The following is a 72,089-nucleotide window of genomic DNA, read 5'->3' on the forward strand; positions in this document are numbered from 1 at the left end:
CCAGAGTTTCTTATCACTTTGGGTTTTCTAGCATTATCAAATTTTTGCTCTTGTGTGTGTGTGTAGTGATATGAGAATGGAGATTTAGGTTGGTCATTAGTAGAAGTTTTATCTTCACTAGGATCATACCCAATTCCTCTTCTATTGTTTTGACTGACTCCATAAATCATGGATGCCATAATACTCCTCCCTATCCCATTTTTCCGAAACTTTTGAAAAGCTTTTTCATATTTATAAATTATTGTGTTTGAAGTTTGTGGAGCTTGAGATAACGCTTCTTCAAGTTTTGAGCAATTTTTCTTTGTTGCATCTCTTTCTAATGTCAAAGATCTGTTTTCATCTTTTAGTTCTGAAATGGTTTTCTCAAGTTTGCCACATTCTTCAAATGTTTCTTCAAGAACACCTTTTATAGCTTTAAATTTTTGTTTTAGTTTCTGATATGAGCTGAGAGTTTCAGACAAACATGATTCTAGGTCAGATCGAGAGAGTTCAGAAAATACCTCTTCTGATTCAGATTCTTCATCTGAGGTGTTCCTGGATGTGGTGGCCATGAGCGCCACATTAGCCTGTTCATCAGAGTCAGATTCTGATGAGTCAGATTCGCTATCATCCCAGGTAGCCATCAATCCCTTTTTGGTTCTGAGAGAATTTTTCTTGAAGCTTTCTTTTCTGGAACTGTCTTTCTTTAACTTGGGGAACTCATTCCTGTAGTGACCTGTTTCTTTACATTCATAACAAATAACATCTTTGTTAGTTTTACCTTTTGAGGTTGATTCTGATCGATCCCCTCTATGTCTTGGTCTCCTGAAGTTATTATTCCTCTTTTTCCAGAGTTGTTTTACTCTTCTGGTCAGGAGGAATAATTCTTCTTCATCATCATAATCTTCCTGTTCAGAGTCACCAGCATCTTCTGTTTCGGCTTGGAAGGCTTTGTTTCTGTCAGACTTGCGCCTTTCAGATCTGGACTTTAATGCTACAGATTTGTTCTTCTTCTGAGGCTCATCTTCCTCCAGTTCTATCTCATGACTTCTGAGTGAACTGACAAGCTCTTCAAGGCTGATGTTGTTCAGATCCTTTGAAAGTTTTAAGGCAGTGACCATGGGTCTCCACTTCCTTGGCAAGCTTTTGACTATCTTTTTGACATGGTCTGCAGTTGTGTATCCTTTGTCTAGTACTTTGAGACCTGCAATAAGAGTTTGGAATCTAGAGAACATTACCTCTACAGCTTCGTCATCCTCCATTTTGAAGGCTTCATATTTCTGGATTAGAGCCAGAGCCTTTGTTTCTTTGACCTGAGAGTTTCCTTCATGAGTCATCCTCAGGGAGTTGAGTATATCTTTAGCTGTTTCCCTGTTGGTGATTTTTTCATACTCATTGTAAGATATGGCATTGAGAAGTATCGTTCTGGCTTTGTGATAATTCTTGAAATCGCGCTTCTGATCATCTGTCGTCTTACTTCTGGGAACTTCAACTCCAGCATCTGTTACAGGAGGTTTGTATCCATCTGTGACAATGTCCCAGAGATCAGCGTCATAGCCTAGAAAAAAACTTTCAATTCTATCTTTCCAGTAATCGAATTTCTATCCATCAAAGACAGGAGGCTTAGCATTGTAACTGTCTCTTTCATTTGTATGGGCCATAGTTTTTCTCGTTCTGGATCTCTCTACACGGTTAAGTGTTTGATTAAAAAATCAATAACAGAGTCGAAGCTCTGATACCAATTGAAGGTGAGAAAAATAAGAAAGGGGGGTTTGAATTGTTTTGGAAGATAAGCGCTTTTGCAGAATAAGAACACACAGGATTTTATATTGGTTCGCTTATAACACAAAGCTACTCCAGTCCACCCGGCCAAGGTGATTTCGCCTTCAAAAAGGACTTAATCCACTAATCTTGAAAGATTATTACAACCAACATCTAAGAGAAAGATCTCTTAGTCCTCCCAAGTATACAGACTACGCAGAGTCACTTGAGGAACAAAATCAATTTAACAAAAGGAATTTGTAATCTAAAGTGCTTCTAAGATTAAGCAAATATTACAGCAAGTGGAGCAAGCAAGTGTTTTCACGTATGAGCAACAGCTCGTGAAAAACTAAGAGAGAGAGAGAGAGTAGAGAATTTCTGTGCGTTCAGATGTGTCTCTCACTGAAGTATGATGTCCTTTATATAGTGGTGAAAGGACCGTTGTAGTGATGGCAGAATATTTGTCTTTGATGAGAGTTTAATGCCATTACTTCTGTGTTTCTTGCCATAACCAATTTGTCTCCCTGAATAACTTCTTTCCAAATATACTTTCTTTCCATTTGAAGTTGTTGTTTCCGTTACTTATTTTGGATTTGGAGAACCTTCGTCAGAATCTTCGTTATTTCTGTCAATCGGAGATTGAGTTAAAGTTACACCAGAGCTTCTAAGAGTCCTGGTCTTTTAGATCATCAGAGTTGATTCCAGAGGAACTTTTAGAGCTTCTGGTATTCTGCTGTCCTGTTTTGCTCAGAGTCAGAACTTCTAGAACGCGTTTCTTCTTCAGATGCTTCTGATCTTCTAGTACTTTGTATCTGATTAGATTCTGTATCTGATAAAACGATCAGATTCCTTTGTTCTTGTTCAGAGTCCTCCACACTTAGAGAAATTTCGTTAGGGTGCCATTTTTGGTTTCATCCTTTATTATCATCAAAATCCTGGAATCTATTGTAGAACTCATTTTGTTCTTACAATTACAACCAGATTGACTTATTTTCCAACGAGATATTATCACCTGTCATATGAATGGAAAATAGTTTTAGGGTTTTATAATGTCCAAGCCCAGCCAAACACTTCTATATAAAGGGCATGGAAAACCTGGTTTTATACACAAGAAATAACGAACGAAATATTGAGAGAGAATAAGGGTTTTAGTCTTGTGTGGTCGTGTGTATTGTGAGCCATTCATTCATCCATAGATGATTGAATTGGATTGAGATTTGAGCTGTAATTTGTCCACTCTAAGCTTTGAAGCATGAGTGTGTGTTTACTTGGTTGAAGCTTTTAAGCAAGATCAAGTATGTGTTTTTGAAGAGTGTCTTCTTTTTATTGTAATACTTGTTTTACATCACTGTTGTGATTGAGGGGGAGTGAGTAGGATCTCATATCTAAGAGTTCTTAGGTAGAAGTCACACGGGTAGAGATTAAGTGAAAAGACTGTAGCTTGAAGTTCTTTACTGAGAGTCTTTGAACTAATTATGTTTAGTGGATTTCCTTCCTGGCTTGGTAGCCCCCAGACGTAGGTGAGTTTGCACCGAACTGGGTTAACAATTGCTTGTGTCACTTGCATTACTGTTCTTTATCTTTTATCCTGTTTATATTGTTCAGATATTAGTGTCGTGACATTACCTTCGACATCTCATATCTGATACCAGAATTTCAATTGGTATCAGAGCAGGCATCCTGCTCTAGTTCTAGGTGAGATATAAGGACGTTACTTTCTGGTACTATGGAGAGAGACGGAGGATCTGTTCACAAACCACCTATTCTGGATGGATCCAACTATGACTACTGGAAACCTCGAATGGTAGCCTTCCTGAAATCTTTGGATAATAAGGCTTGGAAGGTTATTTTAACAGGCTGGGAACATCCAGTTATTACTAAGGAAGGAGAAGCTACAACTGATAAGAAGGCTGAGGAACAATGGACCAAGGAGGAGGATGATCTAGCCCTTGGAAACTCTAAAGCATTGAATGCTATACTCAATGGGGTTGACAAGAACATCTTCAGATTGGTGAACAACTGTGAGATGGCTAAAGACGCTTGAAATATTCTCAAAACCACTCATGAAGGCACCTCTAGAGTGAAGATGTCTAGATTGCAGTTGCTCACTACCAATTTTGAAAATTTAAGGATGAAAGAAGATGAAAACATTCATGACTTTCATATGAATATCCTTGAAATAGCTAATGCCTCAGGAGCCCTGGGTGAGAAGATGTCAAATGAAAAACTAGTGAGGAAAATACTCAGGTCACTTCCTAAGAGATTTTCCATGAAAGTGACAGTCATAGAAGAGTCTCAAGACATTTGCAATATGAGAGTGAATGAGCTAATTGGATCCCTCCAAACATTTGAGTTGTGAATGTGTGATAGATCTGAAAAGAAAGTCAAAAGCATAGCCTTCATGTCAAACACTGAAGAGAAAGAGGAAGAAAGTGTCAAGATACTGATGAAGATCTGGCAAATGATGTAGCATTGCTGGGAAGACAGTTCAACAAACTTCTGAAAAAGATGGATGTAAGGTCTAAGTCTAATGTCAAGAACATCTCATCTGACATTAGTAGGTCCAATAATGTTGGAAGAAGAAAAAGATCTGATGAAAAGTCCAAAGAAGGAAAAGGAGTTCAGTGCCATGAATGTGATGGGTATGGACACATTAGAGCTGAATGTGGGACCTACCTCAAGAAACAGAAGAAGAGCCTTGCTGCTACTTGGTTTGATGAAAGTGAAACAGAAGGAGAGTCTGCAAATCTTGTGACTGCCTTGACTGGAAGATGGGGTTCTGATGAAGACTCAAGTGATGATAAAGTAACCTTTGATGAGTTAGCCACTACCTACAGAAAGTTGTGTCACAAAAGTGAAGAAGTGTGTCAACAAGTGGAAAGTCAGAAGAAAATGATAACACAAATGAGAATGAAAAGGAAGAACACTTGGAAACCATCTCTAAGTTGAAGATTGAAGCAGTGTTTTTGAACTCCAAACTGGATGAGATGCCAAAGTGTGTCAGAAGGATGACCAATGGATCTGACACCTTAGACGAAATTCTCCAGACTAGAAAAATGGCAGGAAACAAGTCTGGCCTTGGTTCAATAAATCCAAACCTGAGTGTAGTCACACTGGTAGCAAACCAAATATGTCACATCATGTGTCACAACATCATAAGGAAACACAACATAAAGGAAAACACCAAAGATGGAGATGTCATTACTGTGGAAAATTTGGCCACATAAAACCATTATGCTATAAGTTGTATGGCTATCCTAGTCCTTCTCATCGTCAACCTAGACCCAAACATCATATCCCTGTCAACAGAAAACAATGGGTTCCTAGTGTTGGTGTAAGCCCTAGAGGCCAATACTTTTGGTACTTGTATCAAATTATTTATTAATAATAAAAGGTTTTTTTATTTATTACGTTTATTTAATAAAGTCCCTAGAATAGCTAGTCCGTTTAATGTATCAAGTATGACTTAATCATGAGATCACATTCAACGTAAGGACGCTATTCTTAAAGTATCTGTAGTCGAGCTTTATTGTGAAATGGGATAACATTAAACCATTAAGACTATTATGTATATAGACTGATGATCACATCTCATGGATCATGGATAAGGAGTTATCAAGTCTTAAACATAGGTATGAATATTAAGAGTAATATTTATACCGGATTGACCCGCTATGAGAATACTATATAGAAAGTTATGCAAAGTGTCATACGTTATTCTCATTGTGATAATGGTGTATACCACTCTTCGACCTGAAACCACTATGGACCCTAGATGTAGAGTCGAGTGCTTTATTGTTGATCAAACATTGTCCGTAAATGGATAACCATAAAGACAGTTGATGGGTACTCCACGAAGCATGCTGAGGGACATGAGTGACCTAGATGGAATTTGCCCATCCTGCGTAACAGGATAAATGTCTATGGGCCCAATATTGAACTGGACAAGGATGACACGGTCTATGCCTTGTGTTCAATATAGGCATAAGGGCAAAAGGGTAATTATGCACATAAGTATTATCACAAAAGGATTTGTCATATCACATGACATTTTCGTGTCTTGGGTAGCAGTGATGTGTTGCTAGATACCGCTCACTGTTTATTATGTTAAATGCGTGATTTAATATAATTGCCAACGTCGCGAAAACCTACAGGGTCACACACAAAGGACGGATTGATGAGAGATAGAGTAACTAAGGAACACCGTAAGGTACAATGCACTTAAGTGAATTATAGAACATCGTAAGGTACGGTGTACTTAAGTAGAGTACGAAATATGGTAAGGTACCACACGCTTAAGTGATTTTGGGCATATTATAAGATATGGGCCAAAATAAACTTAAGTGGGCTTTTTAGCTTGAAGCCCACACAAGTGGTTCAATAAATAGAACCCTTGTGCAGAAGCATTCATTGCGGTTGCATTATTTTGTTTTCTCTCTCTCTCTCTCTCTCTCTCTCTCTCTCTCTCACACACACACACACTCTCTCTCACACACTCACTCAAAGCCTTCATTCGTACCAGCTAGCAATGAGATTGAAGGAATCCGTTCGTGTGGACTGAGTAGAGACGTTGTCATCGTTCAACGTTCGTGATCGCTCCATAGATTTGCATCAAAGGTTTCAACCGTCACAAGAGACGGTCGTAACAAGCTGAATGTGACGGTCGTAACATGCTTGTGACGGTCGTCACATTCACAGAGTCAGAATTCTCGGGGTTTTCCATTTTGTGACTGCGCAAGAGTTGTGTTGATGCAAAACGATGCCGATTTCAAATGAATTGTTCATTAAAAATTTCGGACAGGGGCGCTGCCTCTACAACCCCGCAAGGGGCACTGCCCCCTAGACCCCCGTTCCTGCTGTCCAGGCAGCGGACCCCCGGCTAACTCTGCGTAGTGTGATCGGTCGCCAAAATTTAATTTGGTTTTAATTAATTAAAGGAATTAAAATTAATAATAATAATGTGTTTGTTATTATTGTAATGTTATGAAGAAAGAGAAGAAGACAATGTTATGAAGAAAGAGAAGAAGACAATGTTATGAAGAAAGAGAAGAAGACACTGTAATGTAATGTTATGAAGAAAGAGAAGAAGACAATGTAATGAAGAAAGAGAAGAATTCAATATCAAAGAAGGACAATATTATGAAGAAAGAGAAGAATTCAATATCAAAGGAGGACAATGTTATGAAGAAAGAGAAGAATTCAATATCAAAGGAGGACAACCTTGAAGATCTTGCTTGGAGAAACTTAAAACATTATTAGGTTAGCTTAGGTTCTCTCATTGGCTTGGGAGAACAATTGCGCTATAGGCCATAACTGTTTCATTATGTATGTTGATGCATGTGTATGTAAGTTGATGCATGTGAATGTATGTTGATGCATGTGAGAGACGATTTATATGATAAATAAGACGGTGAGATCATAATAATTACAATTCCCTCAAATTAAATATTAAGTTTATGCTTTCCAAGTTTTAGCACTCATCAAGACTAGTATCGAATAATGTAGGTTTCGCCTACGCGAGGTGCATGTTCTATATTAGTAAGGTGCGATGGGATAATTGTAATATCCAATTGCTAAAATAATGGGTCAAACTTAACTAAACAAATTATAATAAGATTATATATGTTTAGAAGCAAGAGTTAGGAATGATCCATATGATGGATCAGAATAAGGAGTTATTCACCCAACTGAAATTTTCGAGAGTTGTATTAGATACAATTGGAAGGAGTTCCTACCTAAATAACCTAGTTTTATATAATCCGCCTACGCGGACTTAGAATGAAGTGAAATATGGATCTCGGCCCACTAGGAAATCTTCCAACGGGATTTTCCGAATCAAATGATGAGGGTCATTTGTTTTGAGTAAAATAGTGGGAGCATATTTAATTAAAGGCCTAATTAAATATGTTATTGATACTTATATTTTCATTAATTCTTATGTAGATTACCATGACAACAAACACCTCTAATAACATCTTGCGATCAATCCTTGACAAGGAAAAATTGTTTGGGACAAATTTTCTGGATTGACACCGAAACCTGAGGATTGTCCTCAAACATGATAAAAAGTTGTATGTCTTTGAGAAACCTGTTCCTGAAGAGGAACCTCTTAGTTCTGCACCTAAGGCAGAAAGAGATGCTTATAAGAAGCATGTTGATGATGCAAATGAAACTGCTTGTCTCATGCTAGCTACCATGAACTCGGAATTGCAAAAGCAAAATGAGAACATGTCAGCGTTTGATATGATCGAACACCTGAAGATGCTCTATCAAGAGCAAGCAAGGCATGAAAGGTTTGAAGTTTCAAAAGCCCTTTTTCAAAGCAAGTTAGCTGAGGGAGCCCCTGTAAGTCCCCATGTGCTCAAGATGATTGGGTATGTGGAAAACCTTGAAAGGTTGGGTTTTCCCCTCGGAAAGGAACTTGCGACTGGTTTTATCTTACAATCGTTGCCAGATGGATTCAGTCAATTTGTCCTAAATTTTAATATGAATGATATGGACAAATCTCTTCCTGAACTGCTAGCCATGTTAAGAACTGCTGAGCAGAATCTGAAGACAAAAGGGAAGTCCATTTTGATAATCGGAAATGGAAAGAGACAGAACAATAGGCCCACCAAGCAGGGTGATAAAGGGAAAGGCAAGGAAGTTGCCAAACCTAGACCCACTGTTGCTGCTTTGAAGCCTAGTGGAGGCATAGAAAAGGCAGGCACCTACTTCCATTGCGGTAAGACCCGACACTGGAAGAGAAATTGCCCAAAGTACTTGGAAGATGACAAAGTCTCCATTCACAGGAAAATGTGAAAGAGCTAATGATCTTTTGGCCCTCATACATACTGATGTATGTGGACCACTGAACATACCAACCAGAGGAGGTTTTCAATACTTCATCATATTCACTAATGATTTTAGTAGATATGGTTATGTGTATTTAATGAAACACAAATCGGAGTCCTTTGAAAATTTCAAGGAATTCAAGAATGAAGTACAAAACCAACTAGGTAAGAATATTAATGCTCTTCGATCAGATCGAGGTGGTGAGTATTTAAGCCTAGAGTTTGATGACCATCTGAAAGAGTGTGGGATCCTATCCCAACTTACTCCTCCTGGAACACCCCAATGGATGGTGTATCTGAGAGAAGAAATTGAACCCTGTTAGACATGGTCCGATCCATGATGAGTCACGCCGATCTTCCAAACTCCTTTTGGGGACATGCACTATTGACAGCAGCTTACACACTTAACCGTATTCCATCAGAAAAGGTTGAGAAGACACCATATGAGATATGGAGTGGTAAGAAACCACATATGTATTACATGAAGATTTGGGGTTGCGAAGTTTATGTGAAACGACAAATTTCAACTAAGCTTGAGCCCAAATCTGACAAATGCTTATTTGTGGGGTATCCTAAAGAAACAAGAGGGTACTACTTCTACAATCCTTCTGAGGGAAAAGTGTTTGTCGCTCGAACTGGAGTTTTCCTAGAAAAGGATTTTATTTCCAAAGGAATCAGTGGGAGGAAAGTAGAGCTTGAAGAAATTCAAGAATCACAAAGCATTGATACACCTATGGAGGAATTAGAGCAGGAAACACAAGTATTTATGAAAGAGCAACCTGCTCAAGTAGAACAAGACCAGCGTAGGTCAAGCAGGATATGTCAACTACCTGAGAGATATGGATATCTCATAACTGATCAAGGTGATGTATTACTCATGGATCAAGATGAGCCTGTGACCTACCAAGAGGCCATAACTGGTCCCGAGTCTGAGAAGTGGCTAGAAGCCATGAAATCTGAAATGGATTCCACGTACACAAACCAGGTTTGGACCTTGGTAGAGCCTCCTGTAGGAGTTAACCCTATAGTATGCAAGTGGGTCTTCAAAAAGAAGACTGACATGGATGGTAAGGTACATACCTATAAGGCAAGACTGGTTGCAAAAGGATATAAACAAATTCATGGGATTGACTATGATGAAACCTTTTCACCAGTTGCAATGCTTAAATCTGTTCGGATTTTACTTGCTATCGCTGCATATCATGATTATGAAATATGGCAGATGGATGTCAAAACTGCTTTCCTTAATGGAAATCTTCTTGAGAATGTGTACATGACACAACCTGAAGGATTTGACATACCAGAGGAAGCCTAAAAGATATATAAGTTACAAAGATCAATCTATGGATTGAAGCAAGCTTCCAGAAGCTGGAATCTTCGTTTTGATGAAACAGTAAAACAATATGGATTCATCAAGAACGAAGATGAGCCTTGTGTCTACAAGAAGGTTAGTGGGAGCATGATCGTTTTCCTTGTATTATATGTAGATGACATATTACTCATTGGAAACAATGTCCCTACTCTGCAACAAGTAAAGTCTTGGTTGGGGAAATGTTTTTCTATGAAGGACCTAGGTGAAGCAACCTATATATTAGGAATCAGAATCTATAGAGATAGATCACAAAAACTGCTTGGCCTAAGTCAGAGTACGTACATAGACAAAGTGCTGAGACGCTTTAATATGCATGATTCCAAGAAAGGATTCATACCTATGCAACATGGCCTGTGTCTATCAAAAACACAATCCCCTTCAACTAAGGAAGAAATGGATCGCATGAATAAGATTCCATATGCATATGCAATAGGATCTATCATGTATGCCATGTTATGTACTTGACCAGATGTCTCGTAAGATTCCATATGCATATGCAATAGGGTCTATACCTTGTGTTCAATATAGACATAAGGGCAAAAGGGTAATTATGCACATAAGTATTATCACAAAAGGATTTGTCAGATCACATGACATTTTCGTATCTTGGGTAGCAGTGATGTGTTGCTAGATACCGCTCACTGTTTATTATGTTAAATGCATGATTTAATATAATTGCCAACGTCGCGAAAACCTACAGGGTCACACACAAAGGACGGATTGATGAGAGATAGAGTAACTAAGGAACACCGTAAGGTATGATGCACTTAAGTGAATTATAGAACATCGTAAGGTACGGTGTACTTAAGTAGAATATGAAATATGGTAAGGTACCACACGCTTAAGTGATTTTGGGCATATTATAAGATATGGGCCAAAATACACTTAAGTGGGCTTTTTAGCTTGAAGCCCACACAAGTGGTTCTATAAATAGAACCCTTGTGCAGAAGCATTCATTGCGGTTGTATTATTTTTGTTTTCTCTCTCTCTCTCTCTCTCTCTCTCACACACACACACACACACACACTCAAAGCCTTCATTCGTACCAGCTAGTACTGAGATTGAAGGAATCCGTTCGTGTGGACTGAGTAGAGACGTTGTCATCGTTCAACGTTCGTGATCGCTCCGTAGATTTGCATCAAAGGTTTCAACCGTCACAAGAGATCTGCACCAAAGGTTTCAACCTTCACAAGAGGTAACTATTCTATCACTGATCATGCTCATTCGTAAGGATCTCTAAAGGAGAAATTTTTAATTTCTGCTGCATTTTGGATCGCAATTCTCCTTCACCTAGGACTGGTGTTACTAACCTGATAGCTCACACTTCCTTCAGAGTTTCAACCAAAGAAGACTGGTATTTTGACAGTGGATGCTCCAGACACATGACTGGAAACAAAAACCTGCTAATTGACCTTCATCCTCATGCCACCAGCTATGTAACCTTTGGTGATGGAGCAAAGGGTGAAATTAAGGGGATTGGAAAGCTAAACTGCCCTGGAGTCCTTAACCTTGACAATGTCCTACTTGTTAAAGGACTGACTGCAAACCTAATAAGCATCAGTCAACTATGTGACCAAGGTCTAACTGTAAACTTCATAAAAACTGAATGTCTGATTAGTGATAAAGAAAATGAAGTGATCATGAAAGGAGTCAGGTCTAAGGACAACTGCTATATATGGAGTTCTCAAGAAACTGGTTATTCATCAATGTGTACTCTAGCCAAAGAAGAAGAAGTGAAGATATGGCATAAAAAATTGGGCCATCTACATCTTAAAGGAATGAAGAGGATTATATTTGTTGAAGCTGTCAAAGGAATTCCAAACTTGAAGATTGATGAATGAAGAGTTTGTGGGGTGTGTCAGATTGGAAAATAGACAAAGATGTCACATCAGAAGCTCAGACATGACACCACTTCCAGAGTGCTGGAACTTCTCCACATGGACTTGATGGGACCCATGCAGGTGGAAAGTCTTGGTGGGAAAAAGTATGCTTATGTGATGGTGGATAACTTCTCCAGATACACCTGGGTCAATTTTATAAGAGAAAAATCTGATGTATTTGAAGTTTTCAAAGATCTTTGTCTAAGACTTCAAAGAGAAAAATAAAGTCAGGTTATCAGAATCAGAAGTGATCATGGGAAAGAATTTGAGAACAACAAATTTGCTGGATTCTGTGCATCTGAAGGAATTAGTCACGAGTTCTCATCTTCCATTACTCCTCTGCAAAATGGTGTGGTAGAAAGGAAAAATAGAACTCTCCAAGAATCTTCCAGAGCTATGATTCATGCTAAGAAATTTCCCTACCACTTCTGGGCTGAAGCTATGAACACAGCCTGCTATGTTCATAACAGAGTAACCTTGAAGAAAGGGACTCCTACTACTTTATATGAAGTCTGGAAAGGAAGAAGACCTACAGTCAAATACTTCCATGTGTTTGGTAGTAAATGTTATATCTTGATTGATCGTGAACAAAGAAGGAAGATGGATCCTAAGAGTGATGAAGGAATATTTATGAGCTACTCAACAAACAGCAGAGCATTTAGAGTCTTTAATTCCAGAACAAAAGTAATGATGGAATCTATCAATGTTGTGGTTGATGATCAACAGGCTGATGTCACAGACGATGTTGAGACATCCCTAAATGATCCCCCAGCTGATTTCCCAGACAAAAGTAATGAGAGTGAACTCACTCAAGCTGAACCTGAAGCTGAAAAAATTAATAAGGGTCCCTCTATCAGAATTCAGAAGGATCATTCTAAAGATCTCATTATAGGAGACCCAAATAAAGGGGTCACAACTAGATCAAGGGAAGTGATCTCACATGGCTGTTTTGTGTCCAAGATTGAGCCTAGGAATGTCAAGGAAGCCTTGACTGATGAATTATGGATCAATGCCATGCAGGAAGAGTTAGGCCAATTTAAGAGAAATGAAATATGGGAACTGGTTCTAAGACCTGAAGGAATAAATGTTATTGGAACAAAGTGGGTTTACAAGAATAAATCTGATGAACAAGGGGTGATTACTAAAAATAAAGCAAGATTAGTAGCACAAGGATACACTCAAGTTGAAGGAGTTGACTTTGATGAAACATTTGCCCATGTAGCTCGCCTTGAGTCCATTAGACTATTGCTTGGAGTGACATGTATTCTGAAGTTTAAACTATTCCAAATGGATGTAAAAAGTGCCTTATTGAATGGTTACTTAAATGAGGAAGTGTATGTCGAACAACCTAAAGGCTTTATAGATCCAAATCTTCCAAAGCATGTGTATAAGTTGAGGAAAGTCCTCTATGGTTTGAAACAAGCTCCCAGGGCTTGGTATGATAGACTCACATTGTTTTTCATTAATAATGGATACAGGAAGGGAGGCATTGACAAGACCTTATTTGTTAAGAATGAAGGAGGAAAACTCATGGTGGCCCAAATATATGTGGATGATATTGTGTTTGATGGGATGTCAAATCAGATGGTCGAACATTTTGTCAAACAAATGCAGTCTGAATTTGAAATGAGCCTTGTTGGAGAGCTGACCTATTTTCTTGGGTTACAAGTCAAGCAGATGGAAGATTCTATCTTTCTATCTCAAAGCAAATATGACAAAAACATTGTTAAGAAGTTTGGCATGGAGAATGCAAGTCATAAAAGGACACCTGCTTCTACACATCTGAAAGTCTCCAAAGATGAAAATGGTGTTAGTGTAGATCAAAGTCTCTATAGAAGCATGATAGGAAGTCTGCTATATCTCACAACAAGTAGACCTGACATTGCCTTTATTGTAGGTGTTTGTGCTAGATATCAAGCTGAACCAAAAGTCAGTCACATAAACCAAGTGAAAAGGATACTGAAATATGTCAATGACACTAGTGACTATATGATGTTGTACACTCATGGATCTGGATCTATGCTGATTGAATACTATGATGCTGACTGGGTTGGAAGTGATGATGACAGGAAAAGCACATCAGGAGGATGTTTCTTCTTGGGAAACAACTTAATATCATGGTTTAGTAAGAAATAAAAGTGTGTGCCTCTATCCACTGCTGAAGCTGAATATATAGCAGCTGGAAGTAGTTGTTCTCAACTGGTTTGGATGAAACAGATGCTGACTAAATACAATGTCACGCAAGATATCATGACATTGTACTATGACAACCTGAGTGCTATAAATATTTCTAAAAATCCTATTCAGCACAGCAGGACAAAACATATTGATATTCGTCATCATTTTATAAGAGAACTTGTGGAAGAGAAAATCATAGCCCTGGAGCATGTTACTACTGAAATGCAATTAGCTGATATATTTACAAAGGCTTTGGATGATAATCAATTTGAATGTCTAAGAGGGAAATTAGGGATTTGTATCTATGAGAATTTATAGCAATTAATTTGGAGTGGAAAAGGTAATAAAAATATTGACTGCCCACTTAAAATAAAGTGCCCCATTTATGGTAAATCATCACCTAGTATTGGAACTTCCATCTATAGTCTTTTCACACGCAACCTCTACTCAAACATTTCCACCTTCCTTCAACTTCAACAACCTTCTCTGCTAGGGCAACATAAACCTTTCCACAAGAACAACAAGATGTCACAACATCCTTCACCATCTGGTTCTAAAACTACCAAACCTGCGCACAAAGCTAGAACGCCCTCTACGGACTTTCTTAATGAAGACATTTTGGACGTGATTCCCCTATCAGCCATTCCAGAAGATGCTCCTGGTTCATCCTCCATTGTATGCCATACTCAAGGTAACAATTCTAATACCCCTAGCTCTAAGGATGACATGCATCATACTGATCGTGTCATTAGAAATCTTGTCACGAGGATCCTCAATGAAGGACACTCTGTAAAGGGAGTTTCTACTCCTCTATCAAGAAGGGACCCCTCTCTTGAGGTTGGACCTCACAGTGAGAAAGATGATGATTCATCTAGGTCTGAAAAAGATATAGCTGTTGAAGGATTATGCTCTTTAGGGCAAACTTTGCCTAGTAAGAAATCTGTAGCATCACCTACTGCCAATGCTTCTCAGTCTAAGAAGCATGACTCTGCTAAGAAGGTGATTGACCTAGAAGTTAAGAGTTCGGATGATGAAGATGACAACTTGCTTCATCACTTGAAGCCTAGTGTGGCTAAGAGGATGAAGACCAGAAAGGGTAAGTCTGTGGCTGAGATGATGACAACCAAAACTGCTAAGAAGGCTACTGCTGTAGGCCCCTCAAAGTCTTGGAGCAAAGTGGAGGTGAAGAAGAGAAAAGTAAGAGAAAGTTCTGACTTAGATGAAGATGTTGAAGAAGATATCCCTGACATCTCTCCTGTCAAGAGGTCAACTGTTAGGAAATCCCCTACAAAAGTTGTTGTTGTACACTTGGATAATATTTCCTTCCATCTTGAAGATGGAAGAGCAAAATGGAAGTTTGTAATCCAAAGAAGAATGGCTGTGGAAAGAGAACTGGGCAAGGATGTTGTGGAGGTTAAAGAGGTCATGGATCTGATTAAATCTGTTGGATCAATGAAAACTGTTACTGGGTTATCTCAGTGTTTTGAAGGTATGATTAAAGAATTTGTGGTGAATATCCCTGAGGACATTGCTGATAAAAACAATAAAGAGTTTTGTAAGGTGTTTGTTAGAGGGAAGTGTATCAATTTTTCTCCAACTGTGATTAATAAGTTTCTAGGAAGAGGAACAGAAGGTGCATGTAAACTAGAAGCCACAAATAATGAGGTCTGTAGGGAAATAACTGCTAGACAGGTCAAGGAGTGGCCTAGCAAAAAGCATTTCCCTACTGGAAAGCTAACTGTGAAATATGCTATCTTGCACAAGATAGGGTCAGCAAATTGGGTACCAATCAATCACATCTCTACAATCTTAAATTCTCTTGAAAGGTTCATATTTGTTGTTGGAACCAAGCTGAATTTTGATTATGGTAGATTCATGTTTGAACAAATTGTGAAACATGCTTCTACAAATGCAGTGAAGTTGCCCATAACTTTTCCCTCAATGATTTGTGGGATCATTCTGAGCCAGCAACCTAGAATTCTGAGCACAAATGATCTTCCTAGTAGAAGGAAACCCCCTCTATCAGTTCATTACAAATTGTTTGAAGGCAGTCATGTCAATGACATTGTCATGACATCTGCTGTGAAGAAGACAACCTCAAAAGGTGATCTGATTGCTGAATTGAAAGAAACTTGTAAGGAATTGGAGACTGGGGATAAGGGTAGCTAAAGCCAGGAAAGAAGCTTTGGAGGTTCTGATTGATAGCTTGGAGCAAGTTGATAGAGATAATGTTGGACAGGCCAAGGAAACAGAAGCCCAAACCACTAGTGAGAGGTCTGAATCTCAAGATGAATCAAGTGGCAGTTCTGGTTCTGAAGCTGATGAAGATGCAAGCTCCTTTGAATAGTTTTGTTGCAGTTGTCCCCCATTGTTCTGATGGTGTGCTGTTCTGGATGTTTTTTTTTTGCAGTCATGTTTTGATGCCTTGATGTATTTTTTTTGGGTTCTTTTTTATTTCTCTGGATTTTTATCTCAGCTTGTTAAACTGTGTATATTTATGGTTCTGTAACACCAAACAATATGTTTTGACATTCTATGTGACATTCTGGTTGACTAATAGACATTTATTTTGTCTCATTGGTCTCTTTGGTCTCTTTTGGCTAAAAGGGGGGAGAAGTAGCTAAAGGAGCTGTAGCTAAAGTAATTATGCTATAAACAGATGACATATGACAGATGATATTGAAGATGATATATTATGGAGATAATCTGTTTAGTACATGTGTTATTGAAGGAGATGTTAGATGAGGAGATGTATGTTACAGGTGATGTTGAAGGTGATGTCTGTGTTGAGCAGACTGAGGGGGAGGAAGAGCACAAGCGCATGTGTGTTTAATATATGTTTACTAGTTGCTATCTTAGCTAGTAATGTGTGTTTTATAACTTCTACTGCTAAATCTGATACTGTGATTTTACTCTTGTGAACAAATGGTCTGATGTATGTTTTAGCCAAAATTTGCCAAAGAGGGAGTTTGTTGGTTCTATGTGTTGGCAGCAATTTTGGTAAAACCTAGAGTGTTCACAAGTTGTCACAAGTGTTGTCTTGACATAAGATAATATGTTCCTGTTGGGTGTTTAAAATGTGAATGTGTAGGATTTTGCTGAGATGTCAGACCCGATGTCATGACATCTGTATACAGAACATTCAGTCTGAATGTTATGTATTGTGTGATTGCGTTTTTTATGCTAATCTTGTTGGTGTAAGCCCTAGAGGCCAATACTTTTGGTACTTGTATCGAATTATTTATTAATAATAAAAGGCATTTTCTTTATTATGGTTGATTAATAAAGTCCCTAGAATAGATAGTCCGTTTAATGTATTAAGTGTGACTTAATCATGAGAACACATTAAACATAAGGGCACTGTTCTTAAAGTATCCGTAGTCGAGCTTTAATGTGAAGTGGGATAACATTAAAGAATTAAGACTATTATGTTTGTAGACTGATGATCACATCTCTTGGATCATGGATAAAGAGTTATCAAGTCTTAAACATAGGTATGAATATTAGGAGTAATATTTATACCGGATTGACCCGCTATGAGAATACTATATAGAAAGTTATGCAAAGTGTCATAAGTTATTCTCATGGTGATAATAGTGTATACCACTCTTCGACCTGAAACCACTATGGACCCTAGATGTAGAGTCGAGTGCTTTATTGCTGATCCAACGTTGTCCGTAACTGGATAACCATAAAGACAGTTGATGGGTACTCCACGAAGCATGCTGAGGGACATGAGTGTCCTAGATGGAATTTGCCAATCCTGCGTAACAGGATAAATGTCTATGGGCCCAATATTGAACTGGACAAGGGTGACACGGTCTATACCTTGTGTTCAATATAGACATAAGGGCAAAGGGGTAATTATACACATAATTATTATCACAGGAGGTTTTGTCAGATCACATGATATTTTCGTGACTTGGGTAGCAGTGATGTGTTGCTAGATACCGCTCACTGTTTATTATGTTAAATACGTGATTTAATATAATTGCCAATGCCGCGAAAACCTATAGGGTCACACACAAAGGACGGATTGATGAGAGATAGAATAATTAAGGAACATCGTAAGGTACGGTGTACTTAAGTAGAATACAAAATATGGTAAGGTACCAAATACTTAAGTGATTTTGGCATTTTATGAGATATGGGCCAAAATGCACTTAAGTGGGCTTTTTGGCTTGAAGCCCACACAAGTGGTTCTATAAATAGAACCCCTTGGGTAGAAGCATTGTAACTCACTGAGACAGAAAACACAACTGAAGAGTTGGAATTTCGTATCTCTCTCTCTCACTCAAAGCCTTCATTCATAATAGCTAGCACTGCGATTGAAGGAATCCGTTCGTGTGGACTGAGTAGAGACGTTGTCATCGTTCAACGTTCGTGATCGTCCCGTGGATTTGTATCAAAGGTTTTGATCATTATCAGAAATCTGCACCAAAGGTTTGAATCACCACAAGAGGTAACGATTCTATCACTGATCATGCCCATTCGTAAGGATCACTAAATGGAGAAATTTTTAAATTCCGCTGCGCCTTGGATGGCAATTCTCCATCAGTGGTATCAGAGCCACTTACGAAACCATGAATCTGATAACTGTTTTTGTTCTGTAATAATATGATTAAAGACAGAATGAATCAAAGGTTAAATTGAGATCGATCAAGTTACATATATGTGATATATGTAATCCTGATGCAAAATACATTATATATGATATAGTGTTCTCGTTTCGTTCATTCAAACCCTCAATGATTGTTTTCCTTTGAGCGATCAATGGTTGTTTGCTTCTTGATCCGACATTAGTATGGTGAAGCAATGACGTGTTGATCAATCATACTGAATTAACAATCAAGATGTGTTTGACGGTCTGAAATTGGTGCATCAGGGTTAGTGACGGCACAAGGGTTGTGTTGTCAAAGAGTTATGCGATTGGGGTTTGATTGCACAAGAGTTGTGCGTTCTAAACACTTTTTCGAACAGTGTTAACCGGTTAACGCGTATGGTTAACCGGTTAACACAATACGAAATAAATTTTTTTAATTTTCAAACAGTGTTAACCGGTTAACGTATTTGGTTAACCGGTTCACGCAAGGCGGAAAACAGTTTTCCAAGAAATTTTTCAACAGTGTTAACCGGTTAACGCATATGGTTAACCGGTTAACGCAAGGCAGAAAAGAATTTTCTAAAAGTTTTCAAACAGTGTTAACCGGTTAACGCATATGGTTAACCGGTTAACGCAAGAAAAAATTCACTCGTTCGGCTAGAAAAAGTGCTTTGAAGTATCAAGTGTTGATACGAAAAACGACGTCAATTTTAAATGAATTGTTCATTAAAATTTTCGAGCAGGGGCGCTGCCCCTTCGACCCCGCAAGGACCGTCCGCTGACCGGGCAGCGGAACACCCGTTCCCACTGTCCGGGCAGCGGACCCCCGGCTAACTCTGCGTAGTGTGATCGGTCGTCGAAATTTAATTTGATTTTAATTAATTAAAGGAATTAATAATAATAATAATAATAATAATAATAATAAAGTGTTTATTATTGTCTTGTGGTGATCGGTTATGGCCTTAGTTTTCCTTTGTTTTGTTTTGGGTTTTTTAAATACGACTTGCGTGTCGTGCCTCTCTCTTAATCTCCCAAATGTAACTTCTTTTCTCATCTCACTCCCTTGTATGTAAAACGAGTTTCTTTCATGTAATGTAATGATATGAAGAAAGCAAAGAAGTCAGTGCCAAAGGAGGACAACCTTGAAGATCTTGCTTGGAGAAGCTTAGATCGTTGTAGGTTAGCTTAGGTTCTCTCATTGGCTTGGGAGAACAATTGCGCTAGGGGCCATAACTGTTTCATTATGTATGTATGTATGTTGATGCATGTGAATGTATGTTGATGCATGTGAGAGACGGTTTATATGATAAACAAGCCGGTGAGATCAGAAAAATAGCAATTCCCTCAAATTAAATATTAAGTTTATGCTTTCCAAGTTTTAACACTCATCAAGACTAGTAATGGATAATGTAGGTTTCGCCTACGCGAGGTGCATGATCTATATATTAGTAAGGTGCGATGGGATAATTGTAATATCCAACTGTTAAAACAATGGGTCAAACTTAACTAAACAAATTATGAGAATATTATATATGTTTGCTTTCCAAGTTTTAGCACTCATCAAGACTGGTATCGAATAATGTAGGTTTCGCCTACGTGAGGTGCATGTTTTGTATTAGTTAAGGTGCGATGGGATAATTGTAATATCCAACTACTAAAACGATGAGTCAAACTTGATTATAATTTTCTTATATATGCTTAGAAGCAAGAGTTGGGAATAATCCATATGATGGATTGGAATAAGGAGTTATTCACCCAATTGAAATTTTCGAGAGTTGTATGAGATACAATTGGAAGGAGTTCCTACCTAAATAACCTAGTTTTGTGTAATCCGCCTACGCGGACTTAGAACGAAGTGAAATATGGATCTCGACCCACTAGAAAATCTTCCAACGGGATTTTCCGAATCAGATGATGAGGGTCATTTGTTTTGAGTAAAATAGTGGGAGCATGTTTAATTAAAAGGCCTAATTAAATATGTCAATGATACTTATATTTTTCATTAATCCTTGTGTAGATTACCATGACAGCAAACACCTCTAACAACATCTTGCGATCAATCCTTGATAAGGAAAAATTGTCTGGGACAAATTTTCTGGATTGGCACCGAAACCTGAGGATTGTCCTCAAACATGATAAAAAGCTGTATGTCTTGGAGACACCTGTTCCTGAAGAGGAACCTCCTAGTTCTGCACCTAAGGCAGAAAGAGATGCTTATAAGAAGCATGTTGATGATGCCAATGAAACTGCTTGTCTCATGCTGGCTACCATGAACTCAGAATTGCAAAAGCAACATGAGAACATGTCAGCATTCGATATGATCGAACACCTGAAGTTGCTCTATCAAGAGCAAGCAAGGCATGAGAGGTTTGAAGTTTCAAAAGCCCTTTTTCAAAGCAAGTTAGCTGAGGGAGCCCCTGTAGGTCCCCATGTACTCAAGATGATTGGGTATGTGGAAAACCTTGAGAGATTGGGTTTTCCCCTCGAAAAGGAACTTGCAACTGATTTGATCTTGCAATCGTTGCCAGATAGTTTCAGTCAATTTGTCCTAAATTTCAATATGATTGATATGGACAAATCTCTTCCTGAACTACTCGCGATGTTAAGAACTGCCGAGCAGAATCTGAAGTCAAAAGGAAAGTCCATTATGATGATCGGAAATGGAAAGAGACAGAACAAAAGGCCCACTAAGCAGAGTGATAAGGGGAAGGGCAAGGAAGTTGCCAATCCCAGACCCACTGCTGCTTTGAAGCCTAGTGGAGGCATAGCAAAAGAAGGCACCTGCTTCCATTGCGGTAAGACCGGACACTGGAAGAGGAACTGCCCAAAGTACCTGGAAGATAAGAAGAATGAAGTAGAGACTTCAACTTCAGGTATTTTTGTTATTAATTTATCTACTTCTGCATCATGGGTATTAGATACTGGATGCATTTCTCACATTTGTACAAATGTGCAGGAACTAAAAAGGAGTAGAGATTTGGCAAAAGGTGAAGTCGACCTACGAGTTGGCTATGGAGCAAAGGTTGTTGCTTTAGCCGTAGGAACTTTTGTATTGACTTTACCTAGTGGTTTAATAATTCAGTTAGAGAACTGTTATTATGTACCTGCAATTAGCAGGAATATTATTTCCATTGCTTGTTTGGACAAGTTTGGTTTTTCATTTATAATAAAGAACAATTGTTGCTCAATTTATTTGAATGATATATTCTATGCTACTGCACAAATGAACAATGGACTATATGTCCTTGATCTTGAAATGCCTATTAATAACATTAATACAAAAGGGTGAAACCTAACGAGTTAAAACCAACTAGGTAAGAATATTAAAACTCTTCGATCAGATCGAAGTGATGAGTATTTAATCCTAGAGTTTGATGACCATCTGAAAGAGTGTGGGATCCTATCCCAACTTACTCCTCCTGGAACATCCCAATGGAAGGGTGTATCTGAGAGAAGAAATCGAACCCTGTTGGACATGGTCCGATCCATGATGAGTCACACCAATCTTCCAAACTCCTTTTGAGGACATACACCATTGACATCAGCTTACACACTTAACCGTGTTCCATCCAAAAGGTTGAAAAGACACCATATGAGATATGGAGTGGTAAGAGACCACATATGTCTTACATGAAGATTTGGGGTTGCGAAGTTTATGAGAAACGACAAATTTCAACTAAGCTTGAGCCCAAATCTGACAAATGCTTATTTGTGGGGTATCCTAAAGAAACAAGAGGATATTATTTCTACAATCCTTCTGAGGGCAAAATGTTTGTCGCTCGAACTTGAGTTTTCCTAGAAAGGGATTTTATTTCCAAAGGAATCAGTGGGAGGAAAGTAGAACTTAAAGAAATTCAAGAATCACAAAGTATCGATACACCTATGGAGGAATTAGAGCAGGAAACACAAGTAGTTGTGTAAGAGCAACCTACTCAAGTAGAACAAGACCAGCGTAGGTCAGGCAGGATACGTCACCTACCTGAGATATATGGATATCTGATCAAGGTGATGTATTACTCATGGATCAAGATGGGCCTATGACCTACTCATGGATCTTCGTTCTGATGAAACAGTAAAACTGTATGGATTCATCAAGAATGAAGATGAGCCTCATGTCTACAAGAAGGTTAGTGGAAGCATGATTGTATTCCTCGTATTATATGTAGATGACATATTACTCATTGGAATCGATATCCCTACCCTGCAACAAGTAAAGTCTTGGTTGGGGAAATGCTTTTCTATGAAGGACCTAGGTGAAGCAGCCTATATATTAGGAATCAGAATCTATAGAGATAGATCACAAAACTGCTTAAGTCAGAGTACATACATAGACAAAGTGCTGAGACGCTTTAATATGAATGATTCCAATCTGGTTATGTGTTTTGCTTAAATGGTGGCACTGTGAGCTTGAAAAGTTCAACGCAAGATGCAGTTGCTGATTCTACAACTGAGGCCGAGTATATTGATGCCTTAAGGGCAGCAAAGGAATCTGTTTGGATCAATAAACTTGGCATAGTCCCTAGCATTGTGGATCCCATTGGTCTCTATTATGATAACAATGGTGTTATCGCACAAGCTAAGGAGCCTAGATCTCACCAACGATCCAAACACATACTTAGGCGTTGTGCGAAAATATGTAAAGTACCTACACTTGACAATATAGTTGACCCACTGACAAAGCCTCTTGTGCAGCAGAAGCATGATGGCCATACTAGATCAATGGGCATACGGGGTATGCCTAATTGGCTCTAGTGCTAGTGGGAGATTGTTGGTGTAAGCCCTAGAGGCCAATACTTTTGGTACTTGTATCGAATTATTTATTAATAATAAAAGGCATTTTCTTTATTATGGTTGATTAATAAAGTCCCTAGAATAGATAGTCCGTTTAATGTATTAAGTGTGACTTAATCATGAGAACACATTAAACATAAGGGCACTGTTCTTAAAGTATCCGTAGTCGAGCTTTAATGTGAAGTGGGATAACATTAAAGCATTAAGACTATTATGTTTGTAGACTGATGATCACATCTCATGGATCATGGATAAAGAGTTATCAAGTCTTAAACATAGGTATGAATATTAGGAGTAATATTTATACCGGATTGACCCGCTATGAGAATACTATATAGAAAGTTATGCAAAGTGTCATAAGTTATTCTCATGGTGATAATAGTGTATACCACTCTTCGACCTGAAACCACTATGGATCCTAGATGTAGAGTCGAGTGCTTTATTGCTGATCCAATGTTGTCCGTAACTGGATAACCATAAAGACAGTTGATGGGTACTCCACGAAGCATGCTGAGGGACATGAGTGTCCTAGATGGAATTTGCCAATCCTGCGTAACAGGATAAATGTCTATGGGCCCAATATTGAACTGGACAAGGGTGACACGGTCTATACCTTGTGTTCAATATAGACATAAGGGCAAAGGGGTAATTATACACATAATTATTATCACAGGAGGTTTTGTCAGATCACATGACATTTTCGTGACTTGGGTAGCAGTGATGTGTTGCTAGATACCGCTCACTGTTTATTATGTTAAATACGTGATTTAATATAATTGCCAATGCCGCGAAAACCTATAGGGTCACACACAAAGGACGGATTGATGAGAGATAGAATAATTAAGGAACATCGTAAGGTACGGTGTACTTAAGTAGAATACAAAATATGGTAAGGTACCAAATACTTAAGTGATTTTGGCATTTTATGAGATATGGGCCAAAATGCACTTAAGTGGGCTTTTTGGCTTGAAGCCCACACAAGTGGTTCTATAAATAGAACCCCTTGGGTAGAAGCATTGTAACTCACTGAGACAGAAAACACAACTGAAGAGTTGGAATTTCGTATCTCTCTCTCACTCAATGCCTTCATTCATAACAGCTAGCACTGCGATTGAAGGAATCCGTTCGTGTGGACTGAGTAGAGACGTTGTCATCGTTCAACGTTCGTGATCGTCCCGTGGATCTGTATCAAAGGTTTTGATCATTATCAGAAATCTGCACCAAAGGTTTGAATCGCCACAAGAGGTAACGATTCTATCACTGATCATGCCCATTCGTAAGGATCACTAAATGGAGAAATTTTTAAATTCCGCAACGCCTTGGATAGCAATTCTCCATCAAATCTATGTGTGATTGATGAGATGATTGAACGCGTCATTCAATCAATAATTACAACCAGATTGACTTATTTTCTAACGAGATATTATCAGCTGTCATGAGAAGATATGAATGGAAAATAGTTTTAGGGTTTTATGATGTCCAAGCCCAGCCAAACACTTCTATATAAAGGGCGTGGAAAACCTGGTTTTATACACAAGAAATAACGAACGAAATATTGAGAGAGAATAAGGGTTTTAATCTTGTGTGGTCGTGTGTATTGTGAGCCATTCATTCGTCCATAGATGATTCAATTGGACTGACTTTTGAGTTGTAATTTGTCCACTCTAAGCTTTGAAGCATGAGTGTGTGTTTACTTGGTTGAAGCTTTTAAGAAAGATCAAGTATGTGTTTTTGAAAAGTGTCTTCTTTTTATTGTAATACTTGTTTTACATCATTGTTGTGATTGAGGGGGAGTGAGTAGGATCTCATATCTAAGAGTTCTTAGGTAGAAGTCGCACGGGTAGAGATTAGGTGAAAAGTCTGTAACTTGAAGTTGTTTACTGAGAGTCTTTGAACTAATTATGTTTAGTGGATTTCCTTCCTGGCTTGGTAGCCCCCAGACGTAGGTGAGTTTACACCGAATTGGTTTAACAATTACTTGTGTCACTTGCATTACTATTCTTTATCTTTTATCCTGTTTATATTATTCAGATATTAGTGTCGTGACATTACCTTTGACATCTCATATCTGATACCAGAATTTCATGAACTCATCAGTAAAGATAATACAAACATCTCGGATGAAGTATGCAATAACTAGTCTACCATATTGAAATCACTCTTCTTAATCAATTTCAACACTTCATCTTGATCAACATTCTGATTCACACTGATGGATTGGCCAATCTGCATAACAAGAGTTTTCGCTTGAGTTGATTTCTCTATCACTACCTCTTCAGTCCTCTTAGGAGCTGCAACATCAAATGCTCGACCACTTCGGGTCACACCACTTACATCGACAATGTTTACAACAGACGAGAAAGCAAGAATATGCATCTTTTTACCGTCTTCCACCATGGTAGCACTATACTTGTAAGGAACAACTTTATCAGACTCGTAAGGCGTAGGACCTGCCAAACGAATGATCAACAAAGAAACAACAAACTTCTGACCATTATATGCAATCACAATTGGTTCTGGGAGATTGAAATGGGGGACTATGACGTTCACCTCATGCTCATCTTCATTTTTGTCCCTTGTAATATGAATAAGATTTTGATCCAGCGTTTCTTATAAGTCTCTTTTTACCACAACACGTCCTCAGAGATCTCTGGAACAAACATGACAAGAAGCATGATCATGTTCATAATAGCTCAACTCGCACAAAGTTGCATGCATTTCGACCAAGGATCTTCTGATCAGATTGACATCAAAAACTCGGTACTTTCCTGGACACCCTTCAACCATATTCACGGTTGCACCACCATGTTTGGGCAATGGATTAACTTGTACATTAGGACTAGAGTCTTCAAAAGACAAAATACCACTTTGCATTAACCTTCTCACTTCAGCTTTCAAAGCGAAATAATTTTCAATATCATGATCGGGTGCTCCTTAATGGAATGCACAATGATGATTAGGTTTATACCATCACATAAGCTATTTCGGAACAACTGGTGGAGTTCTTGTTTGCACCAAATTCTTATGTATTAAAGCAGGAAACAACTCTGTATAGGTAGTTGGAATTGGATCAATTTGCGTGGGCCTATAGGCATGATTCTGTCAATGTTATTGATTGATACGTTGTTGAAAATGCGGTTGATAACTCGGTGATACTTGAACAACTAAAGTAGAATTAATAACTAGAGTTACTGATGCCATATGCTGATGATGTTGACTGTTCCTCAGAAATCTCCTACGTTTCTCCTGCGAGATATCATTAGCATCATGTTCCTTCTTCTTGGGTAATCCATTCCCATACTTTCTGGAACTGTCAGATGAACCACCTTCTTTCAATAGTCCCTCACAAACACCTTCTAATATCAAACCCATATTTACCATCTCGGTAAAATCACTAGGAGCGCTTGCAACCATTCGGGCATAATAAAATGGACTCAACGTCTTCAAGAATAACTTTGTCATTTCCTTTTCTTCCAACGGAGGACTAACCTACACAACAATCTCGCGCCATCTCTGTATGTACTCCTTGAAAGTTTCTTTATCCTTTTGGGACATAACGTGGAGTTGATCTCAAGTGAAAGTGATGAAATGACAAATCTTTGTCTCATGGCAAATCACAAGAAAAAGAATGTAAGTTATTCCAAATATGAATTTATTGATAAAATGTATTTTTCTGATTTACAAATTGCTTTTGAAAATTTACATGGATAAGCAATATATGCTTTTAAAAGGTTGGCTTTTAATAAAAGAATATTTTCATACTTAGAAGCAAAAGTTATAGAAACGAAAAAATAAATGAAAGCTCTTATGAAAACCATGTTAGATGCTACAAAAGCTAAAGTTAAGGATGATAAGTCTTCTTGTTTGGTTATGAAACTTGTCACATTTGAAAAAAATAGATTATTACTCTAAAACCAAATTGAGCAAGGCTTTAGAATCAAAAGTTACCTTCGCTATTGATCCAACAAAATATAAAAGATCTTTAAGCGTACCGTATAAAAAGTAAAAGTTTGTTGAAGAATTTATGCATGTTACTTTTGATGAATCTTATTCGATAAGTGTTGAGAAATGTATTTCTTTTCATCATGTAGGCGTATCTTTAAAAGACATACTCAAGGACACCGAAGAAGGAATTGATCAACCTGAAGCGGTGAAACCTGGAAAGGAGGAAGATGACGATCCAAGATGAGTTAAATCAATTTAAAAGAAATGATGTGTGGGATCTTGTACCACCTCCGCAAGATCATTAAGTTATTGACACTAAGTGGGTTTTTAGAAATAAATTGGACAAAAATAGAGTGATAACAAGGAATAAGGTTCGAATAGTAGCTCAAGGATATAACCAAGAGGAGGGCTATAAGATATACGTCATATTGGTCGACACATACTGAGTTGTTTGAAAAACCAATTTTTTTGTCCATTTGAGATCGACACAGAGAAGCAACAATGCTTCTATAGGTTGACACATGATTCCTAGAGGTTGACACATACGGTCTAAAATTCAAAAAAACTTGTTAATTTTTTTAAATTATGTTTTTTTTCCTTACACACACACACACACACGCACACGCACACGCACACGCACACGCACGCGCACACGCACACACACACACACACACACACACACACACACACACACACACACACACACATATATATATATATATATATATATATATATATATATATATATATATATATATATATATATATATATATATATATTCATGTATCATTTTCAAAATAATTAAAACAAAGAATATACAAAGAATTTTCTTATCATTTTTAACCTTTTTCTATGCATACACACAACAACTACACATAATCATTTTTGTTAGGTGCCATCTAGATACAAGATTGATAAGGTTCAGTTTATGATTGGTGTAATCTTATTGAGTTGAGTATTCTTTGGGGGTTTCATTGATAAAACCAATTAGGACTTTTCCTCCGAGATCAAGGATGATTTGGGTTTTTTTTGCACAACTCTTTGCAATTTGGATTTAGTTAAGTGAAAGCTTTGAAGAAAGATTTCTACCAAAGGAGTAGCGGAACCAGATGATCAATTGGAAGACTTGGGGCAAGATTTTACAATTTAGGTTCAGTTGAGTGAAAATTTTAAAGAAAAGAGTTTCTGTTAAAGGAGTAATGGAATCGAAGGATCAATTGGAAATATTGTGTCACTTGATCTTGCTTAAGATTAAGGGAAAAGAAGAAGATATAATCAACATCAAACTTAGGGTCTGTGGGTTTGGATTGCTATTTTTCTCTTGTATAAAACTTTTGCAAAGGTTAATTCAATATCTCAATTCTATTTGGAATTAGGGGCAAACGTAACCATAATGAGGACAATTGGGGAACTGCCTAAACAAATCCCTTCATTTTTTTCTCACTCTCTCTCACTCTCTTTACATTTTGTGAATTGATTTAGTGTGCAATTTCATATACTGATAATTCTTTTTTGTGTTGAAGTATTTCAAACTATTTCGTAAGATAATTGCAATCTATAAAATTACAATTGGATTTCACATAAACAACACAAAGGAAAAATAAGTTTGGTCATCATTACACACCAAATATTTGATAAACTATCTAAGTCAATTTTTTGTTTACTGTTTCATTAGAAATTGATTACAAAGTCTAACATTGTTCAAACGTTATTTTAAAAAGCATATGGATTTGTTTTCTCATCATTATTATACATTTTATTCTGATTCTTCTGATAACGGTTCGGATAGACGAATGTCAATCTGAAATTGCTTTTGCTTGCCATAGTAAATAATTTTTTAAAACAAATTTTTAAATCAAAGAAAATTTTATTTGCGATCTATTCACCCCCTATAAATTGTTGCCCTCGTCTAACACGGTGAACGACAATGTACTTACTAAAAAAGTATAAATGTGTGACACCCTTATGCTGGTAGGGGTGACTATAAGCTTTAAGGATTTTCAGTGGTTTAAGACAAATTTACGGTGGTTAGAGGCCATGTTTTGAAGATGTGTTTGAAATGGAGAATGCAAGTTCACTTGGAGTTAGAAACTTTATATTTCAGAAATATTTTTTGTGTATTAAGAATATCCTTTCAACCCCCAGATTGAGATGTTTATAAAGATCTATCAACATGAATTAACCACTCCAATTTTAATGAGGAGCCCGTTGATTGCCTATTTTTTAGGAAACCGTAGACATGAATCCTTCCATACGTGGTTACGGACAGAAAACATGTTATCTCCATGTTTTCTTTTACGGCGAGCTACTTACTACATATGAACCATAATAAACATATTCTCTTGTGAAGCATAATGAGAATAACCTCATATCACCTTACTGTAATTTTTTTATAATATATATATATATATATATATATATATATATATATATATATATATATATATATATATATAAAATTAATTTTAACCTACAAATATTTTTATTGACTAATCAGTTAAGAGTTAAAAGATATGTTTATGATTTAATTAATTAAAAGATATAATCCTTTGAATAATTTTCATATAAAATAAAAAAATATATATTATAACAACTTCTTTGAGATGTACCACTAAAATAATAAAATATTGTAAAAATATTTAATATGACATCACAATTCTCCACTTTTAGAATTTATTGCCACTTTTACTACCTAACTTTTTGAAGTAAAATAAAATACAATTTACTTTACAAATCAATAAAAGATGAATATTTATTGCTAATAAATAAAATTAAACAAGACATACACATATAATAGTTATTGTAAAATTGACACCAAAAATAAAGTTAATATAACATTTAATAGACAATAACTACATTATAAATTAACCGATATAAATAAGTTGTTTATAAAAATAGTTCAAATCAAATCAATTTATGAAAATATATTTGTGTATTTTTTATTAATTTAATATTATAATAAAGTAGTATTTTATTAAACTCAAAAAAGAAAGAAAATAAAAGACAGAAAGAAAAAGAGGGAGCCAATGCACACAAAAAAAAAACACAACAAACCCACACACTTTGGTTTAGCCTCTGCTCTTTCTCTCTTCTCTCTCTTTTCCCCATTCCCTACTTGAGAATTGAGATTGAGATAGAATACATCAATTCAAACCCTCATTGAAAATTCATCATTTTTTTCTCTCTCAATTTTCCACAACTCTTTTTTTCTTTAACCCCTTTTTGCTATTATCACCCATCAATCAATCACTCCCAAATCTTCATTGCCCACTATTTTTTTCTTCCAAAGTTTGCGACTTTCTTGTTTGTAAGATGAGTGGTAGTGGGTTTAGGGCTTCAATTCCAAACAGTGTGAAGAAGACGATCCAGAATATTAAGGAGATCACAGGTAATCACAGTGATGAAGATATCTATGCAATGCTTAAGGAATGTTCTATGGATCCCAATGAGACCACTCAGAAGCTCCTTCTTCAGGGTATTGTTGCTTTTCTGCTTATTGAGTTACCCTGGATTTGATCTTGATATTACTACTTGTGATCCATGTTTTTTCTCATCTAGGTTTGATTTTGTTTACCTTTTTCTTAGTAGGACCTTAAGATGTTTGCTATAATGACTCTATAGTGTTGAATGTTGATACAGTTTGTTAGGCTAAGATTTGAATTAATTTTAATGCCTGATTAGGTTTCTGAGAGAATTTCTGTAACTTGGTTTAGTTAAAGTTTAGTATTTGGGATAGAATTGTGAATTTCTGTAGCTGTTTCTGTTTTTAAGTCTTCTGCGTTACTGAATCTAGGTTCGTTTGATATTTAGTTTTGTTTGATTGATGCTCTTATGTTTGCATGGAGTTTAGTAAGTTGGTTAATTAAACTAGGTCAAAAGTTTCCTTTTACAAATGCATGGCTGAACTGAAATTTCAGAATTGTGTTTTTAGCAGATTGTTTATTAAGTAGAGAGCAGAACTGATATTTATGTTTTGGTAGGACATCTAGTTTCTTATTCATTTTTATGATAAGAAGAAATCCCGTCTTGTGTAGTCTATTTAAAATCTAAATCATACTTAAAACCGAATCTTTTGATGCTCAATAGGATTAATGCCATTGATATGTTGTAGATTCAATGACCGCACACTTGTATTTCCTGTTTTTCCCTATGCATAAGGATAGTTTGGAAATCAATCCGCATTTAATTTTGCATTGATGGTCTCGGCTATGTGTTTATAGAATAATTTATCTGCAGTTCTTGTTCGATTTCATCCATAGTTTATAAATATGTGGCAAAATTCAAAGCTAACAGTGGCAAAGTAGATAGGGTGTTGGCCAGTTCGGTTTGGTTATAGGGAGAGAAAAAACTCAAATCAGTAAAAAATGGCTAGTTAAGTTAAATCGGGACAGTTGTTTACGTGTTTTCCAAAGTTAACAAACATGTTTTAAATAAATTTAACGGTGGCAACTATGAACACAACACAACAAAGGGGAGCACAACAGAGGATGGAGGTGGCTGCTGAACCCGAGGGAGTGCACATTGCCAACACATATGCCGTTGCAACCAAGGGAACACACTTTGGTGTACTCGTCTCTGTTTGTAGGCAACAGTTATGGCATCTGATAGTAACTAAACATCGTTTGGAGTGCAAAGCTTCAAACAATTCAGAAGGACATATAGTTGATACTCCATTTTGTTTTAACTTCATACCTCTTAGAGTTGTGGTTAGGCCTAACTCAACCCTACAAACCGGCTTGTAAGGTGAGGATTTTCCCGACTTATAAACATATATTTAGGCCATATATTGTTAGATGTAGGACTCTTAACCCCTCACGCCCAACACTATTGGGCTTGGTGCGTGAATATAAAATGGTGGATGATTTGATAGCAGAAACCTGTTAGTAGGTGGCCCAACGGATCTTGAACGAGGTTTTGATACCACCTTAGAATTGTGTTTGGACCTTGCTCAATCCTACAAACCGGCTTGTAAGGGGAGAGTTGCCCCCACCTATAAACATATGTTCAAGCCATATATTGGCTGATGTTTGACCTTATCTTATAGGTTGAAGGAAAAAGAGTTGCATGAATAACAGATTTTCCTAGTAGGATGCAGTCCTGAATGAAGGGCTGAAGGCTAGAACATGGGTGAAGGAGGGTCAAATTGATTCAAAAAAATTTGCTGACAAACCCTAAATTTGGATCTACAAAGCAAGATACTATGCTTTGTACTTGAAAAGTAGTTATTGATCTCTAAATTAGTTGTGTGTGTTGATACGTTAATTGCGGTGCTACACGCCACAACAGTGAAGTGCTTTGCAACAAGCATTTAGTAATGGCCAAGAGCAATGCTATGATGCCGTTGCATGTAGTAGTATCCTTGAGATTTTCTGATATTTGTAAAAAGCATTTGATTCTAATGGAATAATCTATTGGTGCATGAAGTTTGAGTTGAAGATTTTCCGATATCTTGTGACATTTTGATTAGAATCTTGCTAGTTTTCGTGTGATTGGAAACAAAGTGAGCCACCGCCACCTTACGTTTAAGACCCTTTCCACCGTGGTTTTACTGAAGCTACAATTGTTAGCTTCTACATGCTGTGCGATGTTACCGTGATTTTTGAGAATGCCACTCCGGGCCGGGTTCCGCTCTTGCTACCCGTGATAAGGTCATTTGCTGTCAAAATCTCAAAATGAGACATAGCGGCCGGCCTCCGCGCCGCTCTCCCGGCATAGCCCCGCTCAAAATGGTAACTCTGGGTTTACATGCACTTGAGTGGCCTTAGATGTGTGTTCAGATGCTTTTTGGTAATCATTTTCATTTTCTTTTACTTGCTCTCCCTTTTGAGTAATTGGTTGGAGCGTTGTGTTTCAAGCTGTCATCATATTTGCACATAAGGATCCATTATATTACTATTTATGATGACATTTTAAAGCAGCTTGGGCATTGTATTACAGGTTTCTGGGTTGTTGATTTAATATTTCATTCTTCTCTTTTTGAAGCCCATCATGAGTGACTCTTATGGGCTCATTGGGTCTGAACTTTAAATGAATTTATGATCTATTCTCTATTTTATTGTTCTTGCTACATTGGTGCCTAAACATAAATTACTTGTTTTACAGACACATTTCATGAGGTCAAAAGAAAGAGGGACAGAAGAAAGGAGGTAAGATATTTATTGTAAGTGATGAACTTCAATAATGTAATATTAATGGGCTCTCTTGGTTGATTATCCATTTTTTCTTTTGTAATTTTTGTTGACTAGGTTTTAATACTTGACAATACTTGACTAGGGACTTTTTAGGAGTTCTAAGAAGTCGTGCCACTCGTTTGGTTATGTGACATGGCTCTTATTAATTTCAACTTATGCTCTACTCATTTTCAAAATTTATGCTAATCTCTCAACATAGTTTGCTAATTCTGTTCTTGTTTCTCCTTTATTTGTTAATGATTTTGCAGAATCTCAACAACAGAGAACATTTAGAACCACGCGGGAGACCTAGCACCCATGGACGGGGGCCTAGGGGTGGCCGGGGAAATTTTTCTTCTCATAATATATCTCATGGTGAATAACTGTTCTGAACTACAACGTGTTTGACTCTTTATTTATTTATTTATTCATTTTCCCCTATATTAAATAATCCCCTTCTTGTGTTGGATAAACTTGTTTTTTGCTCTGACAACTTTAGGCTGCGTATCTATCGAGCAGTTATAGAAGTGGATAATTGAACATGATGTAGTAGTATCGCCTAGCTGTTTTCTGTCTTGTTTTCAAACCAATGGTCTTGCAACATATCTTGGAAGTTGTTACCCAGCTTTTTACATGTATACTTTGTAGCTTAGGTGAAAATGTGAAATATAACAGCTATAGCTGCGCATTATAGTGTGGATTCTTACTCAAACTTAGATATTATGTTGGCTAGTCAAAGCACCTAAATTAAGAATATGTTTATGGACCTTCTCTCAGATGCCAGTGGAAGAAAGACTTCTGTTACAGGCAAAGATAGTGGAGCTCGTCTACCTTCTGAGAAAATTGTGCCACAACCACCAGCTTCTCAAGAGATAATATCTAAAGGGAAAAGTTCCAGAACAAGGTGACTACTATATTGAGTAATTCGTCTTTGGCCCTGTTTGGATAAATAGTTCAATTAAGTGATTGTAGCATAAGAGCTTATCATGTAAGGGCTTATGCATAAGTTATTTCTATAACAAAATATAATATAAAATCAAACTATTTTCATATACGCTATGAGCTGTTTTGATAAGTTATCATGTAGAGCTTATGTATATAAGCGGAAAACAACTTATGGATATATCATAAGCTGTTTCCATAAACTCTTCAAACATTTTCACAAGTGCTTATGCCAATAGATAAGCTCAAATAAGTTATAATCCAAACAGGCCCTAAGTACCATTGTTGTCTTCTGTCTTTTATGTTACTGCAATGCTAATTTAAATCCTTCTACATGTTTAAAGTTCAAACTACATAACTAATTAACTATACATATGCTTTCTCAGCTCTGTGCCTATTACTGCCAATGGTCCTACAAATGTGGCTTCTGGAACTATAAGTAGTGCGAGTCCTGCCCCACCACCTGCTGGAAACGGAGACATAATGGTTCAATCTTCTGTCAATAATAATAATAATGTGGATAGTGCTTCATCTTCTGATAAATCAAATCAAGTTGCAACAATTGCTTCTGAAACTGGGCCGGCATCCTCATCGGCTCATTTCTCTTCTTCTGATCCAGTATTGGTTCCAACTGATAATTCATGGCTTCCTGGTGTTGTCGGTGCAATTAGACGCGAAGTGGGAAACCAGCACTCTCTTGGAGAATCAAATGCTGTTAACTCAGCTAAGAACAAACTAACTGCTGGTTAGTACGTTTGGCGTTATCTTACATTTATAGTTTCTTTAGTTTTAAAGTTTTAAAAACATAATTAAAGAACAATATTTCCCCTCAATGGCAGCTTCTGAGACTGGTAGCTCTTCTGTGCAAGAAAAGATTCAAGGTAAATCCCCGAGAGTGGCAAAAAATTACGGCAATGAGATACCATCCCCATCATCGTCGGTAACTCTCGGAAGCCCTTCAGTTAGTCGCCCGTCCTCTAATTACAATAACCGGTCTCAACAACTAAATGGCCCTCAGAAAGGTGATTTTCTGCAATTCAACCAACAGAATTTTTGTCTCATGCATAGCCCTTATCATTCTTCTCTTGAACAAGATTTATAATTAGTTTTTCTTTTATTCCGCAGCTGTTTCTAATAAGGAATGGAAACCAAAGTCCACAAATTCTTATAATCAGAATTCTAGACCTGCTACTGCACCTGAGGCTCCTCCCGAATCAGCTGAAGTACCTAGACAGTTACAGTCTGCGTCTAGTGCCCTTGACACTGAAGAAGCTACTTCAAAACTTCAGAAAAAGCTGGAGAATTTGCGTATTCCACAGCATCAACATGTGATACTTCCAAATCATATCATAGTACCAGATTCTGAGAAGAACAAGTTTTGCTTTGGAACTTTGGGAGTCAATTTTGGAGTTGATACAACAAGCTATGTTAGTGGCCCAGATAGTGAAAAGAGTTCCAATTCCACGCCACTTTCTGAAACTTCTCAGAATATTGAAGAAACTGTGGAGGAGCAGGATTCAAGGTTTGTAATGCTCAACTATATGCTTTGGGAATCTAGTTCGTGTAGGACTTAGAATCTCATTTTGATGAGTTCTATTAAAACTTGGGAAGAATATAAATATAGAAGTACTTTTTGTATGTTAATAGAGAGAACAGACACTCTTTAACTTGATTTCTCATGGTTTTCCATTTTGTTCACTTCATGAATCATGTCTTTTTATCTCAACAGTCAAAATGATGCGCTTACGTCTGAGGTGGAAGATTATCCTGATCATTCACTCTCACCCACTAACACACCTGTGAATCTAGAATCGGGTGAGGTTGACGGGTCATCCAGTGCTATTCAGGGGTCTAATGAGTCCAAGCAAGACGCTGCTTTGCCGTCCGAAGGTCATCAATACCCAGGCGTGCATATTTCTCCAAACTACAGTTATGGTTTTGTGCCACCGATGCTGGGTCCTCAACTCACACCATTTGACAATTCTGAGTCTACACGTGATATTTCTCGGCTTCCAAGCTTTATTGTGAGCCCTGCTACTTATATGGTTTTTGTTCATATTTTAGTTTAGTTTGTTATGCATTTTTGTTGCTTAAAAAGTTAAGTACGTTTTTATCTTATATAGGTCCATCCACAGTTGGATCCAGCTGGTTATTATGCCCAGTTTTACCGACCAGGTACTGATAGTGATGGCCGTCTTTCTCCTTTTGCTTCTGCCGGGGCAACCACCAAGTACAACGGCAATATTACAGTGCTGCCTGCTCCAAATTCTCAATCTCCTCAAGAGGTTTGCATCAATAGCATATAGTTTGAGTTGAAAATCTGTCTGCCGCATTTATATTTACCCTTTAAAAATTCATAAATTCTTGACTACTACAACAAGAAACTTCATGATTAATTTTAAAACTCAAGTCTCAGTTTTGTGTATTTCCAAATTATAACTAACAACATCTATTAAAATAATCATATTCTATTTGCAGGGTATCTTGTCCACAGCAGGTCAAACTCCACTTACAACTCAAGCTGCAGGACTGATGCAAAGTACAATAGCCGTTACTCAGCAGCCTGTCCCAGTCTTCCGGCCGAGTGCGGTTCATTTATCCCATTACCCTCCAAACTACATTCCTTATGGTCACTACTTTTCACCATTTTATGTCCCACCTCCAGCAATCCACCAATTTTTGGGTAACGGTGCGTTCCCTCAACAACCTCAGGCCACCACTGTATATCCACCTCCCCCAACTGTGGCAGCTCCAGGAATCAAATATCCTCTTCCACAATTCAAACCTGGAACAAATCCAGCAAACACAACTCACCTTGTAATGCCAAATGCTTTTGGACTATATGGCTCCTCTCCAGCTGGTTATAATCATAACTCTGCAACAACTGCAGGGAATTCGAACTCTAATGAGGATCTCGGTTCCTCCCAATTCAAGGAAAGTAATGTATACATCACTGGACAACAGGTTTGTAATGTTTGTTCCTTTTTGGCTCTAGTGTCATCAATTTGGTAAAACAAAAACCTTGTATTTGAACCAACAAAGAAAACCACATTAACCGATTCACGTGTTGGAGTACAACAAAGGCTTTGTTTGGATAGAAAATGTAATTAAGTGCTTAGCATAAGTGCATAAGTTATTTTTATAACAAAATTTAAAACAAAATCAACTGTTTTCAATATAATATTTTCATACGGAAATAATCTAAAAACAAGCTATGGACATTTCATAAGTTTTTTCCATAAACTCCCCCAAACATTTATGTCAATAAATAAACTCTAACTAACCAATCCAAACATGCTCTAAGCTTAGCAGATTTCTGCTCCTTCAGGACAATTATGAAAAAGCACAGGCCATAAATTTTTCCACTTTACTTGACTGTTTATATTTCGTCTGCAGAGTGAAGGTTCAGCAGTGTGGGTGGCTGCACCTGGCCGAGACATGTCAAATTTGCCAACTAGTTCATTCTACAACCTTCCTCCTCAAGGTCCGCATGTGACTTTTGCCCCGACTCAGGCTGGCCATGGCACTTTTGCAAGCATCTATCACCCCGCTCAAGCAGTGACAGCTGCAACAGTCCATCCACTGTTGCAGCAATCTCAAACAATGCCAGGAGCAGTTGACATGGTAGGACCAGGTGGAAATGTTTATCAGCAACCTCAACATGCACAGATCAATTGGCCAAGCAATTACTAGGCTCTGCTTATATTAGATGATTGATTGAGTCTTATTTTTTGGGAAATTCCAAAATATAGTTGGATTTCCGTGAGGAAAAAGATGTGGCGATTGGCTACGTTTTGAGTGTAAAAAGCTGGAAAATTTGCCATTATAATCTTCTGACTGGTTGGTTGGGTTGAGGACATAAAAGGTAGGACACATGTAACCGAACGATTAAAGTTAGACGCGGTAGAAACAAGCATATGCAGCAGGCTTTCTCTTAAATTTTTACTCCTGCTATTGTGTTTTTAGCATTAATACCTTTTCATAGTTCTATTGAGGTCATTGAACTCTCCTATTAAGAGTATTGTTGAGTGATGAGAAATGTCCATTCTTTGTTTTTAGTTGAGTTTATTATAGGGTTTGGAAGGTTTTAGATTGGTGGGGAAAGCTTTTTCTGTTACCCCTTTGTCTTACCTGTAAAGTGAATTTTTTGATAGCAAGAAAATTATTTGGTGAAGTAAAATGTCTGCCAATTGCTTTAAGTTAAAGTATGCATCCATTCATATTGCATGTCATGGTTTACAGATTAGGATTTAAGAACACTTTTGCCATCAATTCTAATTGTCCATCGATCCCTGCAATACTATTGCTCAAGATAGTGTTTGAGAATATGTGTGATCATTCTATTCTAGCAACCCAGAATGCATCTACACTATGCATATGCTATCTCTTCATAAATTGTCATACTCTGTCTATAAATATGAGATGAGATTACAATGAACTTAACTACTTTATTACAATTTATTTAAATTTACTATTTAGGTCTTTCTACTTGAACTCATAAAGTGAATTTGAGTTGATTTAAATTTTACGATTATGCATAGAGATGACAATTTGACTCATCCGTGATATATTTATTTGGTTTAATTTATATTATTATATAAACAAGTATCTCTATCAATTTTAATTTTTTATTTATCAAAGTTAAACCATAATGCATTTAATATAAGTGTTTGTTTATTTCACAATTCAACAATAAATTTTTTGAAAACTTTTTAATGCTCTTAAAAATTAAAAATGATATGATATTTTATAATTGATATAGTTTTATTAGAAATGTAGGTAACAAATCTGAATATGGATAACTACAAACCCATAAGGGACGAGTACATGTGCTAACTTTGGCGTTGAAGTGGAGATGAGTTTGGGTACAAAGATTTTTTTGCATAATGTTAGCGTTGAAATGGAGATGAGTTTGGGTATAATTTTTTTTTCCAACCGCGAGTATGGTGATAAATAGTTTCTTGTCCATTGTCGTCCTTAATTCTGCATCTAGAAGAATTAAAAGTTACACTATTATCTTTGACACATAATTGACTTATAGTAAGTAAATTATGCTTTAACCCTTCAACCAAAAGAATTTCCCCAATCATTGGAATGATGAACTTATCGAATGTACCAAAATCCAAAACCTTTCCATTGTTGTTATCACCATAATAGACAAAATCTATCTTCTTAAGAGTGAAGGAGGAGAAAAGAGTTTCATTAGTGATCATATACTTTGAACAACCACTATAAAGGTACTATTTAGTGTTCAAAACTTTAAAGCATTTATGCATCAAGAAATCAAGTCTTAATTTTAGGTACCCGAACTATTTTGGGTCATTTACTATTAGTTCCATAAATATTTTCACCATTGAATTTTATATCGGGATTATAAAAATATGATGAAGCATATATACTTTTCATTTTGCGCTCGCAATGCTTTTTTTATAAAAGTATGAAGAAGGATGTCATTGTTTTCTCTCATGACTCTTTTTAATAAAACAGAACATAATAATATGACCATCTTTATTGTAGTAATTGCATTTTAAGATTTTTCAATGAGATGTAGATTGAGCATTATAAATATTACTAAAGTTATTACTAGTATTCTTTGGTTCATAGCAAAAACAGACTTTATATTAGCAAGTTCTTTGATTTCCCAGCAAAAGATTCAAGTTGTCTATTCTTTAAGTGAACTTATTAAATGCTTTTTTTTTTTCAAAAAATCATCAATTTCATTTTTCAAAATATCACATTTATTGCACTTGACAAATTCATCTAATACTTTGTTAAAAGAGGAAGAGTTTTGTATTAGATTATTTTATCCCTCTTTAAGATTTTTTTTTATTTTTCAATTGAAGGGAAGAAATAATGTTCTTGTAGGTAGATACAACTTGTTCTAATTTACTTGTTTTCTTTTTTATCTTTGTTTTTTAAATGCAGAATAAATCTTGATAAGAAAAGTAATAGATTACCTCACCATCTTGATGATCTACCATGAGACAAATGTTGACTTACCCATCATTTGAGGACTCCATATTATTGTCATCTCATGCGATCTAAAATTTCTGGCATTTTTTTAGGTTTCTTAGATATTTTTTAATTCTAATTTTCCTTTTTGCTCGATGGGCAATTTGGTCTTATATGTTCTTTCTTTTCACACTAATAACATGTCAGAGAGAATGAAGATTTTTCTTCGTTTTGATTTTGCTCCACTTGTTTTGCTTCTCATGCTTCGAAAATCTTCTGAAGTTTCGCACCATGAGTGAAATGTAACTATCGAAGTCAAAATCTTCGATTTTAACAGTTATATTTTTGTTTTTTTTCTCTCCTTACTCATACATAGCAAGTCTTTTCAACTCCATCCCATGTTCCTGTAATTTACCAAAAAAGAGTATGCGTGTCCATGGTTGTAAAATCCATAGATTCACAAATCACAATGACTTTAGAAATCCAACTATAGTTTAGGAATCTAAGAATCTTCACAACCAATTCCTAATTTGAAAATGTACTTTCTAGAGTTCTCATATGATCCTCACTATATGGGTAAATCGTGTTTCCATTTGATTGGCGTTATCTTCAGGTTTTATTATGAAAAAGTTCATACTTGGGTTAATGTGCCTAAACTTGACCTTTTTACCTCAACAGTTTCTTCATGGGTAATTTGGAGGATGTATCACATTGTTGCTGTAAGCCCTAGAGGCCAATACTTTTGGTACTTGTATAGAATTATTTATTAATAATAAAAAGGCTTTTTCTTTATTATGTTTGTTTAATAAAATCCCTAGAATAGCTAGTCCGTTTAATGTATCAAGTGTGACTTGATCATGAGATCACATTAAACATAAGGACACTATTCTTAAAGTATCCGTAGTCGAGCTTTATTGTGAAGTGGGATAACATTAAAGCATTAAGACTATTATGTATATAGACTGATGATCACATCTCATGGATCATGGATAAGGAGTTATCAAGTCTTAAACATAAATATAAATATTAAGAATAATATTTATACCGGATTGACCCGCTATGAGAATACTATATAGAATCTTATGCAAAGTGTCATAAGTTATTCTCATGGTGATAATGGTGTATACCACCCTTCGACCTGAAACCACTATGGACCCTAGATGTAAAGTCGAGTGCTTTATTGCTGATCAAACATTGTCCGTAATTGGATAACCATAAAGACAGTTGATGGGTACTCCACGAAGCATGCTGAGGGACATGAGTGACCTAGATGGAATTTGCCCATCCTGCATAACAAGATAAATGTCTATGGGCCCAATATTGAACTGGACAAGGATGACACGGTCTATGCCTTGTGTTCAATATAGACATAAGGGCAAAAGGATAATTATACGCATAAGTATTATCACAGAAGGAATTGTCAGATCACATGACATTTTCGTGTCTTGGGTAGCAGTGATGTGTTGCTAGATACCGCTCACTGTTTATTATGTTAAATATGTGATTTAATATAATTGCCAATGCCGCGAAAACCTACAGGGTCACATACAAAGGACGGATTGATGAGAGATAGAGTAACTAAGGAACACCGTAAGGTACGGTGCACTTAAGTGAATTGTAGAACATCGTAAGGTACGGTGTACTTAAGTAGAATACGGAATATGGTAAGATACCATGCGCTTAAGTGATTTTGGGCATAATATAAGATATGGGCCACATACACTTAAGTGGGCTTTTTAGCTTGAAGCCCACACAAGTGGTTCTATAAATAGAACCCTTGTGTAGAAGCATTCATTGCGGTTGCATTTTAGTTTTCTCTTTCTCTCTCTCTCTCTCTCTCACTCAAAACCTTCATTCATAGCAGCTAGCACTAAGATTGAAGGAATCCGTTCGTGTGGACTGAGTAGAGGCATTGTCATCGTTCAACTTTCGTGATCGCTCCGTAGATCTGCATCAAAGGTTTCAAACGTCACAAGAGGTAAATATTCTATCACTGATCATGCCCATTCGTAAGGATCACTAAAGGAGAAAATTTTAATTTCCGCTGCGTTTTGGATCGCCGTTCTCCTTCAGTGGTATCAGAGCCACTTACGAAACCATGCATCGGATAGTTGTTTATTTTATGTATTAATATGATTAAAAGACAGAATGAATCAAAGAATAAACGTGTAATTAAATTTGGCATCATGAGTGTACGAGTTGGATGATTGATATTGACTATGCTTCGGAACCGACATTAGTATGGTGAAGCAGCGATACATCGATCGTCCATAGGTTACACAATTGAGACCGATCAACTTATATATGATATAAGTAATCCTAATGCAAAGTACGGTATATATGATATACTATTTCTGTTTCGTTCATTCAAACACTAAATGGTTATTTTCCTTTGAGCGATCAATGGTCATTTGCTTCGAAATCCGACATTAGTATGGTGAAGCAAGGACCTGTTGATCAATCATACTGAATCAACAATCGAGGTGTGTTTGACGGTCTGAAATTGGTGCATTAGGGTTAGTGACGGCACAAGGGATGTGCCGTCAAGGAGTTGTGAATTGAGGGCTTGTTGGAACACGTCTGTTGACTGTTTCAAAGCGCTGGTTTTTTGGCCGCATGACGATCGTCATGAACCTGTGACGATCGTAACAAGCTGGACATGACGGTCGTCACATGCTTTGTGACAGTCTTCACATTCAGAGATTCAGAATTCTAGGCATTTCAGTTATTTTGGCTGCGTGACGTTCGTCATGGTCCTGTGACAGTTGTAACAAGTTGGACGTGACGGTCGTAATATGCTTGTGACGGTCGTCACATTCACAGAGTTAGAATTCTCGGGGTTTTCCGTTTTGTGATTGCGCAAGAGTTGTGTTAGTGCAAAACGACGTCAATTTCAAATGAATTGTTCATTAAAAATTTCGGACAGGGGCGCTGCCCCCTTGACCACCGTCCGCTGACCGGGCAACGGAAACCCCGTTCCCGCTGACCAGGCAGCGGACCCCCGGCTAACTCTCCGTAGTGTGATCGGTCGCCGAAATTTAATTTGGTTTTAATAAATTAAAGGAATTAAAATTAATAATAATAATAATGTGTTTATTATTATTGCCTTGTGGTGATCAGTTATGGCCTTAGTTTTCCTTTATTTTGTTTTGGGTTTTTAAATACGACCTGCGAGTCGTGCCTCTCCTTTTAACTTAATGTAACTTCTTTTCTCATTTCAATACCTCGTATGTAAAACGAGTTTCTTCTTTAATGTAATGTTATGAAGAAAGAGAAGAATTCAATATCAAAGGAGGACAATGTTATGAAGAAAGAGAAGAATTCAATATCAAAGGAGGACAACCTTGAAGATCTTGCTTGGAGAAGCTTAGATCGTTATTAGGTTAGCTTAGGTTCTCTCATTGGCTTGGGAGAACAATTGCGCTAGGGGCCATAACTGTTTCATTATGTATGTTGATGCATGTGAATGTATGTTGATGCATGTGAATATATGTTGCTGCATGTGAGAGACGATTTATATGATAAATAAGCCGGTGAGATCAGAATAATTGCAATTCCCTCAAATTAAAATATTAAGTTTATGCTTTCCAAGTTTTAGCACTCATCAAGACTAGTATCGGATAATGTAGGTTTCGCCTACGCGAGGTGCATGTTCTATATTAGTAAGGTGCGATGGGATAATTGTAATATCCAACTGCTAAAACAGTGGGTCAAACTTAACTAAATAAATTATAATAAGATTATATATGTTTAGAAGCAAGAGTTGGGAATGATCCATATGATGGATTGGAATAAGGAGTTATTCAACCAACTGAAATTTTCGAGAGTTGTATGAGATACAGTTGGAAGGAGTTCCTACCTAAATAACCTAGTTTTGTGTAATCCGCCTACGCGGACTTAGAACAAAGTGAAATATGGATCTCGACCCACTAGAAAATCTTCCAACGGGATTTTCTGAATCAAATGATGAGGGTCATTTGTTTTGAGTAAAATAGTGGGAGCATATTTAATTAAAGGCCTAATTAAATATGTCAATGATACTTATATTTTCATTAATTTCATGTAGATTACCATGACAACCAACACGTCTAACAACATTTTGCGATCAATCCTTGACAAGGAAAAATTGTTTGGGACAAATTTTCTGGATTGGCATCGAAATCTAAGGATTGTCCTCAAACATGATAAAAAGCTGTATGTCTTGGAGAAACCTGTTCCTGAAGAGGAACCTCCTAGTTCTGCACCTAAGGCAGAAAGAGATGCTTATAAGAAGCATGTCGATGATGCCAATGAAACTGCTTGTCTCATGTTGGCTACCATGAACTCAGAGTTGCAAAAGCAACATGAGAACATGACAGCGTTCGATATGATCGAACACCTGAAGATGCTCTATCAAGAGAAAGCAAGGCATGAGAGGTTTGAAGTTTCAAAAGCCCTTTTTCAAGGCAAGTTAGCTGAGGGAGCCCCTGTAAGTCCCCATGTGCTCAAGATGATTGGGTATGTGGAAAACCTTGAAAGGTTGAGTTTTCCCCTCGGAAAGGAACTTGCGACTGATTTGATCTTGCAATCGTTGCTAGATAGTTTCAGTCAATTTGTCCTAAATTTCAATATGAATGATATGGAGAAATCTCTTCCTGAACTGCTAGCCATGTTAAAGACTGCTGAGCAGAACCTGAAGTCAAAAGGGAATTCCATTCTGATGATCGGAAATGGAAAGAGACAGAACAAAATGCCCATCAAGCAGGGTGAAAAAGGGAAAGGCAAGGAAGTTGCCAAACCCAGACCCACTGTTGCTGCTTTGAAGCCTAGTGGAGGCATAACAAAGGCAGGCACCTGCTTCCATTGCGGTAAGACCGGACACTGGAAGAGAAACTGCCCAAAGTACCTGGAATATACGAAGAATGGAGTAGAGACTTCAGCTTCAGGTATTTTTGTTATTAAAATAAATTTATCTACTTCTGCATCATGGGTATTAGATACTGGATGCGGTTCTCACATTTGTACAAATGTGTAGGGGCTGAAAAGGAGTAGAGATTTGGCAAAAGGTGAAGTTGACCTACGAGTTAGCAATGGAGCAAAGGTTGCTGCTTTAGCTGTAGGAACTCATGTATTGACTTTACCTAGTGGTTTAATAATTCAGTTAGAGAACTGTTATTATGTACCTGCAATTAGCAGGAATATTATTTCCATTTCTTGTTTAGACAAGTTTGGTTTTTTCATTTATAATAAAGAATAATTGTTGCTCAATTTATTTGAATGATATATTCTATGCTACTGCACAAATGAGCAATGGACTATATGTCCTTGATCTCGAAATGCCTATTTATAACATTAATACTAAAAGGGTGAAACCTAACGAGTTAAAACCAACTAGGTAAGAATATTAAAACTCTTCAATCAGATCGAGGTGGTGAGAATTTAAGCCTAGAGTTTGATGACCATCTGAAACAGTGTGGGATCCTATCCTAACTTGCTCCTCCTGGAACACCCCAATGGAATGGTGTATCTGAGAGAAGAAATCGAACCCTGTTAGACATGGTCCGATCCATGATGAGTCACGCCGATCTTCCAAACTCCTTTTGGGGACATGCACTATTGACAACAACTTACACACTTAACCGTGTTCCATCCAAAAGGGTTGAGAAAACACCATATGAGACATGGAGTGGTAAGAAACCACATATGTCTTACATGAAGATTTGGGGTTGCGAAGTTTATGTGAAACGACAAGTTTCAACTAAGCTTGAGCCCAAATCTGACAAATGCTTATTTGTGGGGTATCCTAAAGAAACAAGAGGGTATTACTTCTACAATCCTTCTGAGGGAAAAGCGTTTGTCGCTCGAACTGGAATTTTCCTAGAAAAGGATTTTATCTCCAAAGGAATCAGTGGGAGGAAAGTAGAGCTTGAAGAAATTCAAGAATCACAAAGCATTGATACACCTATGGAGGAATTAGAGCAGGAAACACAAATAGTTGTGGAAGAGCAACCTGCTCAAATAGAACAAGACCAGCGTAGGTCAGGCATGATACGTCACCTACCTGGGAGATATGGATATCTCATAACTGATCAACGTGATGTATTACTCATGGATCAAGAACGAAGATGAGCCCTGTGTCTACAAGAAGGTTAGTGGGAGCATGATCGTTTTCCTGGTATTATATGTAGATGACATATTACTCATTGGAAACGATGTCCCTACCCTGCAACAAGTAAAGTCTTGGTTGGGGAAATGCTTTTCTATGAAGGACCTAGGTGAAGCAGCCTATATATTAGGCATCAGAATCTATAGAGATAGATCACAAAACTACTTGGCCTAAGTCAGAGTACATACATAGACAAAGTGCTAAGACGCTTTAACATGCATGATTCCGATGGTTATGTGTTTTGCTTAAATGGTGGCGTTGTGAGTTGGAAAAGTTTAAAGCAAGATACAGTTGTTGATTCTACAACCGAGGCCGAGTATATTGTTGCCTCAAGTGCAATAAAGGAAGCTGTTTGGATCAAAAAGTTCATTAGTGAACTTGGTATGGTTACTAGCATTGTGGATCCCATTGGTCTCTATTGTGATAACAATGGTGCTATTGCACAAGCTAAGGAACCTAGATCTCACCAACGATCCAACCACATACTTAGGCGTTATCATCTCATTCGAGAGATAATAGATAGAGGAGATGTGAAAATATGCAGAGTACCTACACTTGACAATATTGCAGACCCACTGATAAAGCCTCTTGCACAACAGAAGCATGATGGCCATACTAGATCTATGGGCATTAGGGGTATGCCTGATTGGCTTTAGTGCTAGTGGGAGATTGTTGGTGTAAGCCCTAGAGGCCAATACTTTTGGTACTTGTATCGAATTATTTATTAATAATAAAAGGCTTTTTCTTTATTATGTTTGTTTAATAAAGTCCATAGAATAGCTAGTCCGTTTAATGTATCAAGTGTGACTTGATCATGAGATCACATTAAACATAAGGACACTATTCTTAAAGTATCCGTAGTCGAGCTTTATTATGAAGTGGGATAACATTAAAGCATTAAGACTATTATGTATATAGACTGATGATCACATCTCATGGATCATGGATAAGGAGTTATCAAGTCTTTAATATAGGTATAAATATTAAGAGTAATATTTATACCGGATTGACCCGCTATGAGAATACTATGTAGAATGTTATGCAAAGTGTCATAAGTTATTCTCATGGTGATAATGGTGTATACCACCCTTCGACCTGAAACCACTATGGACCCTAGATGTAGAGTCGAGTGCTTTATTGCTGATCAAACGTTGTCCGTAACTGGATAACCATAAAGATAGTTGATGGGTACTCCACGAAGCATGCTAAGGGACATGAGTGACCTAGATGGAATTTGCCCATCCTGCATAACAAGATAAATGTCTATGGGCCCAATATTGAACTGGACAAGGATAACATAGTCTATGCCTTGTGTTCAATATAAACATAAGGGTAAAAGGGTAATTATACGCATAAGTATTATCACAGAAGGAATTGTCAGATCACATGACATTTTCGTGTCTTGGGTAGCAGTGATGTGTTGCTAGATACCACTCACTGTTTATTATGTTAAATACGTGATTTAATATAATTGCCAATGTCGCGAAAACCTACAGGGTCACACACAAAGGACAGATTGATGAGAGATAGAGTAACTAAGGAACACCGTAAGGTACGATGCACTTAAGTGAATTGTAGAACATCGTAAGGTACGGTGTACTTAAGTAGATTACGAAATATGGTAAGGTACCATGCACTTAAGTGATTTTAGGCATATTATAAGATATGGGCCACATACACTTAAGTGGGCTTTTTAGCTTGAAGCCCACACAAGTGGTTCTATAAATAGAACCCTTGCGCAGAAGCATTCATTGCGGTTGCATTTTTGTTTTCTCTTTTTCTCTCTCTCTCTCTCACTCTCACTCAAAGCCTTCATTCATAGCAGCTAGCACTAAAATTGAAGGAATCTGTTCGTGTGGACTGAGTAGAGGCGTTGTCATCGTTCAACGTTCATGATTGCTCCGTAGATCTGCATCAAAGGTTTCAAACGTCACAAGAGGTAAATATTCTATCACTGATCATGCCCATTCGTAAGGATCACTAAAGGAGAAAATTTTAATTTCCGTTGCGTTTTGGATCGTCGTTCTCCTTCACACACTTCTTTTGCAGTCTCACAGTGAGAAATTTGCAAAAACTCATCAAGCGCAAGAGTGTTAGTTGTGAGTGCATTCTTCTGTTTGGATATGTTTTGCATGATGTCAAAATTAGAAAGTAACATTTATGTACATTGGACGGTATCATCCGAGTCTAATTATCCATTTTAGCATTCTTGTATTAGAAAACATGTCAACATTGTTGGAAATGGTCTAGAAAATATTTGTGCATCAAAATAGTTTGTTGAGCATGAGAAACTTGTTTTTAAGTGAAAAATCCTCATTATAGGCCGACACATACGACTATAGGTCGACCTACAGATGAATTTTTCAAACTTCAGGTCGACACATATATAGTACAGGTCGACACATATGCCACAGTATTAAAGCCTGTAGCTTCTGGATCATGTGCCGAGTCTTCAGGTCGACCTATGGGCAACACATAACCTTACAGGTCGACACATGCTTCCAACATGTCAACACATGAATTGAATAGGTCAACACATGATTCCTATAGGTCGACCTATTGGTTAATTTTTTTTGAAAAATTGCATTTATTTTCATTCCTTTTGCCTCTTATGAGTCTCACATATATAAATACATATACATGCATCATTCTCTAGTAAGGTTTCTAGAGTAAGTAAAACCTACATGAATCCAGGATTTCAAAGCATCTCATCATCTTGAATTCAATTTATACATACTGATCGGTCACCATTTCCATTGAATTCCCGCCGCTAATCCGACATATTTTCATCACCTTGGTAAGATTTATGTTTGTTTTTAGTTGCATTTGAGTCAATTATCATGTTTTGTTGGTTTGGTATTGCATTGCATTCGATTAAGAGTTTATATCAAAAAAAGATCTCGTTTATGCTTCGTTTGGTAGTGTCATTGTTCCAGGTTTAAAAGCAAGAATGGTGAAGTTCTGGACACTCTGAAGGAAGAAAATATGAAAGAACAGCAGAACAACACGGCCACCCGTGTGCCACCACACGGCTGTGTTGTTGATCAAGCAGAGCAGAGATGAAGCAGAAAACATAAATCAACACGGCCACCCGTGTGCCACCACACGGCCGTGTTGATTAAAACAGTGCATTAACACGGGCACCCGTGTGTAGGGACACGGCCCGTGTTGTTGCCACTGTAACGTATGCTGAAATTAATTAATACTGAAGAACAACACGGCCACCCGTGTGCCACCACACGGCCGTGTTGATTCAACGCAGCTTGGAAAACCTAATTTTTGCTGTTTAACCCGATTATGCTCATTAAGGGTAGTTTGGACCTTTAGCTTGGAAGAGAGTCATCTGAAGCTATAAGAAGGCTTGGAAGAGAAAGAAGGAGGGACCTTTTGACAGACGAACGAAAGCATTACAGTGGAGGAGATAGCGAATACGACGGATTCGAAGACGGCGAGATTCAAGGGTAGCCACCATTGAAGATCAAACTCTCCTAATTCTTTGTAATGTTTAATCTTTCCTTTATGAATTCTTTAAGTACTATGAGAGGCTAAACCCCCTGATGCTAGGGGGGTGGTCCTGATGTTATCGTATGCTATGAATGTGAACCAATGATTCCTTGATTACTATGTTATGTATTTCAATTCAATTGTGTGATGTTATTATGTTTTTGTACGGACAAATACGAATTAATCTATGACTTCCAATAACAGGATTGTGATTGGTAGGGTTTTCACACAATTGGGTTTATGAATGCATCATCTAGGACTAGAACCTTTCATAAATCACCGTAAACCTTGATATTTTGTATGATTAAAACCAATGATTAATTGAATGGACATTTGAGTAAGAATTGGTAGTTTAATAGTTTCTTCCTTAAGGACTTAAGTAAGAACATTCTGAGGTTAGGAGATTGAATGTATCATATGTATTAAGGAAATCGGAACTAATTCATAACCGGTTAACTCAACCACTCACCCTAGCATCTTTTATCTTAATCAATTATTTTTACTATTTTCGTGTTACTATTCTAAATTCCAAAACACCACAACCATTATCTTTTTGTTCTGATAGAATCGAATTAAAGTAAGTAATTCCTACGCAATCCTTGAGATCGATACTGGGAAATAAATTCCTTATTACTACATCGGTAAAAATAGTACACTTGCTATTTTTCCGATCAAGTTTTTGGCGCCGTTGCCGGGGATTGCCAAAATACCTATTTTAATTTTTATTCTATTGAAATTTTGTTGCTCGTCAACCAAAATTTTATCTGTGACAATTTTGTTATTCAATTCTAATCTTTGTCTAACTTGTTTATGTGAGGTAAGGCCTCATCGGATTTTCCTTTTGACGCAGATCCAGAAAGAACTCTTCGCGCTAGACTCAGACAAGCTAAGAGAAAGAAACTGGAATTAGCAGAGAAAGCGGAGGAAGAAGTTGTTTCAGTGCACTCAGAGAATCCAGATTCAGACACGGAAACAGTTCCTAAAATCATGGCTGCTAATCCAGCACCACCAGAGAGACTCCTCGGTGACTATGGTGGAACCAACACCCCGGGTGGTCGTATGACAATTGTCAACCAACCAGTTACTGTGGAACAATTCCAGCTGCATCCCAGCACCATTAATCAACTCGAAAGAAGGTCCTTCTCTGGAAGAGTGAATGAAGATGCCAACAAGCATCTGCAAAGATTTTTAACCATGAGTACAACACTGAAAATGCCAGGACATAGCGAAGAAGCAGTCCGACTTCGTATGTTCCCATTCACTTTAGCAGATGAGGCTGAAGAGTGGTTATATTCCTTACCTGCTGGTAGTATCACTACATGGGAGCACATGGAAACAACATTCTTGCAGGAGTATTTTCCCGCATCTGTGTCATTGCGGAAAAGATATGAGATCCTAAACTTCAAACAGAAGGAGGGTGAGTCACTAGGAGATGCCTACAAACGATTCAAGAGGATCCTAGTGGCTTGTCCTACTCACAACATGGATGAAACTGAACAAATGCAAATGTTTGTCAATGGTCTTCGAATTCAAACAAGACAAATCCTGGATTCAGCAGCTGGTGGCTCAGCCAACTTTGCAACAGTCACTGGTATGAAGAAGATAATTGAAGCTATTGCCTCGAACGAGCATTTAGAGTTATATGACAGGGTATCAAGCAAATCGGCAGTCATTGACTTGAAGCTTGAAACAAATAAACAGGTGAAAATTGAAGAAGCTGTTGCTGCAGAGGTAGAGAAAAGGTTGAAAGCACTAAACATAGGTGCTCAGAAAGTGGCTCAAGTGCAACAGGCACCGAGTGAAGTGTGTGACATTTGCAATGGACCACACAATACTGTTCATTGTTTTGCAACACCGCAACAGATCGAAGATATAATTTTTTTGAAGCAGAACAATCCCTATTCAAACACATACAATCCGGGGTGGAAAAATCATCCCAACTTTGCATGGAAAGATCAAAGAGGGAACATGCAACAACCGGCACAGGGCCAATATCAAAATCAATATCAGCAGCCGCAACAACAAGTACCTAAGAAAGCAGATTGGGAGATCACAATTGAAAAGATGGCAGCTCACAACATCCAATTCCAAGAGGAAACTCGAAATAATCAGAAGAACACCACAGCATCAATAAAAAATCTTGAAATTCAGATGGGTCAAATTGCCCAACAGTTAGCTTCAAATTCCCATGCACCTGGCACACTTCCTAGTGGGACAATCGTTAATCCCCGTGATCAAAGTCACATTAAAGCTGTGGTCACCAGAAAAGGAAAGGCTAAGGAACCACAATTTGACGAACAGGTTGAAGAAGAGGGATTGTTGGAAGTTGACTTGGAGATTAGAGAAGAGCCAAAACAGACTGAAGAAGTGGTAGTCCAGCCGACAAGCCAGCAAGAGAAACAAAAACCAAAGATCATTCTTCCTTTTCCGACAAGAATAAAGAAGAAAGATCTCCATGAAAAAAACTTTGAGAAATTCTTAGAATTATTCAAGAAGCTCGAGATCAACATACCTTTTGCCGAAGCTCTGGAACAGATGCCGATCTACGCCAAATTCATGAAAGACATCATATCAAAGAAAAGGTCGATCAACAGTGAACCAGTCATGCTAACTGAAACTTGTAGTGCTATTTTGCAGGGCCTAAAAATTCCGATGAAGAAAAAAGATAGAGGTGCAGTCACTATTCCTTGTAGCATTGGAGATAGATCCTTCAAGAAAGCACTGATCGATTTGGGAGCAAGTGTGAGTCTAATGCCCCTCTCAATTTACAAAAAACTTGGGTTAGGGGAGGTGCAGGATACCCGCATGACACTGCAGTTTGCGGATCATTCTATGAAGAGACCATATGGTATAGCAACAGATGTCCTGGTGAAGATTGATAAATTTGTATTTCCGGTTGATTTTGTGATACTTGAGATGCCGGAAGATGAGGAGATTCCTCTCATACTGGGAAGACCTTTCCTAGAAACTGGAAGATGCATGATAGACATTGAAGAAGGTACCATGACCCTCAAAGTTTATGATGAAAAGCTCAAAATTGATGTGAGGGATACTATGAAATTCAAAGAGGACGAAGGGGCGAGTAAAAGTATTGAAGTGTTAGATACAGTTTTTGCTCAATCTATGCAGATTACAACACCCAGGCTTCCTTTGGAGAGAGTTTTGAGTTTATCTATTGTGGAGGATACTGAAGGAATTGATGAGGAAGAATCCGAAGTGGTAGCAATGTTAAAGGAACAACCGCCTTGGGTTCGTTCCCGACCGCAACGTTGGGAGGAGCTTCGACCTAAAACATCTTTAGAATCAAAACAAGATATAAAAAAGGGGATAGAGTTGAAACAATTACCGGAACATCTCAAATATGTTTTTCTTGACAAGGAGGAAAAATGTCCAGCAATCATCAATTCAGGTTTGAGAGAGACACAAGAAGGAGAGCTAATCAAAGTCTTAAAAAAATACAAAGGTGCTATTGGGTGGGCGATGGACGATTTGAAAGGAATCAGCCCGACAATGTGTATGCACAAGATTTTAATGGAGGATGATCAGAAACCGGTCGTCCAACCTCAAAGAAGACTGAATCCAGCTATGAAAGAAGTTGTTCGTAAGGAGGTCGTGAAACTTTTAGATGCGGGGTTAATTTACCCAATATCTGACAGTTCATGGGTGAGCCCAGTTCACGTGGTACCAAAGAAGGGAGGGACAACTGTGATCAAAAATGAAAAAAATGAGTTGATCCCCACCCGTACTGTTACAGGATGGCGAGTTTGCATAGACTATAGAAGACTGAACACTGCTACAAGGAAGGACCACTTTCCTTTACCTTTTATCGATCAGATGTTGGAAAGATTGATAGGTCACGATTTCTACTGTTTTCTGGATGGATACTCAGGGTACAACCAAATTGCGGTGGCACCTGAGGATCAAGAAAAAACAGCATTCACATGTCCATACGGAATCTTTGCTTATAGAAGAATGCCATTTGGGTTATGCAACGCACCTGCAACATTTCAGAGGTGCATGACATCCATATTTTCCGATATGCTGGAAAAGCACATGGAAGTGTTTATGGATGATTTTTCGGTTTTTGGATCTTCCTTCGAAAATTGTTTGTATAATCTGTCACTTGTGTTGGAAAGGTGTCAACAAACCAATCTAATTCTGAATTGGGAAAAGTGTCACTTCATGGTGAGAGAAGGGATCGTACTAGGTCATAAAATTTCCCATCAAGGGATAGAAGTTGACAAGGCAAAAGTGGAAGTGATCGCCAATCTCCCTCATCCGGTGAACGAGAAAGGTATACGGAGTTTCTTGGGACATGCAGGATTCTATCGGCGGTTCATCAAAGATTTCTCCAAGATCGCAAAACCTTTGACTAGCCTGCTTGTGAAGGATACTCCGTTTCTGTTTGACAAGAAGTGTAACGAAGCCTTCGAGACTCTGAAAAATAAATTGGTGTCTGCTCCTATAGTGATCTCGCCTGATTGGTCTCTACCCTTTGAGATAATGTGCGATGCGAGCGATATAGCAGTAGGGGCTGTCTTGGGGCAAAGAAAAGACAAACGCCTCCACGTCATCTACTATGCTAGCCATGTGTTGAATCCAGCCCAGATGAATTATGCAACCATAGAGAAGGAGTTACTGGCTGTGGTTTATGCCTTTGACAAATTTCGGCAATACTTGTTGGGAACAAAGGTAATTGTTTATACTGACCATGCTGCGTTGAAATATCTTTTTTCTAAACAGGACTTGAAGCCAAGGCTGCTCCGATGGATCTTGCTGTTGCAAGAATTTGACCTGGAAATTCGAGATAAAAAGGGGTGTGAGAACACCGTGGCTGACCATCTGTCTCGAATGTCTCCGATTGGAGAGACGGAAGAGGACCATCCCATAAAGGATGAGTTTATAGATGAAAGAATCCTCGCGGTGGTGGGTGTTCCTTGGTTTGTGGACTATGCAAACTACCTGGTAGGTGGTACAATTCCTGACGACTTTGATTATAACAAAAAGAAAAAGTTTCTTCATGATTGCAGGTTTTATTTGTGGGACGAACCATTCTTGTATAAGAAAGGGGTAGACGGACTAATTCGTCGATGTGTCCCTGAGGAAGAACAAAATGAAGTCTTAAAGGCTTGTCATGACTCAGATTATGGGGGACACTTTAGTGGAGACAAGACAGCTGCAAAAGTCCTCCAATCCGGGTTGTACTGGCCCACGTTGTTTAAGGATGCACAAGTCGTGGTGAAGGAATGTGACAAATGCCAACGGACAGGAAATATCTCTAGAAAGAATCAGATGCCTCAAAAGGGCATGCTTGAGGTGGAATTATTTGATGTCTGGGGAATGGACTTTATGGGACCATTTCCACCCTCATTTGGGAAGAATTATATTCTGGTGGCTGTGGACTACGTCTCCAAATGGGTGGAAGCCGTAGCTCTCCCCTCTAATGACGCTAGAGCAGTGGTAAGCTTCCTTAAACAAAATATCTTCTCCAGGTTTGGTGTGCCTCGAGCACTTATCAGTGATGAAGGAACACATTTCTTGAATAAGCTCATGGAGAACTTATTAAAGAAATACAATGTGAAGCACAAGATTGCCACACCATATCATCCCCAAACGAGTGGACAAGTTGAAGTGTCTAATCGGCAAATTAAAAAGATTTTGGAAAAAACAGTCAGTGCTTCACGGAAAGATTGGGCAATCAAATTGGATGACGCACTATGGGCGTACCGGACCGCTTTCAAAACACCAATTGGCATGTCTCTGTATCAGCTGATTTATGGTAAGGCTTGTCATCTTCCTTTGGAATTGGAGCACAAAGCCTTTTGGGCATCCAAGTGTAACACCTCAAAATTTGCCCTCCTCTCTTGGGACTAGCATTTAACATATTACATATCATTTTAGGTCATTAGGCATTGCATATTGCATATCATGTGGTTACCTTGTGCAAGTCATTCTCCCAAGTCTTGTCCAGCAGATGAGAAAGTCAAAGTGCAAGCCTAGGGTTTATTGACTGATCATTGGCCATCTGAGGATTGGGCTGTGAATTAGGGTTTTGTGATTCTCAAAGGATATTGGTCTTCATCTTGATTGAAATGATACATCATCATCATCATGGTTTGGTATCATCAGGACATTGAAGCATAGTCCTTGAGATTAGGGTTTTGACCACTGGTCAACCCTAATCAGTTGCATTGGGCCAATCAGGGCATAATCAAGAGATGAGGTTTATGATGGCTATGGGGTTCATTCCATGGTTTTATTGAGATTATTGAGGCTAGGGTTCTATCCTTGAGCCATTTCATCAAGAGTTTGAGGCTCAACTTGATCAGTGCGTAGCCAAATTCATCTATCAATCAGAAAAGTCAACTGTGGTCAACTGTACATGATCTGATGGATTTGGAGGTGGAAATGAGTTGGATACATTTCATTCATGTTGGAACAAGTGTTGAATGACATCTCAAAGCTTAAAACTGAAGAAAATCAAGTCAGGACAAAAACTGCCAAAAATAGCAAGTGACTTGTAATTGAAGTTTCCAAAAATGGAAAGTTTTGGACTTCAAAGCCACGTGTCCAAGGAAGCTTCAAATGAAAATTTGTCCAACATGAAAGTTGTAGATCTTGCTCTCACCTTTCCAAAAAGTCCAAGAACATGAATTTCTCATTTGTGGTTGGCAAGTTATGGATTGATCTAAGCACAAAAAAGTTGAATTTCGAAGGGGCATAACTCTTGATTCACAAGGCCAATTCATGTGGTTCTTTTTTTTGAGCAAACTCCATTTGACATGTACTATCATAATCCATCATCACATTTCATGAAAACTCATCACATAAAAAGTCCATTTTTCAAGTGATTTAATTTTAAAAAGTGGAGGGAAAAAGTGATTTTGAGAAATATTCATGGTTTACACATAATTTCACTTGCATTGGCTTACAAACATCATTTGAAACTTGCTTCAAAACATATTTTTTGAGTAAATTTGAAGGAAAATTCATGCACTATTCACCATGCATTTTCATGCATAGGGTGAAAACTCAATTTGCCAAAACACTCCCTAATTCATTCATTTCATTAACATTTGGCTTAAGTGTGATTAGAGAGTGATTAGTAGAGCATATATATACTCTAATCATAACAGAATTTGGGAGGTTAATCATTTTTCACCATTTTTGGATCTTGAAACTTTTTCCCTCCAAATTTTCTCTCAATCAAAACTTGAAAATTCTCCACATAGCATAGCATTTTTCTTCCATATTCTGGTTTATTGAGTGTAGTGGATGCAGAATCAAGCATTGGATCATCAAATTCGAGCAAAATTTGTGTACATTTCAAGCAAACTCATGAAGATGGAAGTGGAAAATTAATCAAGATCTAGTTCGTTTCAAGCTTCAATTCACACATAAAGCTTCAAGTTATCATCTCAGGAGCTGATTTGGATCGTTTAAAGCCTTGGATCGTGCACATTTAGGGACTGCTCTTCAAGAGGTTCAGTTTTCGAATCTCTCAATTCTTAATTCCATTAACATGTTTAGATAGAGTTTTTCATGCTGATTAATCTGATATAAAATTCGTGTGAAATGGATAAAAAATGAATGAGTTATGCTTGCTTAAAGTTTGACATGTCAAAATGTTTTTGCTCGGATCTCTTAATCCATGGATTGTTAGGTTTAGATATTGATTGATCTGTAATCTACATTGAAAGAGCTTTCTGTTGATGTATGCATCTCAAAATTCTGGAAAATTTTCTGAACACAGCTCCGCCGTCTTCGCGAAGAAGATGGTGGAAACCACCGCTGGCCATACGCGTATCACTATGCGCCATACGCGTATCACTGTGCGTCATACGCGTATCACTATGCGCCATACGCGTATCACTGAGCCACCACTGGCCATACGCGTATCACTGTGCGCCATACGCGTATCACCTGCAGCATGTTTTCAAACTTAAAATCCATTTTATTTTTCCCTACAATTTCCATATGCATTGTTTTCCAAACTTCAAAAATTCATAAGTTCTTCATTTTTTGTCCAAATTTGATGAGACTTTTTGCATTATTCTCCTTGTGATGTGTAGTTTTTTATGGTGATTTTTAATATTTTTTTTTCACGTGTAGAAAAATAAATTGCCTAGGGTTTTCTCATGTATGTCCATTTTTGATACATTTTGGTAATTGATCCGTGAAATGCTCATATCATAAAATAAATTTGTGCCAATTTTTTGTGATGATTCCCGACTGGTTGATGGTCATTTATATGTAAATTTTGTGGATTTTTGATACCTGGCCTTTGAGTTATGATTTTTGGAACATAGGTGTGACAATTTGTGTCACACCTCTTGATGTCAACTTGTGGAATTTAATTGATTGGCCTATACATGTTAGAATTGAATGAAATTTTGCATGGTGTTTGGTTGACATGTTAGGATGCTTGTTGAATTTTTGTGGAATTTTATGTTGTATTTTCTAATTGATCATGATTTTTCATTTCTGGTGATTGAATGTGCAAGTTCATATGACCTAGGTTGGTAGAATGATTGGGAAATGCTCATGTTGTACTGTATGGTCATGAAATTTGGTATGAATGTTGTAGACACATAATGTGACCTCCCTGTTTTGGTCTCATCCATTTCTTTTTTGTTTTCAATGAGATATGAATTTTTGAAGTGGATGTATGCATTGATGTTGTGAATTGAAGCATGTAATTGTGTCTGTTTTTGTTGATTTTCATTGACATGGTTCCATTTGCCCAATTAAGCTCAAATTTGACATGGTAGACCTTGATTGACCCCTGTTTAGGTGTATTTAATTTGAAAATTTTTGGATGTGTTTTGGTATGGATTTGAATGCAATACTTCTGTTTGTGTGTTTGATGCTTCATTTGACCTCATATGGATTGTTTTGTGCATGAATTGAACTTGATGGATGATATAAACATGAGACCAATGATGTTTGCTTGTGTTTGATGATAATTTGATGTTGGATGGTGGATACCTTGCTGTTTTAACTTTTTTCTTGCTTTTGGACCCTAGGCTTGGCCTAGTGGTCTAGTTACTAATATTTGCTTGGTTTTTCAGGATCAAAAGCATAATGTACATGGAGAATGATACAAGTTGATTTTAATTGATGTTGTGGATGTTTGTACACTAACATAACATTGTTTTGTAGGTGTTGGAGCTTGGGCTTAAGCCTTGGGCTTGTTTTGTGTTGTATTGTTTAAACTGTTTGATTGTTTGCTGTACAATTTGTCTGATTGAATACTAACTGAGTTTGATTGTTTCCAGGTACTTTAGTTGCTTAGTTCCTTGTGAACTTTTGCTTTGCTTTGCTTAAGCAACTTGCATTTGAGGTATAACCTTCTTACTTCATGTAGTCTGGAGACCCGGCTGTTACCGGGCCGGGCAAATTGTCTGAAGTCCTCCTTAAGAGGCAATGATTGTGTATGTTTATTTTTAAGCCCAAGCAGGAAAAGTCCTTCAAAGAAGGCAATTGGTGGAAGTTAGGGGCAAGCAACCTGTCCCCCACTATTCAGTTGAGTCTTCTCCTTGCTCCCATTACATGGTTGTAGCATTGAGATCAAAAGCCCAAGATCTGTTGTGTCAGAGTCATCGAGTATAGAAGGGTTCCCCTATTCTGGACCCATGCTCATTTGTCAGCTCTCCCTGGTTAGGGATAAGAGCTGTGAGGTCTCATCCTCACTTCATCCTTTCATCTGCTTCACCTTAGCCTCGTAATGGCAAGGTTAAGAGCAAACACAGCCTGTACATACGACTTGCTTAGGCAGTCAAACCTGATTGATTGAGCCCCTTGTGTGGTTATAGTGCGTGCTATATGGATATCTGATTGACATGCTTGTTTGAGATGCCTGTTCTCATTTGATGTATGATATGATTGTGTGCTTGTGTGCTAGCTTCTTTCCTGGTTAGGTTAGTTTGCTTATGCAAGTAGGATAGAAAACCGAACTTAGGGTTAACGATGCATGACAACATTAGGCTCGAGTCTTAGCTCCCTAGTTGTGTATCTTTCCCCGGTTTCTGGTTAGCAATTTAGTCCCTTTCAGGGGAACTACATCGCCCTGATCCTCGTGCCAGACGAGGTATGTAGGCAGGTGGTCGTGCGAGACCACTCCGGGCGCCTTTTTTTCTTTTTTGCGTGTGTTTGTATGTTTGTTTGTTGTATGCTATTGATTGTTTGGGTTCGGATGCTGACGTAAGTCCAGGATTGGCTGTCGGGCTCCATGTTTGCCCTTTTGAGTGCGTTTTGGTTCGGATGCCGACGTAATTCCATCCAGTGGTTGTCGGGCTCCATGTTTGCCACCCTTGCTTGTTTGTATGTTGTGTTGTTTGGCGTGCGTAAGCCGAACTACAGTGGCTCTGATTCTTGTTCCAGACAAGATATGTAGGCATAAGGTGCGATACCTTATCGAGCTCGTTCCTCTTAACCCCACCTGCGTTCCCTGTGTGTGTGTGTGATGTTTAGCAACCTTTTCTTTATTCTAGGACGTGGATCCCGTCGAGTACGACGGACGTGAGGGGTGCTAATACCTTCCCCTCGCGTAACCGACTCCCGAACCTTTTCTCTCTGGTCGCGAGACCGTGTCTTTCCAGGTTTCTCTGAGCGTTTCCTTTCCCTATCTTGGGATAAATAACGTTTAGTGGCGGCTCTGTGTGTTTTTTATTTTTAGGCTCGCCGGTTGATTTTTCGCAGGATGCGACACCAAGTTCTTAAATTGTGATCTTGCAAAAGCCGGTGAATCTCGAATTCTTCAACTACATGAGTTAGAAGAATTTCGTAATCAGGCATATGAGAATGCAAAGATGTACAAGGAGAAAACACGGAGGTGGCATGATCAGGGAATCATCAGGAAAGATTTCTGGGAAGGACAACTGGTTTTGTTGTTCAATTCGCGGCTCAAGTTGTTTCCTGGGAAATTAAAGTCCAAATGGTCCGGGCCATTTGTCGTGCATAAGGTTTTTCCACACTGAGCAATAGAGATTAAGAACCAAGACAATGGAGATATCTTCAAGGTGAATGGTCAGAGGCTGAAGCCATATTACAGAGGCCAACAACCGGGTTTGATTGACCAGATGCACCTCGCCTAATGAGGTGGGCAACCGTCGAGCCATGCGACGTTAAACGAAGCGCTTCGTGGGAGGCAACCCACGTGTTCGATGGCTAACTTATTTTGTTTTTTCGTTTCTCTTCTGTATGAGTGTGACATGTTGTTACAGATAAGGAGAAAGGATACCATAATCATACTAGCATTGCAGTAACAGGATGCCAGACCAAAGAAGCATTTCCGAATTCAGAAAATGTGAAAAACATGGGCATCAACACGGCCACCCGTGTGCTGACACACGACCGTGTTGATTAAAACAGAAAATTAACACGGTTGCCCGTGTGCAGGAACACGGCCGTGTTAATTAAAACAGTAAGTTTACACGGACACCCGTGTACTGTCACACGGCCGTGTTAATTAAAACAGAAAATTCACACGGGTGTCCGTGTGCAGGAACACGGCCGTGTTGTTTGTAACGGGTAAATTTTTCAAAATTTTGGATTTTGGGTATTTTAAGTAATGGGCCTCACTTGCTATTATCTCTCTTCCTCACCACTCAATCTCACTTTTTCTGATTTTGGCAACCTCTCTCTCTCCCACTTCCTCCATTGTTGCCCTAGCCTCCATCAAGCTAAGCTTCAATTTTCTCCTAGCTCCACTCACTTTCACATCCACTCACCTTCACAAAAAGTGTTCCCCTCGCCGTCCTCTACACAGTGACGGTTGCAGTTTTCACTAACCTTTTCATTGGATTTTTGGAGATATTTTTGTCAGGTACATTATGCCTCCAAAGCGTGCAATCAAGGAGAAGGAGGTAGCCACGTCGTCTCGACCGAAGCAACGGGTTAGACGCTCGACAAACAATCATGGCATTTTGTTTGACCAACAGGAGCATCAAGAGAGGTATGTCATTCTAGCCAAACGTAAGCTTATCCCAACCAGATACATGTGTGATGCCACCCTGGATGAGTTAGGTTTGAAAGAAGAGGTGCACCGCATGTTCCACACCATTGGTATGTTGGAATACATGCAATTTGAGGCACCGACCTTCGCTCGGATAACCCTTGAATTTTTTAGTACGGTTGAGTTCAAGATGCGGAGAAGGTGGACAGGGTCGGAGTTAGAGTTTTATGGGCAAATTACTTTCCGGCTGTTTGATGAAGATCATGAGTTATCGGTTGCGGAACTGGGGAGTATTCTGAAACTCCCGGTATCTGGACCCGGATCCCCACCGGACACTTTTTCTGCTGTTGATTTCTGGCAAGCTATTACAAGTAAAACTGGGTATAACCCCAGCTCGGGAAAGGCTTCTGGAATTCACAACCCGTGCTTTAGGTATGCACAAAAAGGGTTAGCATACACCCTATTCGGACGGGGTGATAGTACTGGGGTTGCGGCAAAGAGAGAATTATATTTTCTGTATTGCATGGCTCACAATGAGCGAATCAATGCAGCAGCTTTCACCGCCAATCATCTGAAACAGGTTGGCCATGCAACTACTGGGGATATTTCTGTAGGTGGGATGATCACGCAGATTGCAGGCCATTTCGGGTATGATCAACTGCTGATGGAAGAGACTGCAGTAATGGGCAAGAATAGGATTGACATGCACACGCTAGTCAATCAACAAATGATAGCCATCAGGCCGACTCATTACGCGCTGATGATTCACAATGTGGAAGTGCTCGCACTTCCGGCACCCGGGTCCATTGGCATTGCCAATGCTGCTAATTGGTTATACACAGGTTCAGCCCAGGCGGTAGGGGAAGATGAACAGTTTGACCATGAGCTTTCAGGTGAGAACATGGAAGAAGATGAGACCCACGGTATGCCGCCCCCACATGATTCGAGCCTATCGGGTGAAGGCTCCTCTTTTATGTCGCAGGATCAGTGGGGTTGGATCCAGACGGAGATGGGAACCCTCCGTACCGAGCAGACCAGGCAAGGTGCGAAACTTGATAGACAGAGTGTGGAACTGTTCCGGCAAGGGACAGTCATGGATGATATGCAGGCCATGATGCAACGTCTGATGTTGCATTTCCCGCACGATCCTCCGCCTCCTCAACAGTGAGCACTGTAAGTCCCCTTCGTGTTTGAATTTAAAAATTGAGGTCAATGTTTAGTTCAAGTGTGGTGGGGTTTTTCTCCTTTCATGTTTTATTTTCTTTTAATTTGTTTTGTTTTTATTTTGTTTTTGTTATGTTACCATTATATTAGTATGTTTGTTTGTTTTGTTTGTTTTTGGTTCTTTTGGACCTACTGTGTGTACAGGGTGATGAGAAACGGTTGGATGAGCCCGGGGTCAATGGTAGTGGATGAATGACACCCCTCAAACTAAGGCTGATAAGGCACCCCGGAAGTTGATGCAACCTTGAGAAAAGAAGTCGGACACATTTTGGGGACACCGGACCAAGAAAGTGGTATGGAAAGACCAAGTCAGGAAAGAACCACATAACACGAAGAGACTTCAGAGCTTGCAAGCTAACCAACATGGTGAGATCACAAAAAGCCAAACACGAAATATCAACATGAGAGTTCAGCCAGGTATGACTTTATCACTCTGATTTTGCGTATGTTCTGTTGACACGTCACAACATGACAACACACACTGAGGCAAGTTGTTTGTTTAGCCAGAGCCTTTCTAGCCATCCCTATATGTATGTTTCCCTTCGTATACCCCGTTGAGCCTTAGCCATTTTGTTCATCGTAAACCCCATGTTAACGTTTAAGCATTATTCATCATAAACCCCCTGTTAACTTTTAAATCATCCATTTCCTTTTGTGTCATAACTCGGTATGATTGTGTGAATTGCAAGATGTGCAATAAAACTAAGTTTGGGGTGGAAATCTTGAAAGAGAAGGCAAGTGCATAAGATGAGATCATACAAAAAGAAAAAAAGAGAAAAAAAAAGAAAAAGAAAAGAAACACAAAAGAGAAAAATGCACTTGCCGAGACCTTAGACTCTAACAGATATAAAATGCTCGGAAAATGTGAGTAGAAAAAAAGTCAAAAGAGTTTTTACCCCAGAGTATACGTGATGCACGAAAAAAAAAAAGTACACAACATGACTACCGAGTTCAAAAACCCTTGTTATCCAATTTTTTTGTTTATTCCACCGTACTCAAGCCCCGTTACAACCTAAAAAGACCTCAAAAAGTGTGTGGAATCTGCTGTGCTAGTGACATTAGAATGTATTCAAAGTTAAGAGTCTGATATTGGATACTGTGCTGTAAGTGTACACACCTAACCCTGAGAGATATTGTGAGTGTGTGAAAAGCTTGCAGGTGAAGAGGTTTCGGATGTGGAAATGTGGTAAACTGCCTGACTCGGAGAGACCTGAAACTCGATTGGAAAGGAAGAACACGAATGGTGAAAGACTAGGTTGCATTGTGGAAAACGAATTCGGGGGTGACCTTTGTTTGGACTCAATACATCACTTGAGGACAACAATGAGACAAGTTTGGGGTTGTGATCGGTCACCATTTCCATTGAATTCCCGTCGCTAATCCGACATATTTTCATCACCTTGGTAAGATTTATGTTTGTTTTTAGTTGCATTTGAGTCAATTATCATGTTTTGTTGGTTTGGTATTGCATTGCATTCGATTAAGAGTTTATGTCAAAAAAAGATCTCGTTTATGCTTCGTTTGGTAGTGTCATTGTTCCAGGTTTAAAAGCAAGAATGGTGAAGTTCTGGACACTCTGAAGGAAGAAAATATGAAAGAACAGCAGAACAACACGGCCACCCGTGTGCCACCACACGGCCGTGTTGTTGATCAAGCAGAGCAGAGATGAAGCAGAAAACAGAAATCAACACGGCCACCCGTGTGCCACCACACGGCCATGTTGATTAAAACAGTGCATTAACACGGGCACCCGTGTGTAGGGACATGGCCCGTGTTGTTGCCACTGTAACGTATGCTGAAATTAATTAATACTAAAGAACAACACGGCCACCCGTGTGCCACCACACGGCCGTGTTGATTCAACGCAGATTGGAAAACCTAATTTTTGCTGTTTAACCCGATTATGCTCATTAAGGGTAGTTTGGAACTTTAGCTTGGAAGAGAGTCATCTGAAGCTATAAGAAGGCTTGGAAGAGAAAGAAGGAGGGACCTTTTGACAGACGAACGAAAGCATTACAGTGGAGGAGATAGCGAATACGACGGATTCGAAGACGGCGAAATTCAAGGGTAGCCACCATTGAAGATCAAACTCTCCTAATTCTTTGTAATGTTTAATCTTTCCTTTATGAATTCTTTAAGTACTATGAGAGGCTAAACCCCCTGATGCTAGGGGGGTGGTCCTGATGTTATCGTATGCTATGAATGTGAACCAATGATTCCTTGATTACTATGTCATGTATTTCAATTCAATTGTGTGATGTTATTATGTTTTTGTATCGGACAAATACGAATTAATCTATGACTTCCAATAACAGGATTGTGATTGGTAGGGTTTCACACAATTGGGTTTATGAATGCATCATCTAGGACTAGAACCTTTCATAAATCACCGTAAACCTTGATATTTTGTATGATTAAAACCAATGATTAATTGAATGGACATTTGAGTAAGAATTGGTAGTTTAATAGTTTCTTCCTTAAGGACTTAAGTAAGAACATTCTGAGGTTAGGAGATTGAATGTATCATATGTATTAAGGAAATCGGGACTAATTCATAACCGATTAACTCAACCACTCACCCTAGCATCTTTTATCTTAATCAATTATTTTTACTATTTTCGTGTTACTATTCTAAATTCCAAAACACCACAACCATTATCTTTTTGTTCTGATAGAATCGAATTAAAGTAAGTAATTCCTACGCAATCCTTGAGATCGATACTGGGAAATAAACTCCTTATTACTACATCGGTAAAAATAGTACACTTGCTATTTTTCCGATCACATACACACAATCAAACTACACATAATCATTTTTTGATTGGGTGCCATCTAGATTAGGATTGATAACGTCCAATTAGGTTTGTTGTACCAAGAATATTGGGTTGCGATCTTTGAGGGATTCAAATAAGAAAATTGAGGTAGGGTTTTCCTTAAAGATCTTTAGGGTTTGAAGGTTTTTGACTAAATTGTGCAATTAAGATCTGATCAAGTGAAAGCCTTGAGACTAGGTGTGTCGGCAAGGGAGTAGCGTGAAACGATGGATCGTGTTGACAAATCTCGGGTTCAACAAGTGTGCGCTTGAGATTAATTCAGCTAGGTGAAAGCCTGAGACAAAGAAGTCATGCAAGGAAGTAAATAATAGGTGAATTGAAGCGGCATTGTTAGTTACATGATCATGCACTTGGGATTAATTCAACTGGGTGAAAGCCTTGGGACAAGGGGTGCCTTGCAAGGAAGTAGAAACAATAGGTGAATTGAAGCGGCATGGTTAGTTACTTGATCAAGATTGATGAAGGTTTTGGAGGTGCTGGAGTCAAGAACAAACTTAGGGTTTGTTGGATTTGGTTTCTCATCTCTTGTATTGATACATTTGAAAAGTAAGATTTATTATATTAGTATCTCAATTTGAATTCGAATTGAGGGCATACATACCTATAACGAGGTCGATTGGGGAACTGCCTAAGCAAATCCTTGCATACTCTCTCTCTCTCTCTCATTTATTTTTTGGTTCACAAATTCTTAATTACTTTGATCTCTTGATCAATATTGTTTGGATAATAACTTTTGAATTCTTCGTTAAATTGTGTTGTAGTAGTAATCACATACCATTTGGTAGTGATTGGTATTTTAAGAACTACAAATATTATACTAATATCCAAGCTTTGTTGATTGTACGCAAAGTGTTTGACAAATCGTGTCAACTAGTCTTTTGTGTGTTATTGTCATTGGAGATAAATTGTTACTGTAGTAGAGTATTAAATTTAGTGCTTGAAGTGTCGATAAATCAACTTGCGAATTATTATCATACCATTGGTACTCATACGCATATCCGTGGATTTTAATAGAAGGTTCGGTTAGACGATTTTGGATCCGGGAAATATTTTAAACTTTCTTCCGCGTCATAACATTTTTTAAATCAAATTTTCGAATAAAATTTTAACTTGGGATCTATTCACCCCATTATAGATCTAGGCTTATCTTTTAACAAGTGGTATCAGAGCCTGGTTTTTTCCGGTCTTAAGATTTGCGTATTAGATAATCGCTACCGAACCTAAAGGGGCATATAATAGATCACCTATTTTTACCGTAAAAAATTATAGCTATTGGAAAGATTGTATGCGTATCCATATCAACTCCGTTGATAAAGGTGTATGGGACGTCATCGCCAATGGTCCTAACCAAATTACAATGACCAATGGTGAAGGCGTCATCGTACCAAAACCGAAAAGTCAATGGAATGATAATGATAAGAAGTTGTAGTCTCATGATTGGAAATCAAAAAATATTCTTATATCCGCATTAGGTGTTGATGAGTATTATCATGTCTCTCATTGTGAAACCTCCAAAGCTATGTGGGGCACAAGTTTCCCATGAGGGAACTAATGAAGTAAAACAATCTAGGATTAATACTTCGAACCAAGAGTTTAAACTCTTTCATATGAAGTATGGTAAAACCGTTGCCGACATGCAAAAGAGATTCACATATATTATTAATAGATTGAATGCTCTAGGTAATTATATTACTACTAACAAGATTTTAAGATGTCTCAATAGGGAATGGCAACCTAAGGTCACCGCTATCAAAGAGGCAAATGATCTTAAAGCACTTGATCTTACAAATTTGTTTGATAAATTGGAAGAACATGACCAAGAACTCACTTGCTTGAAAAAAGATGAAAAAGAATATGAAAGGAAGATGAAGAAAGATAAAGGTAAAGACAAAGCGGAAGAGAAGAATTCCATTGCTTTAATGACTTCTAGTTTAAAGTCCTCAAATAGTGAGCTTAGTGATTGTGAAAATAAAGATGACGAAGACTCCAATGAAGAAGACATGGGGTTGCTCATCAAAAGGTACAATAGATATATGTGTGAACAAGAAACTAAGCACTCCGAGAAGAAGGATCATGGAAAATCCAGAAGATTGTCAAATTCCTCAAAGGATGATGAGAAGAAGAAAAGTAAGGGTAGAAGTACATGCTACCATTGTGGCAAAGAAGGTCACATTAGGCCGGAGTATCCTCAAATCATGAAAGAAAGTGAAAAATGTCATCACACAAGATCAAATAAGCCTAGAAGGGCTTATGTTGCTTGGGAAAGCGAAAATGGTTCTTCAAGTGGAGAAAGTTCTAGCTCAAGCGACGAATTGGCAAAGATGTGTTACATGGTCAACAAAGGAAAGAAAAAGAATGTAAGTCACTTTAATCCTAAATCTACTCATGACTTATCTTATTCTAAATTGCAAGAATCTTTTGAAAATCTACGAAGACAGGCCATAGAAGCTTTCAAAAAGCTTGCTTCAAATAAAAGAGTTTTCTCTCATTTGCAAGCTAAAATGTTAGAAAATGAAAAGAATATAGATTCTCTAAGGAAATATATGATAGACATTTTAAAAGATAATTGTTATGATAATAACACCTCTTGATTTGGGTGTGAGACTTGTCATATTTGGAAAAAAGAGTCAAAAGATCTTAAAGCCAAGTTGAACAAGGCTTTGCAACCCAAAGTCACTTTTGCTATTGACACTTTAAAATATGATATGCCTTCTCATAATCCTTATTGTCATTATTGTCATTATTGTTGCATGAAGGGCCATACCATTGCAAAGTATAACTTTAGGAGACTCATGGGCTCAAAGGAACTCATCAATGGTTACCTAAGTGCAACCAAGGTTTCACTAATCATCAAGGACCCAATGAAGATTTGTTACCTAATACTAGTCATTAATCTTGCAGGGTAAATGTCTTGACACTATGAAGAGAGTATGAGATCTTTTTCGTGGAAGCTCAAGACACAATATTTGTAATACTTCTCTATATCTTGATTTTGTGACAAGAACTATAGAATGTGTTACTAAAGAGGTTAATGTTTAGTGTTCTTTTAATTGGTAAAAGTGTATTGATTATTACTAATTTTTTCTATCCGAGAAGTGTCAGAAAATATATTGTTCTTAATGATGTAAGTTATCTTTGACAAAACATACTCAAGTTTATCAAATTAGGGATTGACCAACCTAAGTTGAGAAAACGTGAGGAGAAGCAAGATGATTATAATAATTGAACAAGATTGAAAGTACAAGTATTATGATGATCATAAAGTCAATGAGACTCTTGGGTACAATACTAATAACACTCTTAAATACTTGTACGAAGAGAAAAGTGGTAAGAGCGTTTTGGTTCTGTTTGTGTTTGTGACACTTGTTGCATTCATTTCAACTTTCACTCAAAAGTTTCTCGTGGAATGCTTATGCATCCTCCATCTTCTGTAAGGTGAGGTTATATCATTTCAATCCTTTTTCTTATTTTGTAAGTGAGTGTTTCTTTTACCTATTTATTTTTCAAATATATATGATGTAGTATGTGTATAATATGTGTAATGTTTGTTCACTTCCAAAATTATCAATGAAACCATTGTGTGTTTCATTTCATATGTTTATAGTGACTTCATACTAAATGTCATCATATGTGATCTATATTTTTTTGCCAACTCATGCTTACTCTTATGTTTGCATGTTAATTGCTTTCAAACCATTAAATTATTGCATATGCATGCCCTCTTATTCATTAGTCATGCGTATGTCATTATGACTCATCCAAAATCATTTCATAAGTCATATATGTGAGTTTTGTCAAGCTTTGCCCATAATGCATTGACACATGGTCACATAGGTCGACGCATAATTTGATTTTATTTGTATTTGTCAAAAATGCTTCAGGATGTGTCGACACATTCGTGGATAGGTCGACCCATGAAATTAATTTTTCTATTCTTGATTAAACGTTTCAGTATGTGCTGATACATAACCTTAATAGGTTGACACATTAACTCATAGGTTGACTCATATTCCATCTTTAGTAAAAAAAAATTGTTTCACATTCATGCACTAAAATCTCTCAAGTTTCCAAGCTTCAACTCATCTCATTAAAGTCATTCGTTTTCGTCAAAATATTGTTTGTTTCTCTCAACCCATTTCACCTTCCTTCACATTTCCATCAAATCTCCTCCATTTATCTCATTTCTCCTCTTACTCTTTCAAAAACCTTCTTTTCACCCTAAGTCACAAAAAATTACAGATCCTCACTTGTTTTTGGATTATTTTCTCATTATTGTATGTTGTTGTGATTGTGTGTTTTGTTTGAGTGTGTGAGTATTCTTAAATCTCTCATTCTCCACATATTTCATTCAAACATTCTATCAAACACTTGGTGTACACATCCTATCTCAACTTTTTCAATGACTCATAAGCTAGCAAATACTAAGGCTGATTCTAAAGGTAAAGGAAATGCTAGTTCCTCATCTACTGCTATAGAAACTCCCTTCTCATTGGTATCTTTTAGGTGTATTGAGGAGTTTGAATAAAAGCACAAAGATAGGCTAGTGGTAAAACCGTATGTGTGGAAAGCCAAATTTATTGCTTAGTTGGCTCTTCCTAGTGTTGATGAGTTGGTGTCTCATCAAAAGATTGACTAATTTTTACAACTTGCACAAGATTACAACGAGGATCTTATTCGTGTGTTATATCCCGGGTTGCATGCAAAAAGATGATTCTCGTTTTAAGTTTACCGCTGGGAATGTGATTTAGGAGTTTACAAATGAATTATGGAATTTGTTGTTTGGTTTGACTATTACTGATCCTGATGTGGGAGATGAATCTGATTCGTTGGTGATGGATGTTTATACTCATGTTGATTATAATGAAAATGTTGTGGTGAACGAAATGCTTAGAGTTCCCCATCTTGAAGGTAACTTTTAACCTCTTACTATTGGACAACTAAAGATGGTTCCAAGGATTTTGGTTTGGCTTGTTTTTCACGTTCTCCGTCCGAAAAATGGTGGGTTTTCAAGAATTGATTATTCTGAAGTTCACTTGGTCTACATTCTGCTCAACAAGGTTAAGATAAATTAGCCTCATTACATTGTTTCAAGGATGTTTTCTATAAAGAAGTGCAACAATTTTCTACGTGTCAATGCTTTCAAAGAGTCTGAAATTCTTCAATATTGGCTTGCATAACCTGTCATACAAGTCTCATGGGTATGTACAAGAGTTTTCTCAAAGGACTCTTACAAATTTGGGATACTTTTAGGATGTCCAGCGAAGGGCATATTACTTCCTTGCTAGTAAGAATGCCAGAAGAATTTATAACTTTGATGATCCTGGTGCTTTTTAGGATGAAGGGGAAGAAGAAGGTGTCCATATGGAGGATGAACATCACACTGTGGATCACCAAAATCTCCATGAAGAAGATGCTATAATGCATGATACATGATGCACCTGTTAGAGATCATCTGACACAGTTGCTAAGGGGTCCTTAGGATGATTAGTTTCCTTTTCTCTTGTATTTGTATTTTGGTTTCTGAAATTGTACTCAGTGTAATTCTTCCAATATTTTATGAATAAAAAAAGATTCTATGGTCAATCAATTTGTTACTATTGTTATTATTTAGTATTTGCAAATAGAACTTCACATGTTCCTTGAAATAAACAAAAACAATGCATTTCATGCATCATTAGCATAACAGGTTTGCTTCCGCCAGATGTCTTATTGGTTATTCTTCTGTGCTTCAGCCAAGATGACTCACCGATATAACACTCGCACTAATCAACCAAAGATCATGAAGCACTTAGAGCAAGAGAATAGAGAGCTGAAGGATGGAATTGCACGGTTGACTGCTATGGTGGAGTCTGTTATTTTTGCACAGAATCAGTCTTAACCAACTCTTGCAACTCCTCCTCAAAGGACTTCTATTTTTGAGGTTACTACCTCGACTGTTCCTATTGCTACCAGCCAATCCGGTCCTTCCATGCCTGCTGGATTCCCTTGGAGAATGCCACCAAATTTTATGCTTGAAGGG

At 37.8% G+C, this 72,089-nt stretch overlaps 1 protein-coding gene across 1 annotated transcript; it reads left to right on the forward strand.

The window, feature by feature from the left end:
- Window positions 1-30,366: 30,366 nt before the first annotated feature.
- Window positions 30,367-38,635, forward strand: LOC127118609 (GBF-interacting protein 1-like). Its single transcript, XM_051048832.1, has 11 exons — window positions 30,367-30,818; window positions 33,446-33,489; window positions 33,783-33,888; window positions 34,291-34,417; window positions 34,842-35,200; window positions 35,295-35,477; window positions 35,581-35,977; window positions 36,185-36,479; window positions 36,579-36,740; window positions 36,934-37,419; window positions 37,852-38,635. Exons 1-11 carry the CDS (start codon window positions 30,656-30,658, stop codon window positions 38,146-38,148), a joined length of 2,619 nt encoding a protein of 872 aa, XP_050904789.1. The 5' UTR covers window positions 30,367-30,655; the 3' UTR covers window positions 38,149-38,635.
- Window positions 38,636-72,089: the final 33,454 nt, after the last annotated feature.

The sequence above is a fragment of the Lathyrus oleraceus genome, chromosome 2 (genome assembly GCF_024323335.1).
Source record: "Lathyrus oleraceus cultivar Zhongwan6 chromosome 2, CAAS_Psat_ZW6_1.0, whole genome shotgun sequence".
NCBI lineage: Eukaryota > Viridiplantae > Streptophyta > Magnoliopsida > Fabales > Fabaceae > Lathyrus > Lathyrus oleraceus.

Coding starts and splice junctions, on each gene's coding strand:
- LOC127118609 (XM_051048832.1), top strand. CDS start 30,656: ATGAGTGGTAGTGGGTTTAGGGCTTCAATTCCAAACAGTGTGAAGAAG. Junction 34,418..34,841: donor GGGAAAAGTTCCAGAACAAG/GTGACTACTATA, acceptor ATGCTTTCTCAG/CTCTGTGCCTATTACTGCCA. Junction 36,480..36,578: donor CTCGGCTTCCAAGCTTTATT/GTGAGCCCTGCT, acceptor TATCTTATATAG/GTCCATCCACAGTTGGATCC.